Here is a 72,089-nt window from a genome sequence, read left to right on the forward strand (position 1 = left end):
AATAAATAAATGTGAAAATCATCAGATATTTGTTGGGTAAGGCAGCACGAGGAAGGATTTGTTCTTGGCTTTTATCACTTCTGCAAATTTCTCATTCAAAAGTCAAGGGGAACCAAGATCTATCAGAATTATCCTTGCCATTATTGCTTAGCAGGCACTTGGACTGAGCAGAGCTTATTATTATAGATACTATTATCTATTTGTTTCCTGTCAATTAGTATGCTGCATGTAACTCCTAGTTAGTGAGAGAGGAGCAATAATGTGTCTGCTTGCAAGGTTGTCTCAAAATGAGAGAGATGGGCTTGCATACAGTAATGTCAGCATGCTTGGGTGAATTAGTGGTGTCCTGTCCAAAATGTGTGAAGACTGTCTTCACCCAGCAGGTAATGCCACATGTGGCAGAGCCAAAAATAAGGTTTGCAACTTAATCTAAAACTTCTCTATTTTTCCAGAAAGTACTAGGTGAAAGTTTTGACTAGCCAAAGCTGTCTTAAGCAGTAGAGAGTAGTGTGGATAGAATAGAATAGAATAGAATAGAATAGAATAGAATAGAATAGAATAGAATAGAATAACAGAGTTGAAAGGGACCTCGGAGTCTTCTAGTAAAACCCCCTGCTTATTCAGAAAACCCTAACCACTTCAGACAAAAGGTTCTCCAGCATCTTGAAAACCTCCAGTGTTGGGACTTCCGGGTTGCAACTGGGCGAGAACATCTGGGAAACAGCAGGCTCGGCTGAGTCCTGCAAAATCCAGATGGTAACCACTGCTGGGAAACCCCTCCGGGTGATAGCCTCTGTCAGGCCTGCAATTGTATTCCTTTTAGAATTTTGGCCTGCCACACTTTCTCTTATTTCATTATGCTGTTTCATTAGTATAGTCAATGGGAGGGGGGAATAGAAGGAGTAGGATTGTGGAATGTATTGTTTTCATTCTTTACTAGAAGCCAAGGTCATCCTTTGTCTCCGTACTTTGACACCTGACCGGAAGCAGCTGGGTGTGGATGCCAGCGTGGAAGAAGAAGATTGGACCATGTGATGGATGGAAGATCATGAACTTTTAACTGGGTGGAATTCTGTTGTAATATAGTTCCTTGTGTAGGCGTGTGTCCTCCATGGCCTAGTTCATACTAGGGCCTGCAGAGCCACGCTGAATCACACAGGAGAAAACAAACTCCTAGAACTCCATAACATCCTGATATCCTGATAGTGCAGAACATAACATCCTGATAGTCCATAACAAAACATCCTGACCAGGATCCTGACCAGGATATGACCATATATAGACAGAACTTCCCTGAGCAGTAGATTAGAAATTGTACTTTTACAGGCTGTTTTTAATCACATGCTATTGCTCCTCCTGCCTTTGTTCTATCCCAATAAAAGGGGCTCTCAGACTCTCATCTGGGTCGCTCCATCCTGAGAAAGCTTGACTCCTGTCTTTTCTCAACATTGGCCTCATGGTCGACCCACGGGAACATCACATTTGGTAGCAGAGGATGGTTTACTTCACAGAATTCTAATGTCATTTCCAGTATTGGGATTCCATAGCACGATGCCAACATGTCTGTCTTATTAAATTGGAACTTTAAGGATAGCTCTGCCTTGGACTCTGATTTAATTCTGCATGATATTTGGAACGCTGACACCCTCCTTGAAGGGGAGGTAAAGGAAGGTGAGGTACTTCGCTGACCATGAGGAATCCGCAAATTCTTTGTTTGGTCCAAAGCAGCAAGCATGACCGCCATTGCTGGCAGTCACAAAGGCAGGACAACCGGGAATCAAGATTGTGCAGTAGCAGTGTACGGACAGAGTTTCCACCCATTCTTGTTATACCTTCAAGTGCCTTGGAGAATAGTTTGATTCCCTCTTCTTTATGGCAACCCTTGAGATATTGGAACACTGCTATCATGTCTCCCCTAGTCCTTCTTTTCATTAAACTAGACAGACCCAGTTCCTGCAACCATTCCTCATATGTTTTAGCCTCCAGTCCCCTAATCATGATCCTACTTAGTGATGACCATATTCATGGAAGATTCAGGTAGAATAAGGATTAAAGAGCACAAATTAACACATGAAGAAAAACATTGTGTTGTGTCTGCGAAATTAAGAGAATGTGCAGGTAATAAATATATAAATAAAGATAATAGATCTCAATGAAGCTGGTCTAGGACAGTGATGGTGAATCTTTTTCACCTCAGGTGCCAAAAGCACGCACGCACGCACATACACACACACACACACACACACACTATTGCACACTCTCGGAGGCCCACCCCCATAATTTAATGCCCCTGCATTAATGAAAATTAATGCATCAATGATCCAATTAAATGTGTCAACCAAAAAAATGAACCAAATAATTGCAAGATATATATAAAATCTGAAGAAAATAGGGCAGGTAGGTGAGTTTGTATAACTTTATAAAAGTTTCTTAAAGAAAGGAGAATGGTATTCTGGGAAATAGGACAACACCCTTTTCTCTGTGACAATCCCTCAAATTTTGGAAGACTGCTATCATGTCACCCTAGTCCTTCTCTTTGTTAGACTAGACACACACAGTTACCACAACTGTTCATATAGTTTAGTTTCCAGACCCTTAATCATCTTTGCTACTCTTCTGCACTCTTTCTAGAGTCTCAGCATCTTTTTTGTATCATGGTGACCAGAACTGGATGCAATATTCCAAGTGTAATCCTACCAGGGCACTATAAAGTGGTACTATTACTTCACATGATCTTGATACTATTTCTCTGTGATGCAGCCTAGGACTGCACTGGTTGCTTTAACAGCTGCAGTGAGATGCTGGTTCATAGTTAAGTGGTGGTCTATTAGGACATCTAGATCAGAGATGAATTGCTGCCGGTTTGGCCGAACCGGTAGTGGAATTCAGGTCTGGGTCCCAGAACCGGCCATGCCCCCAAACCGGTTCCCTCACTTCCACTTGGCAGTTTAGTGATTGTACATGCGCTGTTCACTGTAAATTGTTCTGCGCATGCACGCAGCAACCTACCCCTAATTTACAGCCCTCTTACAGTTACTGCTGTTGAGCTAGGTAACACCTATTAGGTACATGGGTATTTGGTTTTTCTTGCCTAAATGTAAGACCTTGCTTTTCTAAGCACTCAACTGCATTTTGTTGCATAGGGCCCAGTATTCTTGTGTGTCATACTTCTGTGTTTTGAGTCTATCTTTTAAAGCAGCGGTCTTCAACCTTTCCAGTTTCACAGATCGGCAAGGGTGGAGAATGAATGGTTCTGTGTGAATGGCCGGTATACACAGCTGCATTTGCGCAAGCAGCAGGCACACACACCTGCTGCTTGGTAGCAGGTTCCCTATTCTAAAGTGTTGGCTAGCCCCCAGCTAGGTGTTGGGTGAAAATTGGACAGCCTGAGACAGAATTTGGAAGTACCCCACTGCAGGTTTCCCTCCATTTAAATGTACAGTTCCATTGAGTGCAATTGCTCAGCCAGATGATGATCCATTTGGTGGTGATGTTGTTTATCCCACATTTTTCTATCTGACTAAGAAATAGGCTGTGATTTACTTTGTCAGACTTAGTAGCACTGAAGTCCTTGTGAAACATATCCAGAAAATTTGAAAGGATACTACAAAGATCAGAATCATTCAGGCAATGGTTTTACTTCTATGGAAGGGAAAGTCAGACCATGAAGAAGCAGGTTATAAAGAGCATTGGTGCTTTTAAATATTCATATTGGACAGTAGTGGGTTTCAAAAATTGTTCGAACCTACTCTGTGGGTGTGGCCTCCTTTGTGGGAGTGGCTTGCTGCTCATGTGACCGGATGGGAGTGGCTTGCCACCCATGTGACCAGATATGAAGATGCCGATGACACTTGTCAGAACCACCTTAAATTACCTCACACACAGCATTGGCATGCATAAGAATATGATGTAAACTTGTTTTTTAAAAGGCATCTTTGGTTTGCGTTAAAACAACTTCACGCACGGAATGTTCTGATTGCACCACAAACGCAGTAGTCATCCTTACCTTTCACAGAGGCACTGAGTTTTATAAATATGAGCATGATAGTGTAGAATAATCATATCCAAGGACCAGTGGTGGGTTTCAAAAAATTTTGGAACCTCTTCTGTAGGTGTGGCCTGCTTTCCGGGTCCACTGGTGGAACCTCTTCTAACCGGTTCGGTAGATTTGATGAACTGGTTCTACCGAATAGGTGCGAACTGGTAGGAACCCACCTCTGATATTGGATAAGATTCCAGACAATACTATCAATGCTAAAGAAAAAAAAATCCAAAGGAGCATCAAACATTCAATCCAAAGCAATAGCAATAGCAATAGCAGTTAGACTTATATACCGCTTCATAGGGCTTTCAGCCCTCTCTAAGCGGTTTACAGAGTCAGTATATTGCCCCCAACAACAATCTGGGTCCTCATTTCACCCACCTCGGAAGGATGGAAGGCTGAGTCAACCTTGAGCCGGTGAGATTAGAACTGCAGAACTGGATAAACTTATCCTTCTTCAAGTATATTATGTGAAGATCTATTTCTCTAATGATAGAAAAGGTGGATAGAAAGAGGAAGAGGATGAGCTGTACAAAGCAGATGGGCCAGTTATTGGTGATGGGTATGCTATTGGGAGAACCAAAGTACCAGGTTGGGACATATCCTCATGGAGAAAGTCTATCTGTGTGGTTGCTAAAAGTCAACATCAATCTGATGGTGCAAAAACAAGCTACTCTTAAGAGAATCCCTTCACATCAGATATAACAGTAGTGCAAACACTGAAGGTATTAAAGCAGGGACTGCTGACTAAGTCTAGGATCATGGCCCTTGGATATCTCCTAGAAATATGAGGGTTAGAGAAGTATGGGGTGTGGGACTGGGATGCGATGGAGGGAAAATGTGGGGGGACCAGATCAGTACTACCATGCTTGTGATACCATAGTATAATTATATGAAATATTTCTGTTGGAGGACGTTTTCTCCAATCCTATTGTCCTCCAGATTCCCACCTTCAAATAGCTTACTGCACCAATTTAAAAATTGGAAAATATAAAATGGAGGAAGAGTTTTTGACAATCTGTTTATTCACTGCAGTTATCAAGCCTGTCCTCCTCTGCCTCCCATCGCCTGTATACCCAATGGCAGAATAAATCTGCATTTTAGAGTCACTTGATTACATTCAGCTGTGCTCCACATCCTAGGGAGCAAACTGAGCTATTATTAGCCCACACTTGCAACTCCCTGGTCATGCAATTGCACAGCTAACATCTGGAAAGGATACAGTATTCTCTATGGCCAAGTGCACTGTTCAATCCTGTCCAGTTGATCTTGCATCAGTCTGTATCAGTAAATAGCAACAGAAAATCATCATGTCAGGAACAGTCCTGATCAACAAGAAATGCTCTCTGCTGCTTCTAAAACTGAAGATGTTTGTTCTGCTAAATGGCTTTCAATCAAATTTGAGATATTGTAGTCTGTATTGTTTCTTGTCACCAATCTGGGCTTCAGACTCATGTATGATTCACAGGTCTGCGACTAAAAATCTGTTTGATTATTTTCATCTAATTTCCATGTATTTTGGTGTGCTGAAAACAAATAAAATATTGAAAAAACTCCTAGATGTCATGATTTGCACAACATGCAAAATTGTCTTCAAATTTATCAATCTTTTTTTAAATTTTTGGTATTTTTTTATATTATGGGTTTTTAACCAAGTTTAAAGTCCAAATTACTATTAATTAATTCACATAAGTGCATTTAAGATATAAAATGCCAAAAAACCTTAAAGGGTTTGTCTGAGTTATATAAAAAAATATAGCACTGTAAATCTGATGGTCAGCAATATATACATAAGCTAAGCAAGTTTTACGTCTGTGCTTCTAATGGTAGAAGGGGTTAATCTTTCCTGAAGAATCCAGTGGGAGGGAGACGCAGGGCAGATAGCAGCATCTCCGGTCAGTGCAGGGGGCGTGGCCAGCACTGTGACGTCTCGTGTACAGACACAGAGCTGCTCTCTCCTGCATGCCACACTTGTGCACGAATCATCATCAGGTTCTTGGTTCTAGGCTGTTCACACTTTTTCATTGCAATTCATGTTAGCTTATCATTCTTCAACTGTTATGTTATGGCTGCATGAAAGTGTATTAATTCACCAGACAGTTTCTGTTTCATCTATGGTAAATATACAGTGTTGAAGCAATAGCAGAATATTTATTTATTTATTTATTTATTTATTTATTTATTTATTTATTTATTTATTTGTTTGTTTGTTAAATTTCTAGGCCGCCCATTCCCGGAGGACTCCGGGCAGCTTACAAAGAAAGAAAAAAGAAAAGCAAAATAAAAGAATAATTTAAAAATTCCCAACACACATACATTTCTAATCGGGGCTGGACATTTACAATAAAGTCAACAGCCCCAGGCCTGCCGGAACAGCCAGATTTTAACAGCTTTTCTGAAGGGCATGAGAGTGGGTAAGGTCCGGACCTCTGGAGGTAGCTGGTTCCACAGGATCAGAGCAGCCACAGAGAAGGCTCTCCTCTGGGGGCCCACCAGCCGACATTGTCCGGCTGACGGCATCTAAAGGAGGCCCACCCTGTGGGATCTTATCGGCCATTGGGAGGTGTGTGGCAGTAGGTGGTCTCGCAGATATGCTGGTCCTGAGCCATGTAGGGCTTTAAAGGTGATAACCAACACCTTGAATTGCATCCGGAGACCAATTGGCAGCCAGTGCAGCTCACGGAGGACAAGTGTAATATGGGTGTATCTCGGTACACCCAAAATCACTCGCACGGCTGCATTCTGGACTAGCTGTTGTCTCCGAACGCTTTTCAAGGGTAGCCCCATGCACATTGCAATAATCCAGCCTTGAGGTGACAAGGGCTTGAGTGATCATTTGGAGTGCCTCCCGGTTCATAAAAAAATAGATTGAAAAGAAATAATAATAATGATGGTGTGGGATTCGCTTAATAGCAATCAGATATTCTGGAACTGCTGTCACTAACCTGCAAGTTGGTGTAACACCAGTGGTGGGATTCAGCCAGTTCGCACCTATTCGTGAGAACCAGTTGCATTCTGGACTAGCTGTTGTCTCCAAACGCTTTTCAAGGGTAGCCCCATGCACATTGCAATAATCCAGCCTTGAGGTGACAAGGGCTTGAGTGACCGTTTGAAGTGCCCCCGGTCCAAGTAGGGCCGCAATTGGTGTACCAGGCGAACCTAGGCAAAGGCCCCCCTGGTCACAGCTGACAAATGGTGTTCCAGTGTCAGCTGTGAATCCAGGAGGACCCCCAGATTGCGAGCCCTCTCTGAGGGGTGTAAATCTTCACCCCCCAGGATCAAGGACGGACTGTCTGAACTGTCCTTCGGGGGTAACATCCATAGCCACTCGGTCTTATCGGGATTGAGCACCAATTTGTTCATCCCCATCCAGATCCTGACAGCTTCCAGGCATCGGCACATCACATCCGCCGCTACACTGAGCTGGCACGGGGCAGATAGATACAATTGCGTATCATCTGCATATTGCTGGTACTTTATCCCGTGCCATCGTATGATCTCACCCAGCGATTTCATGTAGATGTTAAATAGGAGGGGGGACAGGACCGAACACTGCGGCACCCCACACTTGAGGGGCCTAGGGGTCGACCTCTGTCCCCCGACCAACACCAATTGTGACCTACCGGAAAGGTAAGAGGAGAACCACCATAAAACGGTGCCTCCCACTCCCACCTCCTCCAGACATCACAGAAGGATACCATGGTCGATGGTATCGAAAGCCGCTGAGAGGTCAAAAAGCACCAGGATAGAGGAATGCCCTCTATCCCTGGCCCGCCAGAGATCATTGATCAGTGCGACCAAAGCGGTTTCTGTGCTATACCCAGGCCTGAAACCAGACTGAAAGGAATCCAGATAATCCACTTCATTCAATGTCCATCGGAGTTGAAGCGCCACCACCTTCTCGACAACCTTCCCCAAAAAAGGAAGGTTGGAGACAGGACGGTAGTTTTTCAAGGTGGCTGGATCCAGGAAAGGCTTCTTGAGGAGGGGGTCTCACCACCGCTTCCTTTAGTGGTTGCGGGAAAGACCCCTCCTGCAAAGAAGTGTTGGTAATCGCCTGGAGCCAGCCGCGTGTCACCTCCCTGCTGGTCGAAACCAGCTAGGAGGGGCACGGGTCCAGTAAACAGGTGGAGGCACTCATCGCTCCCATGGCCTTGTCCACTTCCTCAGGGGTGACAAATTCGAACTCATCCCAGGAAATCCGACTTAGACTTACCCTCAGCATCTCGGCTGGTATTGCCCAAGCGGAGTCATGGTCTGTCCGAAGCTGAGTGGTTTTATCCGACAGAAACTGAACAAATTCCTCAGCTCTTCCCTGCAGGGCTCCTCCCACCCCCTCACCTTTCAGGAGGGAGCGGGTCAACCTGAACAGGGCGGCTGGGCGGGATTCTGCGGACGCAATAAGAGCGGAAAAATGCCTGTATTTTGCCGCCCGTATCGCCACTAATATTACAGACTTTGTGAAAAAGTATACTTTGCATACTTTGGACTAAAAATTGGAGATCAAGTTAAAGTTTGGGCGCCTCATAAAGTGTGAAAACGGTGTGTTGAGGACATCTGAAACTGGTTCAAGGGTAAGAAAAAAAATCTTTCCGTTATGGGATTCCTATGGTATGGCGAGAGCAAAAGAACCATAGTGATGACTGTTACTTTTGTTCATGCGATGTGAAAGGGTTTAATTCCAAATGGAAGCATTCCATTTCATACCCTAATCTTCACTCAATAATTCGTCCCATCCCCCGTACACTTGAAGAAAACCTACAAGAACTTGGAATTGGTTCTTCGTAAACTTAAATATGAAGACCATGGTTGGCAAGTGTGTGGAGACTTGAAGGTCTTGTGCATGCTGCTCAGGCAACAAGCTGGGTATACCAAATACCCTTGTTTTCTGCGTCTAAGGGACAGTTGAGACAGACAAAATCACTGGACCAAGAAGAGTTGGCAGCCGAGGGTGCTAACAGTCAGTGAAAAAAATGAAACTTTGTACCTTCCCATAAAGTTATTCTACTACCTCTCCACATAAAATTGGGATTGATGAAGCAATTCGTAAAATCACTTCCAAGAAATGGAGAATGCTTCAAATACTTGGTCACCAAGTTTCCATGCCTGTCGGAGGCAAAATTGAAGGAAGGTGTGTTCGTCAGACCAGACATTAGAAGGCTTAGAGTTGATCAAGAGTTTGTCAATACCATGACGGATCCTCAAAAAGAAGGGTGGATTGCATTTAAAGAAGTCGTACAGAAATTTTTATGCAATAATAAAGATCCTCACTACAAAAAGATCGTCGGAAGAATGCTGAAAGCATTTCAAGCTTTAGGTTGCCTGATGAGTTTGAAAGTGCATTTCTTCCAGTCCCACCTTGACTACTTTCCTGAAAATTTGGGAGCTGTGAGTGAGGAACAAGGTGAACAATTCCACCAAGACGTTAAAGAGATGGAAAGGAGATACCAGGGAAAATGGAACATTACAATAATGGCAGACTATTGTTGGATGCTTCAGAGAGACATTCCAGATGCTACTCACAAGTGTGAATGCACTAAGAGGAGCCTCACAAGGAAGAAGAATCAAGTTTAGTATGTGTAGGTGAGCTCATTTCAGTTCAAAAAAGGATTTTTATGAAAATATTGTAATAAAACTTTAATTTTTTTAAGTCTATTTCCATTTATTTTGAGGTATTGCCTTATTTAACATAGTTACCTAAATTGTCAGGAAACGTGGTGTCCTATGACAAAATGGAGGTCATCTTCGGATTCAGCGCATCAAAAAATATAAAGATTATGGGGAATAACCAAAACAGCTCTCCCAAAAAATTTTTTTGCAGACTGTAATAATTCAATTTTGCACAAAAACATTCTTTTACAACAACATAATAAATGGCTATTGGGGTGAACAATTTATGTGGCAAAAATTGCATGGGGGAGAAGGGATCGTTCCTGTTGCCTACTACTTCTTTTTTAAAAAAATAGAAATGTTACAGTAGATATAAAATTTGCTATGAATTACAGTGACTGGGAACCTAATCAGTTTTTAATCTTCTCAAACCATGTGTTCAATATTGGTTCTGAATATTTCAGAAGCCAAGGTATAATCCAAATGCCCCATCTTGGTGGACTGGGGGAAAGTCACTGTGAATTCTATAAGATGATGATGCTTCTGGTCTTCCCGAAGTTTCAGCAATGAGGTAACATTTGACTTGTCTCTCCAGGACAGCATCTAAAGAGGACCCGAAAGCTTCATTTGGTGCAAAATGCAGAGGGCTGGATGCTCAAAGGTGCTTTATGGAGGTCACAATAGATGTACTTTAGGGCCCCTGGCTTCTTTTCAGCTTTGAAATATTGTGCTGGTTTCAAAATATAAAGCCCTTTATAGCTTGACACCTGGTTAGTTTCAGGACTGCATCTCCCACAGGAAACAGATTGATCACATCGATCAAGTTGGAAGCATCAGTTGGTAGTTCCCAAATCACTGTTTTCTCGTTGGCTGAGTCCTTTGGAATAGCTTTCCATGAAAATTGGCTTTGGCCCCAAAACCCTAACCTTTCGGATGTTTCTTAAAGCAGAGCTTTTCCAGGAGGGTATTTGAACTGGGAAGTGTTGCCCATGAAGCAGCAATACTCATCCACTCATTCAGCTTTTGTCTCATGGCAATAGGAAGAGAGAAAATGTTAACTCCTTCTTGCTAACCAGTAACAGTTTGGATATTTTCAACCTGGATGTGAAGCTTGGGCTTTGCTTGGATTGGACTAAAGCCGATCTAGTTCAGTCTCTTGTTCCCACAGAGTCCAAGGAAAGACAAGAAAAGTCCACTAACAGGACAGGTATACAAGACTGACATTTTCAGCAGCTGTAAATGAGATGTACACACATTTCTCTCCCTCCCTCCCTCCCTCCCTCCCTCCCTCTCTCTCTCTCTCTCTCTCTCTCTCTTTAAATTTATTAGTCACCCAACTCTAATTGATTCTGGGCAGCTAGGCCTTGCTGCTTTTATGACCCCATGATAAGTGTGTCTCCAAAGCACCAGAACTTGCTAATAAATGTTAGTACAATTTCAACATCATTTTGGTAGCCCACAGCACTATAATGTGTTGTTGGAAACCTAGATCAAGATGTCATCGAGATAAATGAGCACTCCGCGGTACAGATGCCCATATAGCACCTCATTTATGTACTGCATGAAGACTGTGGGTGCTCCTTGTAGCCCAAATGGCTTGACTTTGAATTGAAAGCTGCCAAGGAGGCAATTAAAAGAAATTTTCCACTCATCTCCCTCTCTGATTCGTATGCAGTAATATGCCTCTCTCGAGTCCAGCTTGGTGAACACCTTGCCTTTAGCCAAGTGGTTCAACATATCTTTCATAAGGGGGAGAGGATAGCTGTTCTTCACGCATACTGTGTTCAAAGTCCACAGATCAATACAGTAATGAACCCCACCATCTTTCTTTTCTCTGAAGAGCACTGGAGCCACTACTTTCGACTTTGCTAATAAAACCCCACTTCAAATTGATGTCAATGTACTTCCTCAATTCAGCCATCTCCTTGGGAGTCATGGAGTAAATTTTCAGCTTTGGTAGGGTAGCCCCAGGGTTGAATTCTATCGCGCAATCTGTGAGGGGGAAGATAATTGCCACCTTCCTCACTGAACACCTCTGCCAAGTCCCAGTAGTCTTTTGGTACTTGTTGGATCCATGGGGGTTTTGTGTCTGCTGCAGGTGTTGCAGATTCTGGGCGATCTGGGCCATTGGGTTCAATTGTCCTTGGGTGGGCCTTTAGCTTCACCAGTGGTAGTGGCCCAAATCAGAAAATCAATTTCCTAGCGCTGTCTTCCCACTTTATCATAGGCGTCCACTTGTCCAGCCATGCAAGCCCCAAGATAATTAATTCCAGCATCTTTGGAGCCACAATGAACCTGAGGAACTCATAGTGGCAGCCTATCTGTAAATTTACCAGTTCAGTCATTAGGGTGGCTGTGGTCCCCCCAATTACCGTTCCATCTACCTGCTCAAACCGAATGGGATGGGCTAGAGGTCTTGTGCATATGCCTAGTTGCTTTACAACTGACATGCTGATTAAGCATCGGTTGCAGCCAGTGTCCATGACTGCTTCAACTTCCCCTTCCACCCCATTTCAGGTACTTGAGCTTGGCTTGGATGGCGAAGGGGTGGACATCATCAGGTCATCTACACTATTCTCCTCTGAGGTGAAAGGGGATTCCCCATCGGTTGGACTTTTCATCACCTTAGGTTGGGGATCAGCTTTCTGGGGTTGTTGGACCAGATGACTCTTTTCCGGTGGCTTCCAGGGCCTCCTCTTTACCGCGCTGGCATTGGTTGTACGTGTTTGTGAGATTGGGGCTGGAGTCAGGCACTCTGACGCTCTGTGGCCAGGTTGACAGCAATGGTAGCATTTTATTGCCCCCTCCCCAAAGGGAAGGAACCCAGTTGCATCTCTTAACTCAGGAGCCGCCTCATTGTGGTGCTCCGCTATCCACCGTGCAGCTTCCCCCTCATTCATCCCTTCTGCCATTGTCTAATTCTCTGCCGGAAAGTGGGGCAAGAGCCTGTTGGGGCATTGCAGGTGGGACTGGAATCGCTGGGGGGAGGGGTGTCAATCCCTGGGTTGGCCCCTGCCCAGTTATCTGAAATGGTGCCATCTGCTGAGGAAAAGTAAGTGCCCATTGGTATCTCTCCCATTCATGACCTGGGAAGAAAGGTGTTTGATTCACAGGATGCAGCCCAAACATCGGTGGCTGGTTAGGGGGAGATGTGGCCCAAGCCCCTTTCTGCTGGCTGGATTGATTTCCCCATATTTGTGGGGGACCCATCTGCGCCCCAGGGGTAGGGAGGGGTGCTGGTGTTGGCTTTGCTCCAGCTGCAGGTTAATGAGTCAATTCACTTGTCGCTGTGTGGAAGGAGTACAGATCTCCACTCCAGTTCATTACAAAGCCTCTGCTAGGGAAGGATAATGTGGGCTGAACCAGGGCCCAACTAAGTGGTTGTGAGCTAAAGTGAGGGTTGATTTCACTTATGTTTGGCTGCCTAAGTCGGTCTGGGAGAATCCAATCGACTAGTGGGTTCCTTCCAACCCCCTGCGGCTCCAACATAATTTCTCCAGATGCCATAAATCTCCAGGTTTCCTCCTCCGCAGCCCCCCTTACAGTTTTGGAATGTTTGCAGATTGTGTCAGCACAGAGAAGCGGCCCGTTATCTGCTACATTTCCAATGGGCTCTATCTCCATCTTCGCTGATATTTTATGCTGTCCCGGGTTGGGTCAGTGTCGGAAGTCAGCACCCCGCCCAGCACCCCAATTGCAGGGGTAGCTGGTGAAGTATTTTAAGGGAGATTCAGGTTAATGTCAGGGTTCCAAATAACATCCAAAATTAAATCAGAGTCCAAGGCAAAGTATTGCTCAAAGTTCCAATTTATTAAGAGAGTCATGTTGGCACATCTGGGAAAACCCGAATGTGAAAGCTTCCTGGTTTCCCCCACCCAGTTGAAAGTTCAAGATCTTGCCCCCAGACCCACAAGTCCATCACATGGTTCAATCTTCCACTGCCATGCTGGCAGTTTCACACATCCCGTTCTGGTCAGGTGTAGAAGCTCCAAGAAAAAGGATGACCTTGGCAATCTAAAAGGAATTTTATTTTGGTTACATAACATCCTACTCCTTACTATCCCCCTCCCATTTCCCCACTATAGAAACAGCATAGTAGATAGAAGTGTGGCAGGCCAAAGATCCCAAAAGGAACCTGGCTGCAGGCCTGACACCTGCTGATCCTTCGGGCATCAGCACCTGAGTTTGCACTGCTGCAGGTCTTCCCTCTACTTGGAAAGCCTATGCTTGTAATCCTCAGTGAGGTGCTTCTGCTGGGCTTCTTTCTTGGTCAGTTCCAATTTATAGCAATAGCAATAGCAATAGCAGTAGACTTATATACCGCTTCATAGGCCTTTCAGGCCTCTCTAAGCGGTTTACAGAGAGTCAGCATATTGCCCCCAACAATCTGGGTCCTCATTTTACCCACCTCGGAAGGATGGAAGGCTGAGTCAACCCTGAGCCGGTGAGATTTGAACCGCTGAACTGCTGATCTAGCAGTAGCCTGCAGTGCTGCATTTAACCACTGCGCCACCTTGGCTCAATTTGAACTGAGCCAGCTGTTTTGCCAACTCTTTCTCATGGTGTCTGCTTAGATTCAGCAACTGCTTTCTGTTGGGGCCCTAAGGAGCCCAGGCGGGCAGGTGAGGAGTGGCGAGTAGAGCCTGGCAAGGTGCCCCTTGATGTGAGTGACATCAGGTTGGCCATGCCCAGCCAGCCACATGACCTTGCCATGCCCACCCAGCCAGTCATTAGGCAGATCATATTAGTGGTCCACGGGATTTGAATTTAGTGGTCCCTGAGGTCCAAAAGGTTGGTGACCCCTGCTTTAGAATGCTTCATAGTTGATCACAAAGTTTCTGTACCCTTGCCTAAAATGGGGAGGTTAGAGATGGGAAATTGCTGCCCAAGACACTAGATCCAGGGAAAAACTGGGGAGGGAGGGCTCACCCCAGAAGAGGGTCTTTTAAATCCACAGGAACAACCTACTCTCACAATCAGGCAGTGATAATGTCCTGGATCCAATATGACATAATTCATTTCAGAAGCCAAGGGGAACATGTAGCTGAAGATGTCAGCTCCGGCTGCCATTCGGGGGGGACAGACACAACTGTGCCAGCTGCCAAGACTCGTGCTTACCAGATGGAGATTTCCTTCCTCCACAAGCAGTCCAGCTGAGAACTCTACAAAGCTCTTCATGATTGACCGCCGGGAGGTTTCCACTGAGAACATTCCAGAACTGACAACTGACTACGAACAATCCATGATTGATTGCTGGGTGGTTTTCATTCTGAGTCATGAGGTGATTGGTGTGCGCGTGCACGGGGGTGGGGTTGGAGTTTAGCCTAATTACCAAGTAACTATAAAAGGTGGTGGGGAGCACCAGGTGTCAGCTTTGACAATTTATTCATTGCCTTAGTGCTTTGTTGGTCAGTTTGTGCCAGAGGAAGAAGGTAAACTGCATTTTCAAACCGTCTCCGTGGTTGGCTGTTTTCATTAACCCAATGGAACCTGACAGATATCCTTATATATACCAAGACCACGGAGGAACATGTAACTCTTGTACGTCAAGTGTTTAAAAAGCTGCTGGACACACATTTGTATATCAAATTGTCTAAATGTGAATTCCACAGGATGCAACTGGATTACCTTGGGTTCTGTATTTCACTTAAAGGGATGGAGATGGACCCCACGAAGGTAAAAGTGGTGTTGGACTGGCAGGCTCCTAAAACCTGCAAGCAGTTGCAGAGTTTTTTAGGGTTTGCCAATTTCTATTGCCAGTTCATCCCGTCCTTTGCCTAAGTGGCCCTTCCACTAACTGACCTCTTACGTACAAAACATCTCATGACAAACCCTTGACCGGCAAGCCCAGTTGTGTAAATATTTGTGGTTCAGGCAGACGCCAGTGATGTGGCAGTGGCCGCAGTCCTCTTACAAAGGAACAATGAAGGAGTCCTACAGCCGTGTGCCTACACCTCGAGATTAACAGGGACCGAATGCAACTGGCCCATTTGGGAGGAGGCGTTCGTGGTCCGGTGGGCCCTGTTGACATGGCGGCATTTACTAGAAGGGGGAGGGATACCTTTCAAGGTCTGGACGGACCATAAGAATTTGGAGAACCTCCAGACCCCACGAAGATTGTTGCCAAAAGAAGTTTGATGGGTCCTATATTTTCGGCGATTCAACTTCCAATTAAAATACATACGGGGTGACAAGTACTTCTTAACCGATGCCCTCTCCCGCAAACCACAATATCACAATAAAAGGATCTAGTTTACAACCTAGAATGTTAGCCTCTCAACAGGCCTCACCGGCACCAAACCTGTATGCCCAGGTGAAGGACCTCCCCAGAGCAATCCAAGCAGCACTCGCAATGGACCAGTGGTTTCAGGAAAATCAAACTTTATTAACACAGCGAGAGGGCTTTGCCTGGAAGGGGTTGAAGTTATATGTACCAAGTGTGGTACGGGTGGCCGTGCTGTGGCGTTGCCACGACGTTTGCTTAGTTGGACATTTTGGGTTCCTCAAGACTCTGGGGAAAACACATCCAGTAGCCTGCTCCAATCAATTCAGGTATCTGATATCAGAGACGATCTGGTACGGCTGCCAGCCCCAATTACTGTAAGTGGGGAACAGCACTATGTAGTGCAAGATATACTAGACATCAGGTGGCACAGAGTGTGGTTACATTACCTTGTTTTATGGAAAGTTTATCCCATTGGAGGCATCATGGGCTCAAAGTATGGACTGTAGGACACCCCACATGGTAGCGAGATTCCACCTCAGACATCCCTCAAACCTGGGGGGAAGGGGTCCTTCACTCCTAACTGACTGTAATTTTTTTAGCTCCCCACATGCTGTCTCCGTGGTAGAGGGGCCGCATGTCAGCTCTGGCTACCATTCGGTGGGGACAACTGGGCCAGCTGCCAAGACTCGTGCTTACCAGATGGAGATTTCCCTCCTCCACAAGCAGTCCAGCTGAGAACTCTACAAAGCTCTTCATGATTGACCGCCAGGAGGTTTCCACTGAGAACATTCCAGAACTGATAACTGACTGCGAACAATCCATGGTTGATTGCCGGGTGGTTTTCACTCTGGGTCATGAGGTGATGGGTGCGCACGGGGGTGGGGTTTAGCCTAATTACCAAGTAACTATAAAAGGTGGTGGGGAGCACCGGGTGTCGGCTTTGCCAATTTATTCATTGCCTTAGTGCTTTGTTGGTCAGTTTGTGCCAGCGGAAGAAGGTAAACTGCATTTTCAAACTGTCTCCATGTTTGGCTGTTTTCATTAACCCTTCAGAACCTGGCAATTGTACCAGTATGTGACTAGAGATATACCAAAGACCATATACACATTGATGAATAGATCGAAACAAATCAGTTTAGCTGACAAGATACCATCCCAGTCACATCATCTGATTCTCCCCATGAAAAGTCAAGAGATTGGCAATTCTCAACGAAGTACCATTAAAACTGATCAGAGGTCTGAAAAAATCTACTTTTGGCCTTCTCCCCAACATTCTGTACTTTTTTTTTCTTTTGTTCCATTGTGTCTGATTCTTGAAGGGTGCCTGGAAGTCCCTGCAGTTTTTTTTCAAAAATGGTTTGCCATTGCCTCCTCCCTAGGGCTGAAAGAAAGTGACCGGATCAAAGTTATGCAATTGGTTTCTTGCCTAAGGAGGGAATAGAAGTGTCCCAGTCTCTTCTGACATACATCTTCCAAGGCATGCTTACTAACTCCTATCCCCAAGTAGTTTTTGCTACCTTCGATTATAGGAAATCACAGCATTCTTCCAACTGTCAGACACAGAAGGAACACTGTGTAGTTGTAATCAATCTGTTGGTTGATTCTTATCTGTTTTTGATGCCTGGTAATATTATTCTTTTCATAGCTAGTTGGTTGTGTTCTAGTGGGTTGAGTGATCAGGCACTTTTTGATAAAGTTGCATGTGTATCCATTTTGTTTGAAGATATATCAATGGCCTTAGTATATTTGACTAGATCAGGTGTGTTGTGTCATACTGCTGCCATGGATTCCTTTACTAGTTCTGTATTTGTGAATGTAAATAGTGCTGTGACATCAACTCTCCAGTATAGTGCCTCCAGAAAATAAAAAAAACTATAAATAGAATATGAAATTATGTTTCATTTTATGTAACTGCACTGTTTATGAATATCAGTGCAATTATATCAACAACAGTCAAAAGACTATCACAACTAAAAGGCATTACTGTAGCATACAAATCAACTACAGCGTCTCCAAAACATCTTAAGTAAATGAAAAGACCCAATAGCTCAAGAAAAAAAAACAACAGAATAATCTATGACACGGGGGTCAAACTCGTGCTGTTACATTGTTGTCACATGACATTTTCCCCCTTCACGGAGCTGGGGTGGTATGGCCTGTGTGTGACGCATCCAGCCTGCAGGCCACCAGTTTGACACGCCTGATCTACAACATATAGTGTTAACAGCTGTAACAGCCACTATGTAAGGCAGACAGACAGAAGACTAGCACAGCACATCTATGAACGAAACCCCCTTAATCTTACAACACATGGAAGACTCACCCATAGTTTCAACTAAGAAATTGTCAGCATCCTAGACCAAGCTAAATCCAAAAATGCTACGGAATCCCTGAAAGCTTGACATTCAGATGAATTACCCATCAACAGACACATAGAAATAAACTATGTTTGCAAACCATTCAAGAGATTAAGAAAGAAACAAAAAGTTCAGAATACACCCTCTTTAGCAGCTAACACCCAGATAAGTAGGGATTAACAGCAGGCAAACAGGTAAATAATAATAATAATAATCAAAGAACTACTAAGGAGCAAGCCAATCCCACCCCCACCCCCCAAACTGGCAGGGTGAGCTACTGTATATAAACAGGGAGTAACTTACTGCAATATTACTTAATTAGGTAATGAAATGTCTGCAAGCATATAACAAAGCTCAGAGACTCCACAGTTCAACCCTGAGCTACAAATATTCTCTTAATTTGGATTTATTCATATTTCCCCACTTACACCATCAACACCTGCAGTTTTACTACTTCAGTATTCTCATGACATTTTGACATTATTTTTGGTTTTTTTCCCTTGGTTATTACCATTTTAATCCCACTCTTTGATATATCACTGCCATTTCCACACAATTCTCTAAAATATTCTTTTAGCATTCCCTTGCTCCAACTTCATCCCCAGTCAGGTCAGTTACTAACTTACTTTCATATGTACCCCAAATAGGTAATTTAATTGCAACTATTTTTATTCACTCTGCCGAAGGCCTTTTTTACCAACTCATCAAAACTATATTAATTGCAACCAAAGCTAGTATTTTCTGCTTCTTTTAATCTTAATTGTATCTTGTTTGCTTTGACTACATTTTTTACAATGCTTTTTCTTTAAAATACTTTATATACATCTTTTGTAGAAATCATACATTTTCCCTCCTCAACAGCTTCACATCAGCACCACCCAGCATACTTTCCTACCTCTCATTAGCATAACAAGCATTTGCTAATCCAATTTTAGTTTGTTCTAAGCAGCTTTTACTCAGGACTCATACTGCCACTTCTTGCAATTGCTGTTTTCATTTGTTTCTGTCACTTTTTTCCCTTCTATGTCCATTTTCTCCCAAGATCTACTTTTGACATTTTCTGATCTGCCCCCAACACACAGAACTTCTCATAATTGTTGTGTAGTACACTCATTTTCTCACTTCTTCAACAATAAGCCTCAAGCTTTTGGACTGGCATGTACACATAAGCACTGCATATTTCTTGGCTGTTCTCTGTACATTCAAATCTGCTTTGGAAAGCTGTTGAAAGTTCACAGAAGTTGCAGGAAATGAACAAGAAGGGGAATGCTTTAAAGTGAATTGAATCCCTTTAGCATAAACTGTTTTCATCAATGGAAATGTGCCACTCACACACTAATTATTCCATTATCTACTTAAAGCATCCTGATGAAAGCTCAGAATTTTTGTTTCAGTCTCAGATTAGGCATCAATTCATCAAATGACCCTAGGTGACCTTAAATCAGAGGTCAGCCTTATCAACATTATGGTAAAATAATCGACTCTTAGAAATTATGTAATATGACTTTGAATACTTTTAAATTATGCTGCATTAGTGCTACATATCTGCAAGTAAAGACCACACATAAAATAAGCAAATAGGATAGATGTAAAACATAACTATTGGGAATTTATTCTCAATTGTGCCAAAAATGTATAGATGTATTTGAAAATATAGTGGCAGAATACAATGGCTAAAGTAGTTCAGCATTTCCTAGCCTGTAATTTCATAATTCTTAGAAGGCTTCTTGAAAATATACAGGTGAAACTCGAAAAATTAGAATATTGTGCAAAAGTTCATTTATTTCAGTAATGCAACTTAAAAGGTGAAACTAATATATGAGATAGACTCATTACATGCAAACCAAGATAGTTCAAGCTGTGATTTGTCATAATTGTGATGATTATGGCTTACAGCTCATGAAAGCCCCAACTCCACAATCTCAGAAAATTAGAATATTACATGCAATCAATAAAACAAGGATTGCATATGGAACAATATTGGACCTCTGAAAAGTATAAGCATGCATATGTACTCAGTACTTGGTTTGGTCCCCCTTTGCAGCAATTACAGCCTCAATGCGGCATGGCATGGAAGCTATCAGCCTGTGGCACTGCTGAGGCGTTATAGAAGGCCAGGCTGCTTCAATAGCAGCCTTCAGCTCTTCTGCATTGTTCGGTCTCATGTATCTCATCTTTCTCTTGGCAATGCCCCATAGATTCTCTATGGGGTTCAGGTCAGGCGAGTTTGCTGGCCAATCAAGCATAGTAATCCCACAGTCATTGAACCAGGTTTTGGTGCTTTTGGCAGTGTGGGCAGCTGGAAAATGAAGTCAGCATCCCCATAAATCTTGTCTGCGGAAGGAAGCATGAAGTGCTCCAAAATCTCCTGGTAGACGGCTGCGTTGACCCTGGTCTTAATGAAGCACAGTGGTCCAAAGTCCTCTTTTCTCATGAGAACAACTTTTGCCAAAAGCACCAAAACCTGGTTCAATGACCGTGGGATTACTGTGCTTGATTGGCCTCTCCATTCTTCCTCCATACTCTGGGTCCTTGGTTTCCAAATGAGATGCAAAAGTTGCTTTCATCAGAAAAGAGGACTTTGGACCACTGAGCAACAGGACTTTGGACCACTATGCTTCATTAAGACCAGGGTCAACGCAGCCGTCTACCAGATTTTGGAGCACTTCATGCTTCCTTCCGCAGACAAGATTTATGGGGATGCTGACTTCATTTTCCAGCTGCCTACACTGCCAAAAGCACAAAACCTGGTTCAATGACTGTTGGATTACTGTGCTTGATTGGCCAGCAAACTCGCCTGACTTGAACACCATAGCAAATTTATGGGGCATTGCCAAGGGAATAATGAGGCATGAGACCAAACAATGCAGAAGAGCTGAAGGCCGCTTTTGAAGCATCCTGGTCTTCCATAACATCTTAGCAGTGCCACAGGCTGATAGCTTCCATGTCATGCCACATTGAGGCAGTAATTGTGCAAAAGGGACCCAAACCAAGTACTGAATACATATGCATGCTTATATTTTTCAGAGGTCCGATATTGCTCTATATACAATCCTTGTTTTATTGATTGCATGTAATATTCTAATTTTCTGAGATTGTTGATTTGGGGTTTTCATGAGCTGTACGCCATAATCATCACAATTATGACAAATCACGACTTGAACTATCTTGCTTTGCATGTAATGAGTCTTATCTCATATATTAGTTTCACCTTTTAAGTTGCATTACTGAAATAAATGAACTTTTGCACAATATTCTAATTTTTTGAGTTTCACCTGTACATACACAGTGCATATTTCCAAATACTTAGAGCAACATTTTTAAAACAAATTTTCTCGTAATCTGTATTACTGAATTTATTAAAATGTTACCATTTTGCCCAATTTTTATACTTTATGTATAGTATATTTCACACCACATGAAATAAAATTGTGTGATACTCAAATTTGCAAACCCATTACCAGTGTTAGCAATCTTGGTTTGACATATAAACCCTAATCATTCAGAATATCATCATGAAAGTTAATACTATCAGATCTGAAAGTGGAGTCAAACTAATTTGTTTTTTCCAGATGTACAACCTTTAATGATGAATCCTTGAAGATTCACAATTCTCAAATGCAACCATCAAGAGAAAACTGATTCTTAAGAATGATTCTTAAAGCAGACAACTAAAAATAAAGCCTATTCACACAGTTATATGTAATGACTGTAGTAATCAGTTTATTACACAGATTAATCATTCTTGAACGTACAAGCTCCAAGGGAGCAGCTGGGTCTTTAAATATACACAAGTCTGTCAAATGAATTTTTACCCTTACATCCAGAAAGACCTAAGCCATTAAAAACTTAAGAAAATAAGAGCTATTAGCTATGTTAATTGAGAAAACACATACAAACCAAAATTATGAAAGGGAAGGAAAGGGGCAGGGGGAGATTTGAAATAAAATCAACATCACTTGATGCACTAATAGCTCCAATGCATTTAAATTCTGACCAGTTAAACTCAGACTTTTAAACACAGGATGTAGGTACAATTTGATCTTATTGGTCATACATTTACCTTAGTAGGTCCTTCAGAATAAAATACAGAACAGCTTTAAGTTCTTCACATTTTTTTCATTACAGTTATGAGTTTAAAAGGATTCCATTTTTAAAAAGCATCCTCTTGAATCATCAAAAGTCCCCAGAAACACAAGAAACAATTTATTCTTCCCCTCTCCCTTCATGGTTGGTTTTAGTGCCCAATTGAAATCTCTTAGGAATGCTTTTATGCTCACAACTAGACTTTGATAGAAGAACTGGCTTTTCACAGACATTTCTTTGCTAGGAGTCAATGTTGGGATGGAATACAGTATTTCGTTGTTCCAAGTGTGTACAACACGCAGCACTGCTGTATCAGGTAAACATGTGCACAGGGGAAGATGAGGCGTGGGCTCATAGAAAGCAGTCAAATGGAAATCAAAAGGACTTTCTCTTTCAGAGTTCCCCTATCTTTATTTGTAGAGGTTATCCAATAATTTCTTTAATTACATCGCATACTTCTGAGTCCATTCTCGAGCTATTCTGTTGTACCTGTATATATAAAGAAAGATGATTAACAATAGGTAAGCTTCACCAAATATTAAAGCAGCTAATAAAAATAACATCTGTCGATGCCATATGCTAAATAAATAAATAATCACATCCATTCAAACACTATTCTTAGAATAACAGGCAGAAACATTTCTGTCTCCTATCAAAAGTTAAGAATATTTTTTTAACAAAATCCCTACTGTCTGATGAACCTTTCCTAACACACCCACAAATGAGCATGTGCACACTGACACATACACATACTATATTTTACATTTTTGATGTCACTTTCTTTACCTCAGTTATAAACTTCATGCACTGCACAGGCTGCAAAGTATGAAATCTAGTCATGTTCAATTTATTTTAATGTTAGCAAAAGAAAAATATAAGGATTATGAATTTCTATTTGTAAAATAATTCAAAATAATGAATTCTGATGTACTCTGTTATCACCTATACAATTTTCTAGGTCTAGAAGTCCGAAACAGTTTCATTGTACTCAAGCCTAATTATTTTTCTTTTTCAGGTGATTCTTAATTGTTAGGAAAATTACTGTTTAGTGGTACAGCAGTAATGACACAGGAAGAATAATGTAGCTGTAATAGTGCATAGGAAATTATTTCTTTAAAATGGAACCAACAGAATCTCAAAAGAGTTTCCAGTAAAACTAATTGGAGTATTCACCATTATTAACCATGCCACATCTCATGTATTTTTTGTTCACCTACCACCACCTGAATCATGTGTCTTGTGATAGAAGTTTAAGTTGTTCCTCCCTCTGCAGCCTAAAAGCAGAAACTGAAAGGCCTAAGAGAGGCAATTGTAAAATAATGTGTGAAAGCACAAATAACAATGACTAGAATTTCAGTGGATTAATCAATCTAGTTGAGGAGTAAACCTAATCCCTAACTAATAATTATATTTTAAAGCTGAAAATATAAAGCTGCTAACATAAGACATTACTCATGAACAAGCAAAAAATATCTCTGGTATCAACATAATCGCAAATTAAAATATTCTCATTTTAAAAAAAATCTAATCATTTTATTTTTAAAGTGTTTGACTACCATACTCACTTTTCTCTATCTGTTTTGTAGATCCGTGCAATCTCAGGCACTAAAGGATCATCTGGATTGGGATCACACAACAGAGAACAGATGGACAAAAGTACTATAGGGAATAAAACACATCATTTAGGATTGAAATTCCCCCTAAAGATTTTGCTGGTCATTGTCTGAACAAACAGTATTTAATTTATTTTCAGGCCCCCTAAAAGAGATTTAAGTCAATCTTTTTCATGGGTTTTAAAATTTGGATGAGATAAATATCGATTTGACAAGCTGTTTTCTACAAATGCCTCCCTTATTCCCCCTATACATACAATACTGAATTAGACAGCCCCAGTTTGCAGATTAATACAAAGAAGTCTGAAATAGTGACAGGTTTGCCAACCTTAGAACAAGCACTAATCACTGTTTGTGAAAGTTTCTTCTAATCTGTAACACAGAACGAGTTAAATTCATCCACTGCCCAAGAAGGCTGGACAATCACATGGCTCTTTTTCATTCAGCCTGTCAGTGACAAGACAGACTGGGACAAAACAAGGGGAAGATAAGCCCCTGAAAGATCATTAATTTTAAGAAATGAGAGGAATCTGTTTCAAAATAGTTATTATAGAAATCCATACAAAAAACACATTAGAAAGCGAGAGGACTATCAGCTGGAAATCCACCTGGTCAAAATGATGCCTACGGAAACCACAACGTTCAGGGACATCAAGCTGAGAAAGAAGAATTTGGGGTCTTTGAGAACAATAAGTGGGTTCCGCTATAAATATATGTATACCTAGGCATGTTAAGAAATGAGGAATTCTTTGAATTCCCTCTGAGTATTTGCTAGTAGAATGATAATCAAGACAATATTTACATTATGAAAAAAATCAAAGATAACGCCATGGCTTGCCTACACAAGATATCTGGTTGAAAACCCCATTTACAGCCCATGTTGGAAAAAGGAAACTACCTGTATAAGCCAACTGCCTTGCATTCAATAAAGGTTCCCCAATGGATCTCATATATTCTCCGAGTAAAATATTTTTTGGATAAGGGGATACCTCTTATTAATAATTCAAAGAATCATAAATTTGGTATACTCAAATTCAGTTGGACATTTCTCGGCAACCAAGCAGCTGATTGCAGCAATTCAGGTTAGATGTGGAAAATTGCTAGTTGGTGGAGAAATACCGAGGCTCAATGGTCTATATCAGTGATGGCGAACCTTTTTTTCCTCAGGTGCCGAAACCCGTAATCGATACATTCACAAATAATAATGCACGTGCGCCCCCATAATATGCACATGCCCCCATAACGCAATGCCCCCCCACAGCTCTGCTCCCCACACATGCACGTGCACCTGCTGCGCTCCCCACTCCCGTGTGACACCCATTTTGGTTCTAGCAGGCCTCCCTAGTTTCCTGGGGCTAAAAATGGGCGTGGGCGGGAGTGGGCGTTGGTGTGCTACACCCCCTGTTTTGGTGCTAACAGGCCTCCCTGAAGTCTTCTGGAAACAAAAATGGGGCGTGGTGAGCGCCATATTCCCCACCCCCCGTGCATGTGCGTGACCCACACACACATATGCGTCCCCCACCCCTACGAGATTCACACGGGTCTCATAGGAGAGACCCAAAAATCAGCTGGCTGGCGGGAAGCACGCACGCATGTGCAATTAAGTTGACTTGAGCGACAGCTCGTGTGCCCGCAGAGATGGCTCTGCGTGCCACCTGTGGCACGCGTGCCATAGGTTCACCATCACGGGTCTATATCCTCTACTGCTAAGTCACATCTTATTCTCTTTAGCACCCTTTGCAATTAGAAGAAATTATGGGGAGTCACTTGGAAATCTATTCTGTCAGAGGAAAAGAAGCTACCCCTAGCTTCTGTTAAGAAAAGAATTTAATGTATGTAGTATGTATATCCTGCAACAATCAGTTCAAGAACATAAGCAGTGGCTTGCTGGATTAAATCACTGGCCCATATAGTCCAACTCTCAGCAGTTAAGGAGCAGTCTAGTTTGCAGAATCAGAAATCCCTTTGATAAGATTGATTTCTTTGAATGTGACTAGCATATGTCTTTTTCCTTTTTTTTAGTTCTCTGGTATTTTTTTCTCTCTTAAGGGAAGGCATGGTTTCCCTTTTATCTTTAGTTTTCCACATATCTTCAAGAGTTTGTTGCCAAGAAGCACTTCCCGCCCAACCTTGTCTTGGAGATTGTCTGGACTACCCAATGATGCAGAGAGATCTTCTAGAACAGCAATTGCAGCTGTATTAGAGACCAAGAAATGATTTCTGCTATAATGTCAGCCACAAAGGAAAACATTTCACCTGGTTTAATAAGCCCTTTATGGAACTCACACCTATCCAGCAGATACTCCATTTACTCAATAAAAATCCTGGTAAAGACAGAAGTTATTGAGCCTTTTAAGGATGAACTTGCAGCTCAGTACATTTTCTTAAGGCAATATTATTTTTTTGCAGAATCTCTTAAAGGAGCATCTCCAATTTTGAGGAATCAGCTAGATAAAAACCCTAAAACTATTTGCTGACATTCTTTATATATATTATCACTAACTTAATTGCTTTTTTCCCTAAAGGACAGTTTGATTCCACCTTAACTATTTTGTTATGAACTGATGAAAAATGTTAAGTAGAATACTATGTAAGAAAGTTTCAGAGTATGTCTGAATTTTGACTGAATTGTATGTGACTAATGCTGTCTTGGAACCAACATCTAAGGCTTCTATTATTTTATACAGCAAGAGGACAATTTTACTATGTTATTCTTCTATGTAAGTAAAAGTATAACCACCTTTTTTCCTTTCTACAAACTGAGAATAGAAATAGAACAGAAACTGAGAAACAATAGAAACTTGGAAAATCCTACCTAGGGGAAAATGAAGGTCAGGGAACTACCTTCAATTATTATTATTACAATTATTTATTGGTTAGCTTTAATGATTTTATGAGTTTGGGATCGTAAGAAATGAAAAAAATCAAGAGAATTTTTTGTTTGTGGAAACTTATAGAAATAAAATCTGAGTAATCTTGCCTAATTGTTTAATCTGATCTATGAAGGACAGAGCCAATATTTAAAATTAAATGGAGATTTGATTTTTGGTCTTATTAAGTCAGAAGAATCATTTCACTGGATGTTTCCAACCTCCAAGTAATGAGATAGTGCCACCTATTGGTGAGCTTGAACTTGAGAAGGAGTGCCTTATTTTATTGCAAATACTTTCCCAAAACATTTGGCGTTAGGATTCTGTATGCAGGGCGGGACACCCAACATCAGATCAAGAATCGTGACAGCATGGGCATTTTCCAAACATTAAGTTCCACATTGCACTGGCACACTGACTTTTTACTACCTATTTTGTAGGCATGGCTTGGCGGTCATGTGACCGGGTGGGCATGGCCAACTTGTAAAATGTGGTGAAACTCACTTAACAACGCTCTTGCTTAGCAACCAAAATTTTGGGCTCAATTATGATCATACGTTCTCTTTCTCTTTCTTTCTTTCCTTCCTTCTTTCTTCTGTCTGTCTCTCCCACTTCCTTCCTTCCTTCCTTTGTTGTGTCTCTCTCTCCCTTCCTTTCTCTCTTTCTCTCTCTCCCTTCCTTCCTTTCTCTTCTTTCTCTCTTACTCTTTCTCTTTCTTTCTTTCTCCCCCCCCTCTCACACACATCCCTTCCATTTAGCAAAAATTTCTGGTAGGCTGGCAAAGAAGCTTCACTATCCATTTAAAACAAACCCAATCACCCTACACGCTTTTAACTGGGGTGAGTGGGGTGGGGGTGATTTTCATGGGGGCAGAAGGGGGACTTGGAACTAAAAATTCTGCTCCTGAGACGCCCCCGTCTTCCTACCTATAGCCGTAGACACTGAAAGCCTGGCTTTCTTGCAGCAAGGCCCTATGGAGCACTTCAGTCCTCCTGGACGCTGCCATCTCACAGTGCCAGGCTTCCTGGCAAGCCCCCTGTGCCTTTGCTGCTTCAGTTGGAACCTGATTCCGCAAGCAGCTCGGGGAAGCATAGAGATCGGGACTCAGTTGGCGAAGCAGGCGCTGCACAGGTTTAAGGCAAGGCAGCTAGCAGCTCTGCCTGCCCCTTTTCCATATGACCCAGGTGGAGGGCAGTCAGCTTTTGCTCCTGGCCCAGGAAGAAAGAGGTGAGTCTGCGGAGGAGGAGGAGGATGCGCGGCTCTACGATGCGCAACGGAGAACCGGAGAGAAAAACATTTTCAGGTGGCAGTGCTGCCTGTACGCCCCGTTTTTGGATTTGGGGAAATCGAATTTTGGGGAATTGCTGCCCGAAAACGCTTTCCTCCCTGATTTGGGCAGAGGCCAAAAAAGTGGCTCCCCCCCCCCCTGCAATTCTGGAAAAGAAATCTAGTGCAGGAGGAAGTGGTGGAGGGGTGGTGTAAAGAGTGCCGCCTTAAACCGAAGCCTCTGAGTAACTGGGAAAGAAAGCTGCGCTTGGAACCTGCTGAAAACGGCAGTTCAAAAAGCGTGGCTTTCTTTCCCAGTTACTCAGAGGCTTCGGTTTAAGGTGGCGCTCCTTTACACCACCCCTCTTCCTCCTTCACTAGATTTCTTTTCTTCTAGAATAGCAGGGGGGTGGGGAAGCCCACCTCACCTCCGAGCTCCAACACTGCAGCTCTGCCAAAAAGGACGGGGGGGAGACGGGGGACTCTTGCTTGCCAGGGGGTATTATTGGGTCTTGACTGCGTCATGCAAGTAGGGTAGGTGTGTCATTTTATACACACACACACACACACACTATTTCCCTCATGATGCCACTCACAGCTCTCAAAGAGAACGAAGAGCGGACACTTCTTCCAACTGCCGAGGCCTTCGCTCCTCTTCTTTTCTTGGGTGTTGGAAGAAGCCCCCGTGCTTCGTTCTCTTTGACAGCCGCCTTGCTTCCAGTGGGATGGGGACAAATCAGGAGGAGAGGGAGGAGAAAGCCAAGCTTCTGCTAGGGCAGACTTCTCCTCTGTCTCTCCCGGTGATTTCTCCCCAACCCACTGCAAGCAAGACAGCTGTCAAAGAGAACGAAGCACAGGGTCTTCTTCCATTTGCCAAGGAAGGAAGAGGAATGGAGGCCTCAGGAGTTGGAAGAAGCCGATGCACTTTGTTCTCTCTGACAACCGCCTTGCTTGCAATGGGGAGAAATCAGGGGGAGAGCGGGAGCAGAAGCCATCCCTAGCAGAAGCTTGGTTTCCCCCCTCCCCTCGATTTCTCCCCGGCAGCGCTTGTGGAGGAAGGAGGCAGGGATGTTGGCCAGCACTCGCTTCACTTACCGCTTGCCACTGCTGCCCCCCGCCGGCTGCATCCCCACCAGCTGGGTGGGCAAAGGAAGTGGGTGGGCAGGGCAAGCATGGTGCGGGCGGGGGGAGCAAGCGGGGACACGCCAGGGGATCGTCACCATACCGGTATGGGGGCGTAGCCAGGCCACCATCGCCAACAGTACGCAAATGTATGGCTGATTTCCGCTACCGGTACACCTGTACCGGTGCGTACCAGGAGCAACCCATCTCTGGTAGCAACACAGGATGAGAAAACACATACGACATATCAGTCTTGGGAAAGCACATGACAAAAATAAGAAGAGCATGGAGGCACTAACAGCTGACTTTAACTATGTGATCTTTCCTTCTTAAGCAACTGAAGAGTTTAACCCATATTTGGATGTCTCCAAACATCAGAGAGTAAGAATTTCTACTGTACAAGAGTTGGAATAAAAAAAGAGAGGGTGTTAGATGTCAAACGTATTTGAATAAGCAAGGTAAAACTAGACCAGGCCAGGTCGGAATAGTACCAAACATAATAAAAGTTAATCATTCTTTTAGGTAAATCAAAACAACTTTATTCTGTAAACATATACAGATAATCAAAGCTTGATGATATCGTTGCCTGACTGAAAATACCAGAAACTATGAATGTTAATATATAAAATTTCTTAAAATATTTATTTTCTTTAAAATAAAACATAAAACAATTTTTCTCAAGTTTGAAATTTGCTTTACATTTTAACTTATTTACTAGAAGTATCTACATAAAATATTGTTGTGCAACATTATAGGTTTTCATAATTGCTGTACAACATAATTACGTGTGCAGTGTTGGTTAATATAAGATCAATGTGCAACACTATAGCAATATTACGAGCTTTAGAAAACCAGAGAATTACAACCAACAAAAGGAATTTAGTATGCACATTTAAATGCAATGGTTGGCAGATAAAGCTATTTAATTTTTATCAGAACCTATTCACAAATTTACTGAATACCTGAAAGTTTAAAAATGAGTAAAGGATTATGCATGCAACCATGCTTATGCAATCTGAAAATCATAAAGCAAGGTTTTGGTTGTTGAATGAAATATGTTCATAATGGATTGCAATATTTCAATCAATGTGCCTATATTTTAAGCATAAGAAAATGTTAGAGAAGAGATATTCTAACTTAAAGGAGTGTTATAGAAATTAGTTGTTCCCATTCTCTCTGATGTTGGTTCTATTTGTTCTTCCTGATGTTGGTGTTAATAAGATTCAAATCTAAATGATTTTTTTCATGGTAAGAACAGGAGTCTCTTCATACTGTTTTCATGGGGATTTATTTTAAAGTTGTCAAAATATATTTAAGGTCTTTTGCAGTATAGGGGGTTAGCTATACTGAGCATGACTATAAGCCCTCCTCTTTTGTGGTGTGAAAAACAGGGAAGCAATAGATGGTTCCAAGTTCTTTCTATCGCTGAGTGTTCCAGCATTTAAAATAAAGTACTTTTTGCTCTGAATTTGACACCAAATGTATGTGTACCATTTTGTGCACATACTTGCAACAGTGCTGTTGCATTGTTAAAACAACTGCATATTTTGAATATTTATTTTATAGTAATTACTAAACAGAGCTTGGAATTCATTTTAATAGAATATTCAATCCACACAATGCTCTTTACTGCTTGCTGTCTTTTTTTTCTAATTTAATATTTCAATTCAGATATTTCTAGTTATGAGGATTTTTAAAAGAAATATATATCCAAATCATATATATAAATGAAAACCAAATGCTTATAATGTTTCAGTTACAAAGTAGAAGTCAAACTTGCTCACAAAACCAGGACAAAGGCATACATGGGATCAAGACAACACTAAATAGATCTGTTATAATTAAAATGTAACTCCATAAACTTTGGTGTAAACAGGTCTAAGTGCTTTAAATTCTGAATTGACTGCAAGTAGGAAATTAAAGAGTAAAGACATCTGCATATTGTCTCTAGAAATATATATCCATGTACAGTAAAAGCTCTTTTGCTTACCTTTTGAAATAGTTAATGCTGGAGACCATTGCGACCGTAGAATATCAAGACAAATACTGCCATTACTGTTAATATTTGGATGGTAAATTCTTGTCGTAAATGCAACCTGTTAAAAATAAATTATTTCCTTGGTTTATAATACCCAGCATAAGAGGTATCAATAATGTTGGGATCTAAAAAGTTCTTTACCTTAGGCGGTTTAAAGGGGTAATCTGTTGGAAAGTGAATTGTCAAGAAGAAGACCCCACCCTGATAGGGACTGTCATTCTGTAAAGACAAAGCTATTAGAAGACAATATAAGATATTTGCTCTATCATAATTAAAATTGGAGGGCTACTTACTGGTCCCATTATTGTTGCTTGCCAGTGGAACACTAGAAGAAAAAAGAAAGTGAAAGCTTGACTAAGACACTTAAGTCTAAAGTTCCTCTCTTTAAAATCTCAGCCATTTTAAGCCATAATATGGCTTAATGGCAAAGTAATGTGCTAGTATTCTGATTACATTTAGTGGTTTCTAGATTATGAACCATTTCATGCATGGTCTATTTGTATCATATCTTGTAAGTTGGGATACTTCTTCTAGGAAAAAACAGAAATAGAAGCCAGGAAAGTGCCTTTCCCCTGGCAAGTTCTGAAAAGAAGTTATACTTCATGCCTTTTGCAACATTTCTAAAGAAACCAGAGACAAAGCCATCTGTTATTTACTATTTAAAACTTAAGAGGAGATGCCAGTGAATGCTATCAGACTAGTATATTCCAGCACATTGATTTGTTGCTAAACTGCATTATGAGCATGATCTTAGCAATGTCTCCCTCCACCATCAATAGGTTCTGCTGACCTGGTAATTAGTACACAAATAACTGACAAATGCAGATTCCAGACATCCAAACTGCTCACAACTGCAATTTAAAATCTGGCTTATATCCTACTATATGAGTTTGGTTGCTCTATTAATATAATAAATGTGAGAAACAAATAAACCAACTTAGTTTGGGCAATTTGCATCTTCCTATATGCCAAACTACCATTGAAATGGCAATTAAAAGTTAATTTGATTAGAAGCATATATGTATTTTATTCAGTGCTTGTCACTTCACACTGCTGTTTCTGAAAGAGAGAGATGGTTTATATTTGGTATATGAAACAATAACTCCTGAAGAAGTTTTATGCTATCACTCAGATTCAAGATAATAAACATATCCAAACTTCTCCAGTTACTAAATTTACTATATATTTATAGTAAAGTGTGACAGGCCTGAAGATCCAAAGAAAAAGATGGCCTCTATGGATGACATCAGGTAGTTCTCTTTTACTGACCACTCATTCAATGACTGTTTAAAGTTGCAAAAGTGCTGAACAAGTGGTGTTTGTAACTAGGCCTTGAAGTCCCAGCACCCTTGCAGTCTTATGATTATGATTTAGGAGCCCATCAACCAGCTGGCAGTTATCAGCTGCAGCAGGCCACACTCACATGATCACAATTTGTGATCTTCTCTCCACCTTTCCACGAGCTAAGCCAATGGGAAAGTTGCAAGTCACTCCGTTAAATCCATACTCCTCTGTGAGCTTTCATGCACATGCCTATAACTCATGTACAGTCTTGCAGCCAGGCACCTGGGGCCCCACTCACACACCCCCTGCAGCATCCCCATGCTCCTTACCTGAGATTCCTGCCACTTCCTACATGTCTTGGGATTATGACAGCAACCGGGATTGCCTAGATTGCTGTCATTAAGTGATGCAGTTACATGTCATGCTTTAGTACCACATCACTCAGTGATAGCATACAATTGCCATTGTAACACAAGGAGTACCTGTATAAAATTAGTTATTTTATGGTTATTAAATTTTAATTTTAAGATTTGATTGCTGAAGATCAAAATTAAGGATTCTTCTATAAGTCCTTTAAGAACAGAAATCCATTGAATCTATTTTACCTGTCTTAGGAAAAGTGGAAGTAGGTTGTTTCAATGCAATTCATCAACCAGATGTTTTGGTTCCAAGTTGTTTGAACTAGCAATGCATGATGGTATGTGCGGTGATGGTATATGTTACTCTGATGGCACTCACTGGCTTAGAAGGCTTTGCATTTAAAATAGAAGTCTAATATGAATACATTTAGGATTCTTCTGACTGCCCCAAAGAATCTTAATTTTCCTTTTCTACATATACTTACTATCATCTCCAACAGGCCCTGCTGAACACTGTGCTGGAGGATCACGTGCCAGATCATTCAGCTCCTAAAAACCAAGCACATTAGATTAAAATACAGTCATTTTATCTCACAGAAAAGTGTTCACTATAGCATTATTTTATTATTAAATTTTATTCAACATAAAGGAAATGCATAACTTAATTAACAAAACAATCTTCATAGGATTACTTGTATATACATTCTTATTACCCTCCTTCATCTCTCCCTGCTTAAAAATACAATAGACACCCCAACAACTCAAATAATTTGCTCGTTTGCACATTACCACTTTATAATTATACATTTGGTTTTTTAACCCATATTTTCCCCAAATAACTCAAGGAAGCATCCACTATTCTTCACTCTCCTCCCCTCCTACAAATATTTGTAATGACCCTAGGAAAACTGTTGTCCATTTGATAAATATAAATCTGCTCCAACTTGGACTCTGACTAAGCAAGGTAGCCCGTGATGCCTATGCCACAGTCTGATGATATAATCTGGGCTGAGTTTAAACCAATGGCTCATGAGGAAATGGACAGAGTTCTCTGGGCTGTCAGCCTGGCACTTGTTTACTGGATCTGGGCCCGTCTTTCGTTATAGAAGTGGTCAGAGAGTGACCTGCAGTTGGGTCTATGCTGTGGTGTCAGTTTCTTTGCAGGGCAGCTTTGGACCCGAAAGGACTTTAACACAGCTTCATCTCAATCTCTTCTACATTGAGAGGCCTTTCGGACAGTCATTCATGCTTTGATCAACATAACTGTATCCGTGCTCTACATAGGGCTGTCCTTGAATCTTCAACTGGTCTGGAATGCAGCAATACAGGCAGTGATGAGCATGCCTCAGTATATACCCATGTACCGTATTTTCAGAGTATAAGACACATCTTTTCCCCCCCAAGAGAGGGTGAAAATCTGGATGCCTCTTATACACTGAATATAGCACTCCTGAAACCCCGCCCCTTCACAAAAACGGATGTGCATAACCTTTACGAGGCCTGAAAAGTGCTCCTGGGAGCTGGGGAGGGCAAAAACAAGTGAAAAATGGGCAATTGTTTTCTCGTTTTTGCCCCTCTCCCCCAGCCCCCAGGAGTACTTTGCAAGCCTCTCAAACTCTGCATGTCCCATTTTTCACAAAAAACGAGGCGTGCAGAGGGTTTGGGAGGTCTGCAGAGTGCAAACACTTTTCTTAAAATTTACCTCTTCAAAATCCTGATGCATCTTATACTCCGAAAAATACGGTAAATTCCTGAACTGCATCAGTTGCACTGGATGCCAGTTTGCACGCGTCCACTAAGTGGCACATGGAGCCATGTTGCCTGGCACGCGCAGCATCGCCCATTCCTCTTCTTTCTACAAATGTTTAGCATTTGTTTCCTCCACAAAGGAATTCAAAATATTAAACTACATTATCCATAGAATGTTAAGAAAAAATAGTTTGGTCAATGCAGTGGTTAACGTTTCTCTTATGCAAGATAAAAAATAATAAATTTTTGAAGAAATCCTGAAACACTAAAAACTAAACAATTTTGTGATATGAGTCCTTGACTTACAGTATGACTGTAAGGGAGCCTGGAATTTCCATTGTACATCATGATAGCCACATATCAAAGCATCTTATGAACCACACAATTTTATGGGGGTTTTTGGTGGTCATAGAGCAAATACAGTGGTCATAAAGTGAAGAGTCTTGCTATCTTCCCTGCTGACTTCCCCATTGATTTTGCTTATGGGAAGCTAGCAGAGATGGTCACAAGTGACCATCATGTGACTGCAGGATGTAAGCCAGATGCAAAGCCCATACATTGCAATCACATGACTGCGGAAGGTGGTTAGAACTTTGAATGGTCACAGAAAGGTTGTAACTCAAGGACTACCTGTAGCAGAATTAGCAGTAATATTTATAAATATCAAGAACGTCTTTTGTTTGGGGCAAAATCCAAACAAGAAGAAATTTTGAACATACTTGTACACTTCCAGACGGAACGTTTTAATCTATGCTGTTCCAATTGAAAACATCTTGTGAAGTTTCAGTTTTAATTCAACCTATTTATCAAGCAGGACAAAAAAAAATATTTCCTTAAAATATTTTTGGCATAATTGCCTTCTGGGAGTGGGGAATACAAGAAATCCTTATTAAGCAACCACAATTGGGACCAGGATTTTGATATATTAAGTGAAGCAGTTGTAACGTGCTTATGTTCTTACTGCAGCTTTTCTTTGTTTTATAGACCTGCAAAGGTCATAAATGCAAGTATTGATTGTAATGCTACTTTTTCATCATTGTCGTGAATGGTCACCACAACAAGGCATTCACTAAACCAGGATTACCTGTATTAGATCTTGAAATCTACAAATTCATACTCAATTCACAATAAGCTTTGAGATTAAAACATCAGTCATTCAATGAATATTTTGGGAGAAACAAAACGATTTTTAAGAGGAAAAAGCTTAATTTGCACCATTTGCACCACTAATTTGTAAGCTATCTTAAAAAGCAAGGCTTTTTATGGAAAACTTTTATGGAAAAAGATTTATATTTCTTTTCAGATCCTAAGAATTAGCTGCACCACATTCAAACAGCATCATTATTCCTATTACTAAATTTTCCTTTATGCAACTCCCCTTAATCTCTTCAATTTATCAAACAGAACAATTATGAGCATCTACCTTGAAAATACCAGCATAAATTTCTATAAAATGTGGCGAATCACCACCATATAATATAGCTTTCCTGTTAATGTAATTCCATTGTGATAAGAAATAAAAAAGACGCAGGCAGTGTTGTACATTTATGTTTCTCCCATAATAGGATCTTTTGATTTTTCCAAATTCTGCTCTGAAACTCAATCTCCAATCACACGAAGAGATACAGGCTCTTTCTAAATCTTAAGATTCAACTCATGAAGCATTTATATAGGCTTTTCCATCAAGTATCCAAATATCTTCTTGTAATGAGTAATATAGATGACTGAACATGTATGTTCCTATACAGTGACTTACTTAGCTTTCCCGTCTTCTTAGCTTTTGCATCTCAGCTATTTATCCTTCCTTGTGCAGAAAGCAAAGAATCTGTCAAAGTGTCTTGGAATAGGGGCAAAACTAGCTTCAAAACAGGATTCAAATGGCATATAATCACATCTAACTATATGGATAGTCCTTGAGTTATGACCATAATGGCACCTGCTCTATAGTCAGAAGTTGGAATGACCTTTAATTGAACCACTCACTTAACCCACTTTCCCCCATTCCTGTTCTTCCCAACTCAATCAGTAAATGGGACAGCCTTTAACTGAACAGCCTCACTTAACAACACCCCATCCCTGTTTTCCCCAATGCAATGCACAGGACATTAAGTGGAGCGTGGGATGTCTCAAAGGAGGGGGAGTCCCTGGGAGGCCTATTGCAGGACAAGGTCACCTGCCTCGAGCCTTCCTCACCCCAAGACACCCTATGAGCTGCTTCCCACCCCTGGGGATCCACACAGTCCTTGGGCCTTCTACCTACTTTCTGGCTCCCCACAGGGCTTAAGCCTCCTCCCCACCCTTACCTGCTGCAGATGGTGCGAGGTGTTTGATTTGCGAGGTTGTGTATGAAAGAAATTGGAGGGGAGGGGGGAACGAAGGGGAAAATGAAGTCTTCAGCAGCTTCACTAAGTTTTGCTTTTGGAAGAACTAAGGCTAGATACACATCACCATAGGCATAGCAAGACCATCCCTCCCTTCGTTTTGCACATCCCCCTTCCCTTAGTTGAGGAGCAGAAGTTGGAGAAGAGGCCGGAATGAAGTCTTTGCTCTTCAAAGGTGCTTCATTGAAGGTGAGGGGAGAGAGGAAGCCATTGAAAGGTGGGTAGAAAGCTGCTTCCCTGATTCTCATCCTTGCTAAAGAATAGGGAAGACGTGTATTTTATGCTCTGTCTGTGTCCTTCATTGCTAGGGAGAAGGGGGAAGAGAGACGATTCATGTTTTAGTGGATGTTCTTGTTGCTGATGGGGGCATCTTTCCAGAGCCCCATTGGCCATATTGAGAGTGCTGTATTTCTTCCTGCTCTCCATGGAAGTGGCACTTTTGCTCTTGCCTGGTGAGAAAGCCCAGATTTAAAGGCTCCCAGTAGATGAGCAGCTTTGCTAAAGTAGAGGCCAGACTCAGAGTCTGGCGCCGGAGAGTAAGATCCAGTCCCGAATAGAGAGGACGTGAGTTCCTGGACAGGAAGAAGTCACATGGTTTGGTGAGCCTACTCTAGTTATGGAACACAACAGAAGTAGATCCCTGGATTAGCAGGAGTAGGGGACTCCTACATAGGGGGAACTGAATGAATTGCTCTTGGTATTTCCCTTACAGTATTTCAAAAATTCCCAACCAACAGCAGCCTTAGCTCCACCATTAAGGGGGGGGGGGGGGAGCTGCAATGGTTATAACTCTTATTGTGGTTTTGGACAGTCTGTTGTAACTTTATACAGTCACTAAGCATGCAGTTTTAAGCAAAGGACTACCTGTACAAAATCTATAAAACCTTCAACTACATATCATCACATCTGACTATCTAAAAAAAAAAGCTCAATTCAATGCATTACTTTTTTGCTCTTTTCTCTGCAAAAAAAGTCATAGAAAGATTGAGCACACAATAAAAATATGCCTCATCAATGGCTATGCTAAGACAAGCCATTACAAAAATGCATTACAGGTAGTCCTTGACTTAGCAACCATTTATAGTGACTGTTCGATGTTCACACTGACACTGAAAAAGGTGATTTATGACTGTTGTGGCATCCCCGAGACCAAGTGTTCCAAATTCGGATGCTTGGCAACCAGCTCATATGTATGATGGTTGCAGTGTCCTGGGGTCATGTGATCACCTTTTGCAACCTTCTGACAAGCAAAGCGAAGCCAGATTCACTTTATGATAATATTACTAGCATAACTGCTTTGCTTAACAACTGTGGCAAGAAAGGTTGTAAAATGGGGGGGGGGGGGGAACTCAGCAACTGTCTTGCTTCGCAGAAGAAATTTGGGGCTCAATTGTAGTCATAAGTCAAGAACTATTTGCACAAAACACCTGTTCTCCTTGGGAAGGCAGGATGAAATTTGGTTAAAAGAATTCATCTTCTCCAGAAACAGGACGTGTGTTTGATAAATCCTTCTTTAAAAGTGAGATATGAGTAATCATCTTGACCAAGTTATTCCCTTCCACTGAAAGAGCTTCTAGTTAGAAGAATCTGTCACTTAGTGAGTTTTTTTTAAATCCTTTCTTCAAAAATATTATAATAGAATTTTTATTTGTTTCTATAGAATGACAAAACTGGTCAGCCACTGATTTACAGGTGGCATGAGTCATATGAACACCTATCAGTGAAAATATTCCTTCAAGATATCATGCACAGAATTATAGCACCAAATAACTAGGAGTGTCTGCTTATAGAATGATCTAAGCACTATTTCTGGCTTGTCTCTAAATAAAGCATAAAGAAATACAGAAAGTACAGCATAAAATGGAAGTTGGCTCCTAATTTTTTATATTGCTGCAAGATTCTGGACAAAGAATGAAACTGAAATCAACTCACTGTTAAGAATTTCTATTTTTAAAAATAACAGTTGAATGAAACAATTCATAATTATGCATGCACTCTAAGGTCACACTTTAATCCCATGGGACAATTTACCTGGAGAAACTGGTATTGTATTTTATTTTTTTTGTTGCTAAGAAGAGAACAAAACAGAATGTAGTGATCACATCTGTATTCCTTTGATTTTGATACTAGTGGAGCTAAAAAAGAACTATTAAAATAATGTTCTCATAAAAATGGAGATCATTCTAAAATTGCGGAGAATTCTGTGTTATCTTCCTTTTTTGCTATGAGTGGTCTATAGCAGTGGTCTCCAACCTTGGCAACTTTAAGATTTGTGGACTTCAGCTCCCAGAGTTCCTCAGCAAAGCTGGCTGAGGAACTCTGGGAGTTGAAGTCCACAGGTCTTAAAGTTGCCAAGGTTGGAGACCACTGGTCTATAGGAACAGAGGTGTGAGTGGAACATTTTAGCTTATTACTTCCCAAAGGCTTTAGATCAGCTCTTGGAACTTCTGCCATCAGTTTCAACAACCGAAAACATTCTGTATTTTTAAGACTAGAAGGAGAAACATGCAGCTGGACATTTAATTCCAAAGCCAGAAATGCTACACCGCACTGTATCTGATTTCAAACTATTATTAAAAAGTCTACGTAAACCATAAGCAGTGATGCAAATTAATGTGTCACGTTGTAGCATTCAAACCAACAAGTTCACTGAATTGCTAATGCTCCACCGCACATCTGGAGGGTGCCAGGGTTGAGGAAGCTTGTCTAGGCCTGGAATTCTGGATGTTCCTCACAGTGATGTAGATTTTCCAAAGATTTGATACTCTCTTAATTAAGTATGATTTAGCAAGTTCTCAGTATTTTGTAAACAAAATTGTGAATATATTAATTTTTAAGCGCTTTATAAATTATAGCATTTTTTTTTACAACCTAGAGTAGCTGCACTAAAACCACCGATTTAAAAAAACAACAACCCAAAACCACGTAAAGCAGGTTAAGTGTTGCACTAAAAATCTGGATTTTACTTGGAAATTTATTTTTGCTGGGTCAACATTTAAGCATCACAGTCCAGTAGCATATACAGCACTTATCACTTTGTGTAATTAATATTTGATGACAAAAAAATGAAGGGATTGAAAATATGTAATAATTTTAGCACACCTGACGAGCTGTTTTGGAACAGGTAACTTCTAAAAGATACCATCACCATTCTTATATTACTTCATATATATTATTTCTGGTGGGTGGATATTGTAATATTTTCTACCGAGGAATACTCCAGATTTGGAATGTTCTCTCTCTAAACTTTTTCTACATTTCTAATAATGTCCACTGGAAGACAACTGAGGAATCTCAATGAAGTATCACAAGTGCCATTTTGGTAGCAGAAATAAAGAAAAACACCAGAATTACAACTGGTGAAAAAAAACACCTCCGACAAGTACTCTATATGTACAATCTAAAGCTTATTCTAAGAAAAATATGTACAGCATTAATTCTATAAAAAGTCTCTGCTTGCGGGTCTTTTCTTGTGTAAGATTGAGAGTATCTTGCTGACATATCGACAAGGTACCACTCGCCATCTTCAGGCTTGTGCCTTCGGCTTCGTGCTTGTGCGAGCAAAGCATGATTGGAGCTGCCGTCTTTCTATAAATATTGGCGGGGGTGTGTGGAGTGCTGGCTTTGTTGCTGTAAGTGGGTTGGTTGGCTGTGTTGTAACATCTTGATTAGTTGATGAAGTTGATGTTTGCTATTAGTCTGCAAACAGATTAGTGCCCATTGTTCTTTTGTGTTATAACGACCTGGGTAATGGGCTGTGTGATGACATCCTGAGCTCTATTGTAGTGATATCCTGAGTCCTGTGCTGCAACCTCCTGGGGGGATTGGCTGCGGTGTAGCATCCTGAGCCTTTGCGTTATAACCTCCTGATTTCTGTGATGTACTGTCCTGAGCAGATGGCTGTGGTGTAACATCTCGGGCTTTGGTTTGGCTCCAAGTTTGCGGTCTGGCCATGTGTTCATGGCGTGTGTCAGTTTGCTTTGTGTGGGGGTCGGAGGGGGGTGCAGCAGTTGGTGATGCCACCGTGGTTTGGCTTCTGGATGGTGGTTGCATTTGGTCTATGCGATGGGTTTGGGTTTGAGTCTGGTGAGGGTGATTGGTGGCTGCGTCCTGTGTTGTTCTGGGTCCGGTGTCGGCTGGGACTCGTTTGTTGACTAGGGCTAGTTTCCAGATGTCTGGTAGGCAGGAGGTATCATCACATTTATTCATGTTGTGTTGGTGTTTCTCTATTTTGATGGCTTCCATAATTATTCTTTTGTTGAAGTGTTCAGTTTTGGAGATTAATTTGGTTCTTTCAAAATCAATTTCATGTCTTGTTGCTTTAAGGTGCTGGAAGAGGGAGGAAGTTTTTTCTCCGACTGAGTTCTTGTGTTTTGCGATGCATGCATTTATTCTCCTATTAGTTTGTCCAATGTATGTGGCTGGGCAGATTTTGCATGGTATTTCATAGACTCCTTGGTTTTCTAGCTGGATTTTGTCTTTGGGGTTTCTTAAGATGTTGACTATTTTTGGTCAGTGTTGAAGGCTGTCTTGATATTGTGTTTGTGGATAATTTTGCTGATTTTATCTGTGGTGTCTTTGATGTAAGGGAGGAGGGCAATGCCGTTGTCCTGTTCTGTGTCTCGGTTCTTGGGCAGGGTGTCTCCTTTTGGATTAGATTGGTAATTGTGTTTCTTTGGAATCCGTTGGAAATTAATACGTTTGTGAGTGTGTGTAATTCAGATTTCAGGTGGTCTTTGTCAGCTAGGCGTTTGGTTCTGGAGATGAGGGTCTTGGCTACGGAGTTGATCTGTGCAGGGTGGTGATGGGATTGTGCGTTTAAGTATCAGTTGGTGTAGTGTTTTTTTCTGGTAGATGGTGTGTCCTAGGGAACCATTAGGTTTTTTGTAGATTAGGACATCCAGAAAGGGAAGTTGGTTGTTACCTTCTATTTCCATAATAAATTGTATTTTGGGGTGTAGGCTGTTCAGATGTGTGAGGAAGTTGTCCAGTTTTTCCTTCCCGTGTGGCCAAATTATGAAAGTGTCATCTACATAACTAAGCCAGAGTTTGGGTTTGTGTTCAGATTTATCTAAGGCGTTGGTTTCAAAATGTTCCTTGTATAGGTTTGCGATGACAATTTACTATGGAAATAGAAACTAATAACCAACTTCCCTTTCTGGACCAAGGAGTCTGTGAAATACCATGCAAAATCTGCCCAGTCACATACATTGGACAAATTAATAGGAGAATAAATGCATGCATCACAGAACACAAGAACGCAGTCAGAAAAAAGAAAAAACTTCCTCCCTCTTCCAGCACCTTAAAGCAACAAGACATGAAATTGATTTTGAAAGAACCAAATTAATCTCCAAAACTGAACACTTCAACAAGAGAATAATTATGGAAGCCATCAAAATAGAGAAACACCAACACAACATGAATAAATGTGATGATACCTCCTGCCTACCAGACATCTGGAAACTAGCCCTAGTCAACAAACGAGTCCCAGCCATGAAAACCGACACCAGACCCAGAACAACACAGGACGCAGCCACCAATCACCCTCACCAGACTCAAACCCAAACCCATCCCATAGGCCAAATGCAACCACCATCCAGAAGCCAAACCACGGCGGCATCACCAACTGCTGCACCCCCCTCCGACCCCCACACAAAGCAAACTGACACACGCCATGAACACATGGCCAGACTGCAAACTCGGAGCCAAACCAAAGTCCGAGATGTTACACCACAGCCAGCTGCTCAGGACATTACATCACAGAACTCAGGAGGTTACAATGCAAAAGCTCAGGATGCTACACCGCAGCCAACCCCCCAGGAGGTTGCAGCATAGGACTCAGGATATCACTACAATAGAGCTCAGGATGTCATCACACAGCCCATTACCCAGGTCGTTACAACACAAAAGAATAGGCACATAGCCAGTACCTCAGCCACATAGGATGTTACGAAGCAGCCTACTAATCTGCATACATCAACTCCATCAACTAATCAAGATGTTACAACACAGCCAACCAATCCGCTTACAGCAACAAAGCCAGCACTGCACACACACCCAATATTTATAAAAAGACGGCAGCTCCAATCACGCTTTGCTCGCACAAGCACGGAGCTGAAGGCACCAGCCTGAAGATGGCAAATTGGACCTTGTCGAAACATCACCATGTTTGTGTATGTAAGTATATGTATATATGTGTATATGTATATGTATGTACGTATACACACACACACACAGGTATATATATTGATTGTACATACACACACAGTTCTATTCCTTTCACATGGTACACATTTTGCTGTGAGAAACTATGTGTCTATGTAAATAATTAGCACGGTCTGATTTTCTAAGTTTAAATCCCAAAGAAGTTTAATAGTTTTTGAACAATGTGCATTCTATTCCACTGCTATATAATTGATTATTTATTTATATCCTCCTCTTCATCCAGAGTTGTTTACAGAATAAAAACAAGAAACACCCCAAGAAATACACTAGACCAGGGCGAGCTTTGGTAGTTGGGGACTGCCATTTTATTTACACAGGGCTGCAGTAGACAGAATGATGAAACTATGTCACAAACAAGGTGATGAGACCTGGATTTCTAAATGTGATGGTTTGTTTTCATTTTAGAGGTGTGTTAAGCTTAAAAATGAAGCTGTTGCCACCTCCCACTTAAAAACAGCAGGAAATCACATCTGGGCTTCTAAAATTTGGCAGTACAATTTAATGAGGCTTGAGTTGCCCACCCCTCTAGACATATAACATGGTAGTGCTTTGGCACAGAAGGTATAATTATAAAGTATAAGAAGTGTAAACACAAAGGGAAAAACTGAAGTAATGGTTGTATTTATATTTGGCTCTTCCTTCAAAAACAGGGTAGAATATAATCACAAAAATAATATCTGAAATCCCTCATAGATGTATTTAGAAAACAGTCCGCTCAAACTGAGAGCTACATGTTTTAAAAATAACTATCTGGAATTAAGAGAGAGGATATTAACCCAGACAAAACAGTGCTTGACCATAAGATGGAACCTGTCTTAACTGGTTTGTAATATCAATCAGTTTTTATTTCTGAATGACATAAACATCATTGAAGAGGTAGAGGTGAGATTTTTCAACCTCCTCATACCAGCTGTAACATAATAAAGCTTCTATATATTAATTCACATTTAAAATAAGTTCTAGACATGATTTTATCAATTCACAAAAAAGCACAATAGCATGCATAATTTGGGATATGCTGTTCTGAAGCAGAATACCAAACATTTACAGGAAGATTAGTCTGCTTTGGGGAAGTAGCTTTACATAGAAATGAGAACATCTACCTTAGAGAATCAGAAATCATCAATTACATTGGCACAGCAACTTTTGGAAGTGGAAAAAAATTACAAAGAATATGCGGGGCATGAATTTACCAATAGGAATTTGGAGAAATTTATGGGAGGCCTTTTTTAAAAATTGTAATATGTCTTCTCGCTTATGTGAACCTCTTGTGTTTCCAACATCTAAACCAAATTCAATATGCCCTGAGACTAATAATCATAGTCAAATAAAGTTCAATGGCTGAAAAGAACAGGCTTGGGGAAGGGGGGGGATAGGTTACCCACTGCTGAATTATACAGTTACACTCCCTCTCCAGAAATCCACTGAAGAAATTGTCTTCCTTAATGTTGTTGTGGAGATGTTATATTTTTGTCCTTTTTTGTGTTACATTTTAAGTTACCTTAGCTTTGAGAAAAAAGAACTCATCTTCCTTTGTTCATGATCAATTTGAGTTTTAGAAAAGAACATTTTTGCCTCCAAATTGTTTTCTTTTTTGTTCCTCTATCTTTGGATATCTCTCCCTATTTTTCCATTGTCATTCTTATCCATTCTGAACATTTCTGGATCTTTTCCTCCCACTTAAGAGATACCAGAGGGTTTAGAATCCTCTAATGGAGCTGAACTGATTACAAGCATGCATTTTTAAATTTCTTATTTATATTTCTCAAGATTTTTTAAGAGCCAGTAGCTGAATGAGTGAATCATTGTGTCTTGCACTGTACAGCTCAGGTTCTTGACCATTCGAGGAACATCAGAATATTCCCTTTGCTGCTGCTTCTATTATTTCCTCTCTTCTGTTTTCATTGTCCTACAGCTTTTAAGGCTTACCTATGTACTAGAAATTATTAGACGCTTACATCAAAGTGCTATAAAGAGGAAGGTAATAGAATGTTTCCTGTGTGTTGTACTTCTACCAATTCTGGAATTTAAAATAAAAGTGCCATGGCTTTTTACTCGGCCTGCATACACTATTTTTTTAACAATGTCTAATTATATTTGTATTTTGACAATCATAATTGTCAAAATAATTTAGCTTTAAAAAAAACTTGATGCAAGTAATCCTATGGTTTTATCATAGAAGTATGGAAACTGTATTTTCTATGCACAGAATACGGCATTTCAATCAACAAATTTCTTGTATTATATTTGCAGTAAACCTGTGTGGATGTCATACTACATGTGCAATACGGGGTAATCTTTTCAACATGATAAAAAGCTGTGATCTCTACTAGCTATATACTGCTATACTATACTAGAAATTCAAGGGCAAAAAAATCCCCACTAGTTTGTTTCTGGCATCCTACTATGCCTGAAAACAATTAAACTGGAAATTCAAAAGAAAAATATTGTTATTTCAGAATAGATGTTACAAATTAAGCCTCAAATGACTTTAAGACCTGAGATTCAAAGATAGTAACACTGTAACATTAACATTGCTACTCCATACAATTAGGATACTATATACACCATCTGTAATTTATCTATGGAAAAAGCTCCCTATTTTATAAGATACAAAATATCTTGAAATATTTAGTGCGAGAATTATTCAATCATATTAGACCTGGAACATACTATGCACTAATGAATCATACTTTTCCTAGTTTTCATATGCCTCACATTTCTTCATTTACCATATCAAATGAAAAATTAAAACCATAATTTTTAGATATAGCTTTCCTAGGGCTCCCCTTATGACGATGTTCAGATTGTCTAGGGATCTATAGGGGGGAAAGATTGACCTGATTACTCTTGCAACTGCAGTCTATCAAGTATCCTCTAACATCATTTCAATATGTATTTCTTGTTTTTCAAGTACAAACGTAATATGCTACATGTATTAATCCCTCAATGGAAGGAATTATATATGATCTCTCCTTAAAAGTATTCAAACTTTTAATACCAGGCAGAAGTTTCTGCAAGTCCTTATTTTTTCCAAACATCACAGCCAAAAAATATATCTTGAAGCAGAGAGATCAATATGCTGCTGAGTGACACTGTTTTACCAGATATCAGCCAATTGGACTTGTGCAAACCTGGGATAAGGACCTTTAGGGCAATGCCTTGGCTTCTGAGGACACTTGCTTTTTTCTTTTGCCCAGCTTCACTTGGCTTAAGTGCCATCAAGTTGGTGGCATTGGATAGATATCTGGATAGATTCCCTCCTGGATGATCCATCTTCAACTTGGGCTTTTAATTTGAACTTTTTCTGAACTCACCTATCTAAAACATTGATTATAAGCAGGGAAAAATTAGTGTTCTATGCACTTTTAATAACAGAATTAATCCAATTAACAGACCTGAATAGTAAATAAATAATAAAAATCTTAAGTTTTTTGTTGGTTACTAAAGGTGAATAAGCAGTGTCCACTGATTTTCACTATTACATAACTTTGAGCCATTATATAATATTGAGATAAAGTTTGCCAACATAAACAGAAAGGAAAAAGATATTTAAGATAACCTTTTTTTCAAAAAGAACAGAAGCAAAAAATGGTTATATCTCTAAGAAAATCAAATCAATGAACTGGGCAACACTGTTTAAAGCAGGAGGGCAAATGGAAGGAATACATAAAAACAATACTGATTTTGATGTTTCAGTACTGCCTGATCAACCAGATTTTCTTCCAAAAGGAAACAGATGTTTCAGTGGCATCAAGTAGTAGTGAACTTCCATTAACTTAGCATCTATGGAAGACAATCTATCCCAAAGAATGGTACTTTCAGAAAATTCCTGGCTTAACCCACTGATCATTTTCTTCTGTTCAAAGGGCAGAGGAAAGAATAAGGCTCGACACAAATCAGTAAGACTTAGATGAAGAACCAGAAAGTATTGGGATTATTGGAAAGTAGAATGTAGAGCATTTTGGCCTGTTTGCAGATATTTTGGCCTGTTTACTAATGAAATGAAAATTTTGTCTCTTCTGATTTTTTTAAAAAAATAATTGCATTTTGGTACAATTTCCGATTTTTGTGCTTGTGTTTTTTGTGAGATATTCGTAAAGAGACATTGAAGAACCGCTGCATTTTTTAAGAATATTATCGTTTGTAGCCAAGAATAATTAGACTTCTATAATGCTTTATGAAGGAAAAAAAAGAATTTAGAAGTCAGATTGCCATCAATCATTTGGTTGGGAAGGCGCAGCATGTATGAAAATTGATGACAAAGAGAATGAAGAATCTGGGAATGAGGGAGAAGTAAAAAGAGGAAAGGTTAGCATCAAGTCTTATATTTTTAAGCTGTTGTCTTTGGTTGAATTAACAACAGAATTAGCAGAGTACAAAAACAAACAAAAAGCCAGGAATGCAAATTTATAAAGCAGTGGTTTAAAAAAATCAGAAAGGAAATCTAATTTTTTAGAAAACATTGGTTACCATTTTTTATAAATTTGCATTCCTGGCTTTTTGTTTGTTTTACTACACTGCCCAATTCTATTGTTAATTTTATTCCACTATGTCAAATGTTGTTTCCCAATAAATAACCATGATTTCTGTGTAAGATGGGCTGAGACACTCAATCACAATGACACAAAAATCCTGATTTAGTATTGTGAGGAAATAAGGTCACAAATGAGAAAATTCTGATTCAAAAATATCCTAAAAATCTACCAAATTCAACAAAGAGCTGCTATATATCTAATATTTTTTAAATAAAATCAAAATACAGTTGTTCTCTCTTATATAAAAGTTTATTCCTAAGTTCAATATTTCAAGAATGGCACAGAACAAATCAATAACTAATGTGTGATTGCTCTTTAGCAGTTAAATAAGCCAATTATATGCACTAAATGAAATCCAAATGCACATAAAAAGCCTCGCCTAATTCAGTAACCTTTCAGAAATCAATATATCTGCCTTTCTAATTTAATCTCTTTAAATACATATGTTAGCTCAAAATTAGGAAAACAAAGTTTGTAAGAGAAATAAAAGAACAAAATAGTATTTGTTTGTTATTAATGAATAGTTTTAGGTTTTATAACCAGACAACTATTATTATTCAGACTATTTAGACACCCAAAAATGTCAACCAAGTTCCATTTTCATAAATTTTATAGTTTCTCAAATGCAACAAAAGATTGTTTGAAAAACGAATAACATGCGTTACTAGAAAAAATAACATCACCAATACCACTGCAAGATCACCTGGGAGCCTTTATTCCCAGTCATAGCAACCTTAAAGCAAAACTATTTTCCAAAGCAAGGGCTTTCAATAGTAGTAGCATTTTCACCTACTGCTTATATTCTAGAATGGTGATTGCTATGAGCACTGTTTTGTTATCCAAGCATGCATTCAACTAGTTGTTATATTATCTGGTGTTTATTACTCCCAGTGCTACAAATAAGTCTAAACCAAGACCCTAGAACTTTTAACTGATTCCAATTACATCCTGATGTATCAACATTATCATCTGTTTGAACAAAAAAAAAAAATCACCTTGGCAAGTTAGAACAGTGATATCACCAAAATATTCTTCTTGCAACTATAGCAACTAGTTCTATACTTACTTCTCTTGAAGTAAACTCCACTGAGTTCAGTAGAATTCACTCCTAGAATTGCTTTCCAGGACACTCTTGCTTAGTATTTTGACATCAAATAAACTTTTGATGCAGCAAGACATACAACCGCAGTAATGGCAGTAATGGAAATAAAGAGGCAAAAAGTTGTAAGCATGAAAGCAATAGTGGGAGCAACAACTATTAACATTATTTAAGAGGACATATCCCTTGGGTAGTGAGGGACGCTGAAGCAGATCTCAGGGTCAGCACACTTACTAGCTACAGCGCTTTCCCTTTGTTCATGCAAGGCAATGGGACGGTCCCTTCCCTCGATCGGCACCAAGCAAGATGAAGGTAACAAGCAGATCGTCCAAAACAACTTCTTAAGAAGGGGATGCCTAAATGCGCACCTGTGGCTACCGGCAAGCCACCAATTCTGAACCCAACTGCCTCGAAATGTATTGGACGGAGGACGGTGCTCGAGTCCTCCTTCGGTAACGAAAGCAAGAACTTTTTGCAAACCTCCTAAGAAAAGCCCTTCCGAGTTGGCCAGGTGCGCCTCTGGCAAAACCACGCAAAATCCTAGTCTAGCCGGGGAGGGAGGGAGGGGGGGGGCTGACTGCGCTCTTGTCCGGAGAGGGACGGTAAGGCGGCTGACCGAGAGGGGGAGGGAGACCTCGCCTGCAACAAAAGGTCGCCTTCCTTCCCGCGGCGAATGCCACGAAGGTATCAACCCACTGGGCTAGCAACGAACCCTCCGAGCAAACGCTTTCGGGCTTGCCTCCCCCCCCCCCGCCCCCCACCGGCGAGAGAGCCGGCCCGGGCCATAAAGGAGCGCGAGGCCAGAGGCCCAGAGGTTCTCGCGCGGAGCGTTGCCTTCCAGCCCTGCCGGGGATGCCCCGAGTACCCCAGGCCAAGCCGGACCGAGCTTACGTAAAGTGGCGGCGGCACCACCGAGGATCGCCGCCAGCAAGAGCATCCCGGCAAGATCGGGGCCTCCAGCCCGGCCCCTCTACGCGGCCTACAAGGGCGGGAGAAAACCATGGCTAAGCTGGCCCTCGCACCGAGGGGGCTTCCGGGTTGGCCTTCCGCCGAAGGACTCTCACCTTGTGGATTCTCTTCAGCGCCATCGCGGCGGAGCCTGTTGAGAGAGGCAAGCAGGAAGAAGGAAAGGAAGGAGGGGGACTATTTTCCGGCGGCGGAGGGAGCGCAGAAGCTTTTCGGCGGAAGCGGGAAGACAGGTGTGGGTGCCGGCCTGGGAGGGGGGGAGCCCGGTGTTCTCTATTGCCTTCTTTCCCGTCGCCCCCACCTCTTTTGCTCGCCTGCCGCCCTTTTACTGCCTTCCCTCGCCTGCTCGCTTCTCACCGTCGCTCTTCCCCCTTCTCTCCCCCAGCGCGCTCGGGCTCTTTCACTGAGTGACTGCCTCACAGAGCAGGGACTGCTCCTGCCGCATCACTCCCCGCGCGAAGTTCTTTATGACGCGAGAGGTTAATAGGATTCCTCCGCTGGACGGAGTCGAGCGACCAAAAATCACGCATGCGCTTTTGCCTGTTGTTCTGCTTGGGGGTGCGCGGAGAAGCTTCGTGGTTTTTCAACCGATCGGGAAGCGGATTATACGCCGCGCACCCGGGAACAGGTGGCCGGACACGCCACGACCCGCTTCGGCCGCGGACAAATAATTATCCTGTAAAGAGGAAGAGGGAAAGCAGGCGGAAGGATACTCTCTCCTAGGAGGAGCAAAACGAGAACCCGAGGATTTTACCGCGAGATTGTGGAAATAACAGGAACTGTGGCTGGTTGGAGCGAAAGACTCGGGGAGCTGCGTGGAATTTGCTCCTCCTTCGCGATTTGCACGAAATAACCCTTTGGCACCCCTGTTACTTAAGAAAGAAAAGGACGCAATAGATCTTCCCCAAATATTATTGCTGCTATTGTAATATATGCACAATCAAAACACACATGTTTTTCTTCGTGTTTGGTTCTGCGCCTTGGGTGTACAGGAAATACACCCCTTGGGTAAAGAACTGATCCAAATGTCGTAGTGCACTCCTTTGAAAAACTAAAATGCTGTTTGTATCTCAAAATTATACATTAGATGAATTTATAAACTTTTCAGTCTAATATATATTCCCGTATCTTTTTAGGTAATCAAATTACCAGATGCGGGCCTGCCAGATTACTTAATTAAATTACTATACCAAAATTTAGAAAAGCTCAAATGCTTGCATCCAGCAATTCTTTGTAAACTGCCAGTTTGAAAAGGAGATTCCAGAAAGTTCCATACAAACAGCAACATATTGCAAATCAAGTTATCCATATCTTTAGACTAGTGGTAGTCAACCTGGTTCCTACCGCCCACTAGTGGGTGTTCCAGCTTTCATGGTGGGCGGTAGGGGTTTGCTGTAACTCTGCTTTATAAATTTTATAAAGTAAAGTTACTTCCCTACTTTATAAATCACCATTACTGTGGAACCGGTGGGCGGTCAGAAAATTTTACTACTAACAGAGATACAAAAGTGGGCGGTAGGTATAAAAAGGTTGACTACCCCTGGTTTAGAGTGTAGAAACTACACAAACGTATTACACCTTGATTACCTCAAATTTCAGAGGCATATACTCTTACAATATCATCAAATTCTCTCTTAATAGCTGGTATGACTTGTCAGGGCCTTGCCAAGAACCATTAACTATTATATGAATTTTTTTAAAATAAAATGTTTATTTTCAAACAAACATATAACATAAAAACCTCTTCAACTGCATACAGCGTGTCGATTGGTTACAAGGTCTTTCTGCGTCCTTTCCATAGTCATCACTTGAGCTTTATCAAAATTCACATATTGTCAATCAAATATCTTTTTATACATTATTATTATACTTCATTTGTTTGCTTATCACTATTGTTTCTCCATTTTAAACAAGGTATTCTAAATATGTATCCATTTATATTATAATGATTCATTATATCATCTTCAATATATCCAATAATAAAGAATTTTGTATATCTTATTCTAAATCATTCTATTATTTTAGCTTTGATAGCATTCTCTAATAATTTTCAATTCCATGTTTTTTCCATTATTAGTATCATTAATTCAATATACATGTATACAAATTGTTATAATTCTTAAACATCCATTAAGCATAGCTATTATTACATCCTTTTTATATGAAACGTTAAATTTGAAGTAAATTTATATTGTGGCATTTCATTACATCATCCTGAAATCATCCAATGATATTACATCTTTATATTCTATTCTATATAGAATTATTTATCTTTTATAAGAAGGTTTTTCAACATCATCTCCATCATCCTCACAGTTTGTATAAAATTTCATATTATCAATCTAGTATATGTAAATGCTTTATTATTATTAATCATTTATTTGGCTATAGCTATTATTACTTTGTCTTATACATGGTACTCAAAATTTAAATAATTTAACTAAATTTTATTGTGGCATTTCATTTCATCATCCTGTATCCTTCCAGAAATAGTGCAGTCCAATCTCTTGCCATTTGTAGAATTTGTGTTCTAAGAGTTTTCTTGATAAGTCTTACGTGAACTTCTCTTGACAATGTTATTCATTTGCATATCTTATAAAGATTCAAAACCCTCTATCTGTTCCTTTCATCAGCCTGACTTGTTATCGCTGGTACTTCTGCAGAAATTACTGTCATTGTTTCTGCCAAATTTTCTCCCCTTTCTTCATCTATATTTTGACATCTGAGATAGAGTTCCAGTTCATCGATCTCTCCTTTCCGTATTTCGCACATCATTTCCCTCTACTCTTGATTTGTTGTCAGTGTCAACAATTTTCTTATCACTTTCATGTCTCTCTGGTTTTTTGAACTCTGTCCTCAAATTTCATTGTTGTATAAATATTCTCAACTCTTCCCTCCGTACTTTCTGTATTTTGATCTATAATTTCAAGTCTTTTTTCAATTCTCTCTGATTATTAAGACTTTGAATTTCTAGCATAATTCTTTGCAATGTTAGTCCCTTTTCTTCTTCATATTGGGCCATTTTCCAGGTTATAGACACTGCCACTAAAACATCCAAGGCTTTTGCTAGGTTTCAACAAATTCAGTAAAGGTTTTCAGGTCAAAGCTTTCTCTTTCCTTCAAAGAAACACCTGTACAGCCACTGACCCTTTCAAGTAAACAAAGCCAATACCTTTGTATTATCAGATGTTGCCAAGCCTCTAGCATCTAGATGGCAGTGTTATATTCTTTCCCTCTGTTTTTGCCTCTCTTTCTAAACTCCAAACTCTGGAACAGAAGAAAAAAAATGTTTAAAGATTATGATCCTGCCGAGCCTTGTGAGTAAAGAAACTTTTAATCCACAAATACAAAAAATGGAAGAAGTATAGAGGAAGAAGGGGGGAAAAAGAGCAGTCCAGTTTAAATGTAAGAGGCATTTGTAAAAAGTCCATCCATAGAAAACAAACAAAATTAAAGTGAAAAAGATAACATGATAGTTTTAAACCAGTGTTAATTCGCAGCTTACTTCCTTCTGTCTTCAATTTTATTTTAACTGTCTTGGGTTTCTCTTCTCTAATAATAAGGATTTTTCTCACCATTTCGACACACTGTCTCTCCTGTTCTGATTCTGTTTCAGGGGACTGTCCCAACCTTCTGCAGCCATTTTGACTGCTTCTCTTGTAGCCGGCAAAAAGAGCTTTCTCCTGCATTGATCAGGGACTTTGCGATGTCCCTGAGATCAGCAGGACATGCCCTTCTCTATCACCGTTTCTTCAGAACGGTTTAGATCCAAAAAGGACCGTCCAGCAACAGAGATATCAACAACAATCCTGGAGCCCCAAGATTGCATGTCGTGTCGTTACAACGTCAATCCCCGCCTATTATATGTATTTTTTATTTTTATTTGCTTTATTTTACTTTTAACCCTATTTTATCTCAATCTTGTTTTATCAATAGATGAGAATATTTGTAGCTCAGGATTGAACTGGTGCTGTCTGGGTTTTGTTGTTTTCTTGCAGACATTTCATTATCAAACTAGGTAACATAATCAGCACTGATTATGCATTAACTGTGTCTGATCTTACAAGACTGGCAGAAATTAGAAGTAAGCAACCTGGCAAATAGCCAATCGTTATACCCTAGAGGACTCTGCAGGTGATAGCCAGCACCTTAAATTGTCCCTGGAAACCTACTGGTCAACAGAAAAAATTAACAGAGGAAAGGTGTTGTGGCATACCCTTCAATTGTGGATCTGCCAACTTGTGGATCAATTCTATTTCCAAATGATCTTCAAGGGCAGCCCCATGTACAACACATTTCTGTACAGGTAATCCTCAATTCACAACAATTTGTGTTGTTTGTGATCGCATTACAACTTCCATAATTTCCATAAATTGGTAAAATCAGGTTAGTCAAATGGATGACCTGATTTACAACCATCATGACTTATGACTGTAATGGGCAGGCTTCATTACAGTTGTAAGTTGAGGTCTACCTATATAAGGGTTGGCGAGATGATTTTGAAAAAATAACCAAGATATAAAAGTGATACATGCAATCATATATGTATGAGTTCTATGTCTATTTAATACTAAATATTCTCTATATTTTATTTTACTACTATTATTGGATTACAGAGTTGTAAAAAGGAAATTTATTATACTATGCTATATACTATTTATACTTCTATTCCATATTATACTATTTCTATTATTAGTATACTATTGCTATACCACTACTACTGTTACTTTTATTACTAGTATACAACAGTGTTTTACTATTACAGACCCTGTTCTGTCTTTCAATTTTCTTTATCTGATTTCTTCCTTTTGTTTATTAATTGGCAGCATAATAAAGCTCTGGCACTTTCCTAATGTTCTATGTAGCTTTGCTATGCTATGTCCCTTCTTTTTCCTCTGGACCGTTCGGTCTCTGTGAAGAAAAAACTCCTTTTATTTGACTGTTTTTTCTATTTGTTGCTGCTGTAAAGCTTCAAAATGCACACCACCCTTCTCATCCTCGCCTATTTCAAGGTTTCACCTCTTATAAACAGCTTTGCTGTGCTAACACCAGAAGGCTTGAATAGGGGGAGGGGGACACAGCACAGATGCCTGCAATTGTTCACCAATATCATGCTCTTCCACAGGGAGGTTCTAAACTTAAATATGTAGGAAAGACTGGATGCATGAGTACAAGACTGGAAGTACCTGGTTCAACTATAGTAATTGTGAGAAGGATCTGCACATCCCTATAAATCACAGATTAAGCATAACCTAATGTCAGCTCTTCAAGGTAGTCCAGGGAAGAAACCAAAACCATAAATGCCAATGCTGTGTTTATTATAAGCTTATAGTAACAGAATCTTGCAAGTCTGCAAGCACTTCCCTTCGTCCCCTGCCTTTACTTTCCAGAGAACTAATCTTCTGAGATTCTTATTCTATCCCCATTCCTCTTAAGGACTCGGATTTTGTTTACTAGACCATTGGATAGACTGCATCTCTCTCTTCTTCTGCCTCCTAAGGTTACTCTTGCAGCCCGTTTCCACCCACTAATTTGCTGCAGCTGCCAAAAGAGCCAATGGGTTGTATTGTGGCCCAGCAGGTGCTGTTGGAGCTGCCACCAGACTCCGACAGTGAGGGGCCCCCTGAGTCGGCTCTGGAGGAGGTGGAGGACCCTGGACAGGATTCCGACTCTGAGCAGGGCACAGAGAGGCTAGTTGGCCACCAGGTGGTGCCTGAGCCTTGGACCAGTGGGGAGGCGACAACGGAGAGTGATCCAGAAACCAGCATTGAGTTGTTCCTGGATGCACGCCATCGAAGAGCTACTCTGCTGTCAAGAATAATTATGCAATTACAGGAGGTAATTGCGCTCAGCTGGTGGTCATTAGGCTCCTCTCCAGACTATAAAAAAGATTGCTTGTGACATGCCCCTCTTGCAGAAGTCAACGCATTGATTAAAGAGAATGTAACTAACTTGGCAGGCTGGATTGCTGCCAAGGTTTGTCTGAATTGCTGCCAAGGTTTGTCGGACTTGCTGCCAATGTCCTTATCTATTTGTTTGCTTGGCTTTCAACCACCGAGATTCTGGTCTTGTTATTAAAGGATATTCTAATTAAGCTTGTCTCGGCTTTCGTTACTGGACAGAGGAGGGGGTCAGAACAGGGTTGTATCAATAAAAAGCAATGGAACATCCTGCCGCCTTGGACTTGGTGCTCCATCACTGCAGGTCTTTCAACAGAGCCACCTTCCTTGGATGGTGTAAGGAGTCTTTCTTTGGCCGGACTATTGGATTAGACCACTTGTAAAGTCTTTTCTAACCCCATAAACTCTGGAACAATTTGATGTGTGGTGTGCATCAAATTTCATAATGAAGTTCAGTGGGATATTGTGCTGATAAATCATGTGCATGGAATGCTTCTTCCAGATATATATTAAATATAACTTATATTAAGGATAATTATTGAATTTAGGTGAAAGGGCCTAATATGACAATGAGTTGTGTTTTTCTTCAGAGCACTACAGTGATGATCATAATGCACGTCACAAGTCCCCAATCCAAAAGATTTTATCTTCATGAGATTTTCTATACCCCTCCGTTATACTTACCAACGGCAGGCCAATATGATGCTATTGCTGATTTGCATAATTGCTGTTGCAGCTGTTTATATAGTTCTCCACAAACTCTGCTTCAATTGGTTTTCTCTCTTTGTTATACTGTAGTTTAGAGCAGTGTTTTTCAACCACTGTGCCGCGGCACACTAATGTGCCGTGACATAGTGTAAGGTGTGCCGTGGGAAAAACACCTTATATATAGTCAATATAGGCAGAGAGTTAAATTTTTTTAACATTTTCTAATGGTGGTGTGCCTCGTGATTTTTTTCATGAAAAAAAGTGTGCCTTTGCACAAAAAAGGTTGAAAAACACTGGTTTAGAGCAATGTTTCCAATTCTTGTCAAAGACCCTGGTGACGAGAAGATAAGAGACAGTTTGGGGATTCTTGCATTACTGGAAGATGACACAAATTTGAGAAAGGCTGTTCTAGTTTTCAAGAACAGGAAAGAAAAATCTGTTGTGCTTTATAAAATGACAGAAGTGCTACTTTAGAAATGTTTGTAATTCTTACATCTATAGTAGTTTTTGAAACAACCCAATCTGCAATCTCTGGGCACTTTAAAACAGTTGGAAAAAAACACAATAGGAAAAAAACATATTAAATTAGTACTTTCCTCACTCCCAGATAGACACCACTATCAGTGAGCATAAGTTAAAATGCCTACTATCCTATAATTACATACAAAAAATAATTCAAACAGGAATTAAGAAATAATACGATGTGAATAATTGCAAATTCTTCTAGTTATGCTTTCAATGTCACACTATTTTCCTTCAAAATAAATGCAGCTTTATTTCCTGATCTCACAATCAATATTTAGAGCTTTTCACATACAGAATCCACTTGTTAACACAAGCTTTAACATGAACACCTAGCAATTCCCCTCTTTGTTTATCTGGTATCCAGATAATTCTGAAATCTTTTCTATAAGTAAATGTTTAAGAATTTTCTGCCAGCTAAACAAAGAGGACAATTGTAAACTCCAAAGATATTTTCGCTCCAAGAGGTGTGTGTGTGTGTGTGTGTGTGTGTGTGAAATAGTTTGGAACACAAAAGGTAAAATTTTAAAAATTTCTCAGATAATATTTGTTAAACAAAACGGCTTTTTGATTCCACTATTTTTTCTTTATATCTTTATAAAATTACATGGTTTATTTCTCAATTCTTGCAGCCTACCCTAATTTACAAACTTTGGAGAGCTTATAATATAATGTAAATACAGAATACAAATGAATAAAAAAGTACAATTAATAGAAATGCATCAAGTGGCCACACCACCATTCAATCCTGATTAAAATGGCAGATTTGTTTTTGTTTTTTTACAAAATCTAGGAAGAAAGTGACTATTCGAAATTCCCTAGACAAGACGTTCCAAAATTCAGGGGCTGTTAACAAAAAAGAACTACTATCTGCTCCATATCCCAGTTCCAAGGAGATGTTCTGTCTCAGTAGCTGCAGATTCAAGAATGGCAAGCTAGAATCTGATGGTATCTGATGCCACTACTTGGCTTTGTAGATTTTCACCAGCATTTTGAACTGAGCCCAAAAGCCTAATTGGTAGCCAGTAGTATTCCTCTACAATAACAGGACTGTCACATCATTTTTGCCTAGTTGCGGTTTCAGTACCATCTCTGAAGGCTGCCTCAGGCAAGAGTGGCACGACTGAATAGCAATAGCAATAGCAGTTAGACTTATATACCGCTTCATAGGGCTTTCAGCCCCCTCTAAGCGGTTTACAGAGTCAGCATATTGCCCCCAACAACAATCTGGGTTCTCATTTTACCCACCTCGGAAGGATGGAAGGCTGAGTCAACCCTGAGCCAGTGAGATTTGAACAGCCGAACTGCAGAACTGCAGTCAGCTGAAGTAGTCTGCAGTGCTGCATTTAACCACTGCGCCACCTCGGCTCTAAGCATAGCATCCTCACCCCCAACCTTGGTAGGTATCCAGCAGGAAACCACTGTCAATGGTCTCAAAAGCTACTCACATGTCTAATACAACCAAAGCCAGAAAATACTTTTTCAATTCTTGAAAAATAATTTTTCTTTCTGCAGACATAGAGAACTATCCAACAAAATGGCAGTTCAGGGATGAGAAAATCAAGGTCCTGCAGGAAAACCAAATGCATAAGTGACAATAAATGGCATCTGATTCAACAGTAATGAGAGGGATCTTGGTGTCCTAACGGGCCTTCACTTAAATATGAGCTAGCAATGTGCTGCAGCTGCTAAAAGAGCCAACGCAGTCCTAGGCATAGCATAGAGCAATAGGGGAATAACATTAAGATCACAAAAAATGGTAGTACTGCTCTTTACTGAACTAATGAAGTCAGACACTTGAAATACTGTGTCCTGGTCACCATGATGCAAAAGGATGCTGAGACTCAGAGTACAGAGAAGAGCAACAATGATGAAAAAGAGTCTAGAAACTCTAGAGGCTAAACTCTATGATGAATGGTTAAAGAACTACCGGTGGGTAAATCTAATCTCACCTAACGAAAAGAAGGATTAGGGGAGACAGGAGAGCTGTCTTCTGATACTTGAGGGGCAGGTATAGGGAGGATGTGGGTTGACTTGTTCTCCAAAGCACCTGAGGACAGGACAAGAAGCAATGGGTGGAAGGTTGTCAGAGGGAGATTCAACCTGGAACTAAGGAGAAAATTCCTGACAGCAAGAACAATTAATCAGTGGAACAGCTTGTCTCTCGGAATTGTGGATGCTCCACAAGATTAGACAGCCATTTGTTCAGGATCCAAGAAGGTCTCCTGCCTTGGGCAGGGGTTTGAGTTAGAAGACTCAAAGGTCCCTTCCAACCCTTTGATTTTATTAATTTAACCCTTTTTAAAAAATATCCTTCCATGTGAGAGCATGAAGGACTGACTCATTCATTTCCTATTAAACTCTTACCTAAACCTAATTTTATTCAGAAACATAGCTTTCAGCCCTCTCTAAGCGGTTTACAGAGTCAGCATATTGCCCCCAACAACAATCCGGGTCCTCATTTTACCCACCTCGGAAGGATGGAATTCTGAGTCAACCCTGAGCCGGTGAGATTTGAACAGCCGAACTGCAGAACTGCAGTCAGCTGAAGTAGCCTGCAGTGCTGCATTTAACTACTGCGCCACCTTGGCTCATATTCTGTCAACATGACAGAATAGTTTTATTAAAATGCAATACAAAGATCATTTAAAACTATGTACATAGACAAACATACTGATGTGTCTTTAAGTAAAGGTAAAAGTTCCCCTCGCACATAAGTGCTAGTTGTTCCCGACTCTAGGGGGCGGTGCTCATCTTTTTTCAAAGTCGAAGAGCCAGCACTGTCCAAAGATGTCTCTGTGGTCATGTGGCCGGCATGACTAAATGCAGAAGGTGTACAGAACACTGTTACCTTCCCACCAAAGGTGGTTCCTATTTTTCTACTTGCATTTTTTACATGTTTTCAAACTGCTAGGTTGGCAGAAGCAGGGACAAGTCATGAGAGCTCATTCCGTTACGCGGTACTAGGGATTCGAACCGCTGAGCAGCTAACCTTTATGATCAACAAGCTCAGCATCTTAGCCACTAAGCCGTGTTCCTCTGATGTGTCTTTTGTCAACTTGTAAAGCATTTCCATGACTGTTATCAAGTTGACATAAAAAAAGAGAGAAAAGGGAGGAGAATGCCATGTATACCTTTGGCCAGAGTCAGGTCTCATATTTCTACAGCTAGCGTGTGAAATGCGCAAGTTCATAGCCTGCCGCAGCACCTTGTTGGTGGATGTGATTTATGACACAGGCAGAAGAGAGGGGATACGGGGGTAAAATTCAGACGCCATAAAGCGGGAATCAGTTTTGGCTCCACAAAAGAACATGCCAAAATGTTGATCCTAATAAATGAATGGATTTCTTTTGAACTTTGTCTTGAGACTCGTAAATTAATTAGGTCATCTTTTGGAAACTTCACATCTTTAGTAATATCTAAATGCATATTACCAAATGTATGTGTGGATGAGAAAAGGTGGGAGGGAGGGGGAGAGAGAGAGAGAGAGAGGAATCCAAGCAGTGTAATGGGAAGGCTATAGTTTGACAGTCTATGCCATTAGGCAGTGGTGGGTTGCAGGTGGTACGCCCTGGTACGGGCGTACCTGAGCCTGCCTGGAGCACTGCGTACCGTTCCGGTGCAGTGCTCTGGAGGGCCCACCTGCCCGCCTGAGCTCCTTACCCATCCTTTAAGCCTTTGGCGCTTCTACACACATGCATGGCACGTACGGCGCCTGCACAATGCTCTGCTGAGCAGCTGGAGCATTGCGGAGGTATCACAGGCAGGTATAACGCAAGCGCACGCCATGCGCGTCCATGTGGATGATGCCAGGCCTGTTCCAACCGGTCTGGAACCCAACACTGCCATCAGGTAATGGAATGTAGTATATATACCAAGAACACAATCCTCTACTTCATTATCTTTGTCCATTTTGATTATTTCAAAGCTTAACAGGATCTTAACCCTCACCAAAACTCATATAGAACCCAGATAAGAGTTTGTATGAAGAGAAAAAGGCAGTCAAGAATAAACAACATTGTTCAGATCAAACCATTTGACTCCAATGAGTATTCTCAACACAGCTTTCAGGCTCCAAAAGGAATGCCCAAAACAGAAGTAAAGGAATGGCAATTAGTCTATAACTAATGGCAATTATTTATATGTTACCTGATGATTAGACTTATCTAATGACCTGGTCCATTGATATTTGCAGATGATTTCCCACCATGGTCATCAGCTGTGAACCAGAAACAGATGTTCTGGACTTGTCCCAGATTTGCTTTTAATTTCTGGCTTTTAGTGCAAATGTGATAAACATTCCAGCTTGGTCCTATTTTATTAAATTTACTACATCCTCTGAACTGATCCTCTTTTCTGAGGGTGAGAAAAGTATTTGGGGAAGTTTCTTCTGCTTCTTAGTGCAATCTGCAGTTTGAATTATTCAATGATATTTCATTTCTGACCTTGATTGCATTAGTTTGAATAGTTAACTCACGAGGAGTCAAAATCAAACCCTCGGTTTCTTTTTCTTTCTTTTTTAATGTTCCAGTTATAAATCATTGCAGGATTTTTCTTTATCCATTTTACCCTCAATCGTTTGTAGAATTTATTTATTTGTTTGGTTGTTTATGTATGTATGTATGTATGTATGTATGTATGTATGTATGTATGTATGTATGTATGTATTTATTGCATCAGGTTATTGTTGATCCTTAGCAACACAGACAGGTTTTTGCAATGATGATCTGTCCTTAACCTGGTCTTTCAGCATAACACTTATTACCATTGTAATTGAATCCACCCACAGTTGCTTTGGATAGCAAGATGGGTGGCTTATTTATTTGTTTATTTATTTATTTATAAAATTTATTGGCTGCCCATCTTGTCATAGGGTAACTATGCGTGGCTTACAGTTACATCTAAATTAAAACATAAAAAGTTAAAATCATACAGTAAAACCAAAGACACATGGGGAGGGAGGGGGCAAAGTGGAGTGGAGGTGGGATCTGTTATTACTCAATCAACCACTTCCAATGCACTGTTCCCCCACTGGGGCCTCAAGCTGACTGGCAAAGCCATGTCTTTATGCTTTTAAAAAAGGAGGGTTGGGGCCAATCTCCTATAAATTTAATAAATAATAAAATTTAAAAATCTAGCACTTTTCTGCTGGCCATCCTGTTCTTCTCCTTCCTTCCACTTTTCTTAGCATTACAGTCTTTTCTAGAGGGCTAAGTCTTTTTATAATGTGTCTGAAGTAGGATAATTTGAGTCTGGCTATTTGGGTTTGAAAGATAATTCTGGGTTGATTTGTTTGATGATCCACTGGTTCAGAGGTGGATTCCTACCAGTTCGCACCAGTTCGGTAGAACCGGTTCGTCAAATCCACCAAATCGGTTAGAAGAGGTTCCACCAGTGGACCCGGAAAGCAGGCCACACCTACAGAAGAGGTTCCAAAAAATTTTGAAACCCAACACACACACACACACACACACACACACACACACACACACAGAGAGAAAGAGAGAGAGAGAAAGAGAGACAGAGACAGAGACAGAGAGACAGACTTACACAGAGAGAGAAAGAGAAAGAGAAAGAAAGGAAGAAAGGAAGAAAGAAAAAAAGAAAAAAGAAAAAAAAGAAAAAAGAAAAAAAGAAAAAAGTGAGAGAGAGATGAAAGAAAAAAAGGAAAAAGTGACAGAGAGACAAAAGGAAGAGAGAGAGAGAGAGAGAGAGAGAGAGAAAGAAAGAAAGAAAGAAAGAAAGAAAGAAAGAAAGAAAGAAAGAAAACACATGGCCGGCAAGCCACTCCCACCAGGTCACATGGCCAGCAAGCCACTCCCACAAAGGAGGCCATACCCACAGAGTAGATTCAAAAAATTTTTGAAACCACCACTGCACTGGTTGTTTTCTAGGCTGACTACAATATTTTCAGGCAACTTCTTCAAAGAGCAAAAGCATCAAGATAAGATTACCTTTATTGTCACTTTTTCTGTCAACACACTGGCATACATTAAAAAATGTGAGATAGTTTTCTTATCCTATGTCTTCAGAGCCCGTCTTCTGCTTCCATAAAGTGTCACAAGAATATCACTTTGCACAATTCTGATCTTTGTAGATATAGTCATCGGATCACTTTTTCAAGACTTTTCCAAGTGCTAGTCTGCAACATATTTCTTGACTTCTTATTCCTTTACTGTTGATGGTTGATCTTAAAAAGTAAACGCTATCTACCACTTTACTTCATCATCAATCCTAAAATTGGTTATATGGTAGTCCACAGTTTACAATGGCAGTTAGGATTGGAATTGCCATCATTAAGCAATGTGACAATAAAACATGACATCACAGGACCATGCTGCTTAGAAGTAACAATTCTGGCAATCCCATCATTAAGGACTGTGGGGGTTATTAAGCAAAGACTTCACATGACTGTTTATTCCAACTTTCTGCTAACTTTCCCTTTGCTTATGGGAAGCCAACAAGGAATGTCAGAGAAAAATGATCATGTGACCACAGGACATTGAGATGGCAGGAATTCTGAGGCCTGGTTATATACCGTATACATCTCTCTTTCAGCGTAACTTTGAATGGTTGCTAAATGAATGATTGTAAGCTGAGAACTTACAACCTAGGACCTACTGTTTGATTGATTTATATAAATGATTTATGTGATCAACTTAAAAGCACTTGTGTCCTCTTTGTTGATGATGTAAAATTGTTTAATACTACTGAAAATTCACTTGTTTTGCAAAATGACATCGACCAAGTTTTTGAATGGTCATCCATTTGGCACAGTGGTGGGTTTCAAAAATTGTTCGAACCTACTCTGTGGGTGTGGCCTGCTTTCTGGGTCCATTGGTGGAACCTCTTCTAACTGGTTCGGTAGATTTGACGAACCGGTTCTACCGAATAGGTGCGAACTGGTAGGAACCCACCTCTGATTTGGCATCTTCAAATTTTCATTAAGAAATGTTTAGTTTTATATATTGGAAACCAGAATGTAGAATGTAAGTTAGATGGTGTTGATCATCATTTTATTAAGGACCTGAGTGTGCTCATCTCTAACAATTTATGTTCTAAAATTGATTGTAACAGCATTGCTAAAAAGTTGTGAATTGGATTCTATAAAGTTTTTTTTTCTGGAAATACTGTATTGCTCATTAGACTTTACAAAAGATATGTTAGGCCAATCCTACAATGTTGTTCAATTGTTTGGAATCCTCACCACATATCAGACATTAATACTATTGAGAGAGTTCAGAAGTACTTTACAAGAAAAATCTTGCACCCTTCTATCCATATTAGATTAGAATACCTTATGCTACTAGGCTTGAAATTCTTGGATAGTTTAGAATTGCGACACTTGTGGTCAGATTTAGGAATTGCGTATAAAATTGTATATAACGACTTACCTGTAAATGAATTTTTTAAAGTCTTAACTGTAATGTAAACTGTACAAGCATCCATTTTAAAACTTAATGTAAACTGCTTTAAATTTAATTGTAAGAAATTAGATTTTTATATCAAAGTTGTTGAGGTCTGGAGTATCATAACCAATTCAGTTATCTTAGCTACTAATTTTCACAGTTTTAATTCCAACTTCTGTGGATCTCATCCCACACTTAAGAAGTTCCTATGGAGGCATGCATAAGTGCACTAATGTGCCTTTCATCCATGTCATTTTGTTCATTTGAATTTGTAATTTTTGTTTGGGGAATAAACAAATAAACAAAAACCAAATACATAAATAAAATACACAAACTAACTTATATCTAAAGTCTTGTCATAAATTTAGTATGCTTAGCTTCGAGCTATACAGAGAAACATCAATTTATAGGACCTTAATACAATGGAGTTTTCATACAGTAGAACAAATTTCCAGAATGATTCACATCGTTTGTTTAACAATATCATTTGCATTAAGTTGAATCATTTATGCATAATGATTCACAATAACATAAATCATGCAAATGACATACATTGTTGCAATGATGCATTTTTATACTTAATGTACATCCTGAATATTGGAGCCTTCTCTTCAATTACCGTATTTTTCCGAGTATAAGATGCACCTTTTTGCCTCAAAAAAGAGGCTGAAAATCTGGGTGCGTCTTATACACTGAATACAGCATTTTTTGCCTCCCGAAACCTGCCCCCTTCACCAAAATGGCCATGCATAGCCTTATGGAGGCTTTTAGAGAGCTCCTGGAGGCTGGAGAGGGCAGAAATGCCTGTTTTTTGCCCCCCAGACCCCAGTAGCATATGCTTCCTAAAGGCTATGCATGCAATTTTTTTGACAAAAAATGGGCCGTTTTTGCGAAAAAACGGGCCGTTTTGGGGAGGTTTGCAGAGTGCAAAAACTTTTTTCCCCCTTTCGGAAAGCTCTTTAGAGTGGTTGATGAGAATTACATTGATCAAGTGCTGTGCGAGCAGAAACAAAGTCTTAGGTGCTGCAGATTGTCAGCAATTTCCTTCTCCAGCACATGGATAAATACACCTGGAAACATCTACCTACCTACCTATTCTCTCTTTCCCTACCTACCTACTGTATCTATTTCTCTATCTCTCTATCTCTCTATCTCTCTATCTCTCTATCTCTCTATCTCTCTATCTCTCTATCTCTCTATCTCTCTATCTCTCTATCTCTCTATCTCTCTATCTCTCTATCTCTCTATCTCTCTACCTACCTACCTACCTACCTACCTACCTACTTTCTCTCTCCCTATCAACCTACTGTATTTCTCTCTCTCACCCTCTATCTGCCTACGTACCTACTTACCTACTCTCTCTCTCTCCCTACCTATCTACTGTATTTCTCTCTCCCCCCTGTATTTCTCTCTATCTCTCTCTATTTCTCTCTCTCTCTATCCCTCTACCTACCTACATACTCTCTCTCTCTCTCCTTACCTACTTACTGTATTTCTCTCTCTCTCTCTCTCTTTCTCTCTCTCTATCCCTCTATCTACCTACCTTTTTTTTTAATTTGCCTCTTCAAAACTTTGGTGCGTCTTATACTCTGGTGCGTCTTATACTCTGAAAAATATGGTAGCTTGATAAAAAAAAGTTTAACAATATATGCAACAATTTGCAACGTAGTTTGTTTTCCATAAGTATATGCTCTAATTAATACACAAAGAGAAATGGTTTTATAAGTCCATTACACTATCTTTACCATGAGGTGGCAGAATTGTACAGTAAGTAATTGCAAATGCCTAAATTTAACTGTGCCAGGCAACAAACCCTCATCTAAACCCGGAGGCCTGAAAAGGGGGGCTTGTGAATTCCCTGTAAACAGAGAAATAATAGTTTTCCTCCCATTACATTTAGAATTCAGGAAGGTTTCACTTACTTACTTCATTCATTAACTTTTAAAGTAAGAATTCTGAAAGTAAACATCAATGAGAGTATTGGCATGAAAAGAAAATCTGTTTTTATAGCTTTTAGTATAAAACTAACAAACTCAGTTTATCATAAAAAATAATATTTTTGTTAATCAAGCTAATCAAAGAAACATGAACACTACTTCCTTTGTATATGACTGTCTCCATGAAAGCAAGACTCTGAGAAATCCATTTTGTTTAGATCTCTTCTTATCAGGGTAATGGGAACCCTGATTTGAATGGACACAACTACAGGAATATTGGATGATGGTTGGAAGACCCGAGGGCCAGGTTGAGGCAGATTATGGCCAAAGTCAATTTATGTGTTGAATTGACACGGCACATAATTAATTCAATGATTGAATTGCACCTGTACTTCCCTTTACTCTGATCATTCTGAGAAGTGATTTCATTCTAATCATATTCATAACAATTAAATAAGATATGTTGGTTTGACTGGCTGAAACTCACAATTAAATCCCTTGGTCAAGTGAATATTAAAACATGATACTCATCGGTCCAAGTCTAATATTTTAATTATCAAGAAACTGAAATTATCCCCTTCCTGGAACATTTGCATTAAGGAGCGAAAAGCTTTCTTTTATTGAAGTGCAATTATTTCAATAAACCTCAATAGTTGTATATTGAAATTTTACAACATTCATATTTTAAAGTGCATCACACACTCTCTCCTTGAAAGGTTGCAAGTTGACAATGATGTCCAGGCATTCATTTGCCCTTGAATATTTTCCCAGATGTACAATGTGCTCCTCCAAAATCACTATCAATCAGTCTGAACATTGTATAACTTCTTCTTCTTCTTCTTCTTGTCCGATATACATCATTGGATGCTGGTGATCATGTTGGCAATCCTATTTTTGTCAATAGCCGCATGAAAAAGTGCTGCTGAGTTTTGTCCAAACCTGTCCCTTAAGTTTTGAAGCCATGATGTTCTTCTTCTGCCTGGACCTCGTTTGCCTTCAGTCTTCCCCTGGAGGATTAAGTAAAGGATGCCATATTTTTTTGGTTGTCGCATCACATGTCCAAACTTTGGTTTTTAATGGCTTTATTTCCCTTTGCTTTCCCAGACGGCTTATCACCTCATTTCTGATTTTACGTATAACTCAGCTTATACCTAATAGCCGTCTGTAAATCCACATTTCAAATGCTTCTAGTTTCTTCAAGTGGTTTTCTGTCAGATATCAACTTTCTATTCCGTAGAGCAGGATAGAAAAGATGTAACATCTGACAAGCCTGATTTTCCTGTTTAGGCTTATGTCATGACTGCAGAAGACCGTTTTCATTTTGAAGAATGCTGTTCGAGGTTTCTCTATGTTTGTCTTTACTTCACTGATCATGTCCCAGCTTTCATGTAAATTAAAACTGAGGTGTGTGATCCTTTCAACTTTTTCCAGTGGAATTCCTTCCGAATTTATCATTGGTAAATTAATGGGCTATTTGCTGATGACCATGATCTTGGTTTTTGAGGTGTTAAGCTTCAAGCCATAGTTTTCATATATTTTTAAGATTATATAACTATGGTAATAAATTTAGCTTCCAGACCAACCATTGTTATAACTCTCTGCCTCTGCAAACGTATGAAAAGGTAAATTGTTATGATCACTGCATTCTTTGTATTCTCCATATAAATTAAATTTTACTGGCCTTTGAATGCTCCTTCTTTGCTTTTAAGATTAATAATCATAAATAATCTGTGTTTTCCACATTAATATAATAATTATAATGCTAAGCATGATAATTTTATGTGCCAGAGATTTTAGAGCAGAAGGATGATATTCTAATTTTTCAAGAACTTTCTAGGTGGCATCTTCTAGCATATTAGCTACTACATTTCATTCTTTTATCTTCAAACCTATTAAGCATTTTCTTTATTTCTTCATCAAGCTCATTGATGAACTGAATACTGAACTTCCCTACTCAATATTATTTTTCACTTTTAAAAGGGAATGTTTATTAACTCTGAGTTAAATAACATATACATTAGAATATATGCATATTTTGCTAAAATCAAATAACGTTGAAAGCAGTTCAACTTTTCTTTCTTTCTTCCTTTCTTTCTTTCTTTCTTTCATTCATTCATTCATTTTCCTGCAAGTCCACTTTTTTCAATTCAGCCAAGTGTTGATCCAAGTTCTGACTGGCTTGTTTCTCAAGCCTGATGTCATAGACTGAGTGGCCCATAAAAGTGGCCCAGCCTGCTTTTATGCCTAAAGAGGGACTAGAACTTACAGTCTCTTTGTTGCTAGCCTGGTGCCTTAACCATTAAACAAATATGGTTCTCTTCACTATTTACACAAATCTACCCTGAATTACTTTTCCAGCAGTTTATAAATCAATCATTTTGTGAACTATTCCAGAATCTTTCCAGTACTGATATTAGATTGATGTGTATAATTCCACAGACCATCTAACAACAACTCTTTATTACAGCTAAAGGGAAGAGATAAAAGTTATAATGAAAACATGTAAAAAAAAATAATACAGGGAATTCTTCATAGTTGAAATAAGAGCATGTTGCAACTGTGGGAGATTTTTCATCAATTGACACCTAATTTTCATTGCTGCCACATAGTATTTTGCTACATCTGAGTTATAAATGGGTTACAATCTGAGAAAAGGATGAGCATATACTGTAACTATTGTCAGATTGCTCAGCGTGCAAGAGGTAGGTCATCTTTCACTTCCTGTTTATTATTACTCTGAAGTAATTAAAATCTACTGGGGAGCAAGTAGTTAATTCACAGTATGTGTTTAACTACTTTAAGATTTAATTTCCCCAAATGTCATACTATTTTCATTCTGCCTACACATGTTTACTATTGGTTTACATCAAATAAAAGCTAGCTGATCTCTTTGTGACTTCCTCCACCCTCAGAAAGACAAAGTTTTTAACAAGACAAGTCAACAATATTTTGGATGTCCCTGTTTGCAAAAATTTGCCCCCTAGCAGATAACTAAAATCTCTGTAAACTTAGCTCTTTTCTTGGCCTTGCCTTTACCGTTTATTACATTAGATGATTCTTGCTGCTATAATTTGGTTCCAGTAGCTTTCCTAAAAACCCCAGAAATTTACTGTCCATTAGCTTATCCTATCCCTTTTCCTTGAAGTCTTTGAAATATTTAATCCCTTTTTGCCCTGTAGGACTCAGAGACTTAAAGAGATGCTGCCCTAGAGTTCAAACCATGCCCTCACTAATGGCAGACTCTTGACTCCAAACAGGATGCTTGATATGCACATGGCTATTTTCCCCACAGTTCACACCCATTAACACTGAGCCTTCCTGCTATAATCAGTTTGTCACTAAAGAGAGACTTGCAAAACAAATTACCAGAGCACAAAATCTGGATACTGTCCAGAGTCTTTAAAAACAACGAATCTTCAACCACTTAAAATATAATTAAATATGTGTTTTCTTTATCTAGTATTTTTTTCCAACATGTGTATTAAAAAATTCAAACTGCTTCCTATTTACTCCATTGCTTCTGTACCCAGTTTAGACCACTGTGGCAGTTATTGCCAACTTCACATGTCACAAATTTAATATTTCAGGAGTGAATACTTTAGATAGCTTTTATGGATGTTCTGTTGCTCAGACAATATGAAGTGTTTAAAATGATCATCTTATTGTATATAAGAAGGGCAGTTCAAATATACTTCTGCACACAGGCAATTTATTCTAACTTCAGAGTAGGAATTTCTGTACTCTATAGTATTATAACTTTAACTTCTTTACAGATAAATTTTTGTTACCAAATATGCTCATGACTTGATTCAAAATTTAAACCACATCATAATATAAACAAGGGAGGACACAATTGACCTTTGGGATGTGGAGATATTAATTTTTGTTTGACTAAGAAGGTAGAATTGCTTAATCAAAGTAGATGGGTGGATCCTTCCTCCTGCTCTTGGAAGACTGCAGCTAGAAAATTGAAAAGAAAGGTGGGGGACATCTTGATTAGTTTTAGCTCTCCAAAATGCTAATAACCATGTTACTAATTTAATAACCACAGTAATTCATTTAACAACTGTGGCAAGAAAGGTCATAAAATGGAGCAAAATTCACTTAACAAATGTCTCACTTAACAACAGACATTTTGGGGTCAATTGGGATCATAAGTTGAGGATTACTTGTATACAGTTCAGGGCATGAAATCACATAAAGAAAAGTGTTAGATATTAGTTCTAACTACAGGGGTTTCCACCAAGGTCCTCTGTTCCGGCGGGAACAGAGGTTTAATCCTATTGGTCGAAGGGTCTGACAGCTCCCTATAAAAGGGCTGCTGTCAGACTCAACCTTCGCTGGATTGTTCTCACTTGATGTACTTAATAAAGAGCTGTTGTTACCGTTAAGCCTCTGTGTGCCTATCCATTACCCAATCTAACAAAATGGAATAGCAATGATACATCAAAACAACTTCACAAGTATATGCTTGATTATATTCCAAGTTACTGAATCATCTCTATTAGGCAACTGGCTAGTCAGTTAACAATTCTTCGTAATTCCCTTGCTTTTTCCATTATCCATTGGGTGATCTTTGTGTCCTTGCTTCTTCTGAATCAACTTGTATAGCCATCAATTCTTTTTCCATTGACTGGATTGCAATATTTTAAACATTATCTTATCAGCATGTGAGAGGACTGCAATTGCTCACTAATTTAAATATTGCTTGTCCCTGGAATTTGGTACAGGCCTTTGAAAGCTCAACCATCAGAAAAGATGGTTGAAGAAAAACTTCCTAGAAATTATGGTGCTAGAGCAATCTGTTGAGAACACTAGGATTGAAAGGACACATTTCACTATTAAATGAAGTAACATTGCTTGCTGAAAGCACAATGAAACTTAAATATTTGGATACTTGTTTTGAGCTAGAATATTCTACTACTTAGAAAAATCAAAAGAAAAAGAAGCCATAAAAGACAAAATGGTTAGATACTTTCTTAAGGACAGAAATGTGAACTTGCAAACACTCAGAAAAGCGATTCACAGCAAGGTGATGTCAGGAATCACTACCAGATGAACTAATTCTACTTTATTGAAAGGCTACATTAATAGAGTCTTACAAGTTTGATAGTACAAATCTCCCCCCTTTCTTTTTTGCAGTGTAAAAAGAGGTTCTCTTCTGAGTTTCTGTGCCTGTTGTGCAGTTATGGGCTGTGTCCTCTCTTATCTGATCACTCCCTTGGCACTTTCCCCACCATCAACACTGATCATTCCCACATACCAATTCAATTAGTATGTGCTCCCAGTTTAGATACAGTGTTGGAAGGAATTAAATAATCTTATGACAAAATGCTACCCTAAATATAAATTGTATGGTAAACCATGAAATATAAATGTTTTATAAAATGTATGTAAAATGTATGCAAATGATAAAATGTAAATAATTTGTAAACTGCCTAGTTTCATTTAGGTAAATTAGGCAATGTAAAAATGTGATGTATGTATGTATGTATGTATGTATGTATGTATGTATGTATGTATGTATAAATAAATAAATAAATAAATAAATAAATAAATAAATAAATAAATAAATAAATAAATGCAACATTTGGGGAAACGGCCAAACCTAGAATTACAATAATATTTGGATTAGGTAAATGCAAATATAGGTTACAGGTTAATACATAATTTAAAGGCCTTTATTCTTTGTCAGCCTCACCCTCAAGCAATGTAAATGCAAACTTTATTTGTAATATCATTTAATGGATAACATGAGAATGAAATCAACAAGTATAATAAG

At 39.9% G+C, this 72,089-nt stretch overlaps 1 protein-coding gene across 2 annotated transcripts; it reads right to left on the reverse strand.

Annotated features, from left to right (window-relative positions):
• Positions 1–21,936: 21,936 nt before the first annotated feature.
• On the reverse strand, positions 21,937–50,283 carry UBE2D2 (ubiquitin conjugating enzyme E2 D2). 2 transcript variants are annotated; one of them, XM_032219465.1, is made up of 7 exons: positions 50,189–50,283; positions 33,359–33,422; positions 31,524–31,555; positions 31,372–31,449; positions 31,183–31,288; positions 23,887–23,980; positions 21,937–22,810 (listed from the first exon to the last, which is right to left on the reverse strand). In XM_032219465.1, coding segments are annotated over exons 2-7 (357 nt in total). In that variant the 5' UTR covers positions 33,360–33,422; positions 50,189–50,283; the 3' UTR covers positions 21,937–22,764. The 2 variants fall into 2 exon arrangements, with proteins under 2 accessions (XP_032075356.1, XP_032075355.1); XM_032219464.1 differs by lacking the exon at positions 50,189–50,283 and adding an exon at positions 49,930–50,131.
• Between the last annotated feature and the right edge of the window lie 21,806 nt (positions 50,284–72,089).

The sequence above is a fragment of the Thamnophis elegans genome, chromosome 6 (genome assembly GCF_009769535.1).
Source record: "Thamnophis elegans isolate rThaEle1 chromosome 6, rThaEle1.pri, whole genome shotgun sequence".
NCBI classification, from domain to species: domain Eukaryota; kingdom Metazoa; phylum Chordata; class Lepidosauria; order Squamata; family Colubridae; genus Thamnophis; species Thamnophis elegans.

What these genes read in the sequence shown, in the direction of transcription:
- UBE2D2 (XM_032219464.1), bottom strand. Translation starts at nt 49,953, where the DNA reads ATGGCGCTGAAGAGAATCCACAAG. An exon ending in AGCATTAACTATTTCAAAAG is followed by an intron (nt 23,981 to 31,182) that starts GTAAGCAAAAGA and finishes TATTCCCTATAG; the next exon opens with TACTTTTGTCCATCTGTTCT. An exon ending in TACAAAACAGATAGAGAAAA is followed by an intron (nt 22,811 to 23,886) that starts GTGAGTATGGTA and finishes TTATATATACAG; the next exon opens with GTACAACAGAATAGCTCGAG.